Here is a 60,948-nt window from a genome sequence, read left to right as displayed (position 1 = left end):
AGCTGTGCAGAAACCACCCAAAACTTTGTTCTGAAACTGCCTTGCTAAACATATAAAATGATTATTCCTTAATTGCTGTCCCCCAGCTCTTTTGAGAATTTTTAAGGAGGAGAAAATCCTCCTTGTGAAGCAAAAAAGTTTGAAACTGCTGCTTGCTTGCTGTGGAGGGACATAAATATTTCAAATAAAGGTGTAACCTTTCCCTAAGTCACTCTTTTATGCAGAGGTTCAGGTTTTCTGTAGGGATCTCTCTCTGGGAAGCAGAAAATTGGGTGGTGGTGCTGTGAATAAGTTGTATTCCAAGACAAGTTTGTACCATGCTCCAGCTCAGAGATATTCAGGTTAGAATTTGTATTTCTAATATCTCTCAGTAAAAATAACAGGCATTGAAAAGGACCATTTAAATACAAAATATAGAAAAATGCACGTCAGGTATGTACTGGTTATTTTTTCCCAACATTTTGTGGGGAAAAAAGACATTTTTAGGGGAAAAAAGGGTTTGCGCCAAATCCCAAGGGCTTTTCTAAGTTTCTTTAGTAATTCATTCAATTTTCCCCTTGAAGATCAACACCTTCAGGACCTTAGTTTATTAAACTAAAAGGTGTGAATTTGATAGGAAAATACAAGATGAAATATCAGACAGAAAATCCTTGATTTTCCAGCTGCTTCTGGGCTCTGGACACCAGCACGTGCTGAAAATAATTTTATTTTTACTCTGTTTCTACTACTAAAATATTTAACAGAGCCTTTATCATCTGCCATCTTTGGCTGGGGTTTGTTGTTTTATTTGTGTTTATTTAATCTTTAGTCTAATCGCTCCCTGGAGGCTCTGGGGATCACAGGGAAGTGCCTGGTGCTGTGTTTTAGAAAGGGAATTAAACGAGGAGCTGCAGAGCTGGGATCCCTGAAGGACAGCACCAGTCTGGATTTCATGCCTTAGTGCTTGCAGAGGCTCCACTGATTTTTAAATAACTTTTTAATTTTTAACAAGCACAAACACAGCGCATAATGCTGTTTTTATTTTTTTAGAGTTCTACCGATTCATCGGAATGCAACGTCCAGAGTGTGTCAGACTGAGGCCTTTCTGCAGCAGAGGGAGAGTGGAGATGGGCAGGGGTGAGAGCTGAGTTTGGGGGATGCTTTCATCCTTAAAAAACAAGCAAAGAGAAGCTTTTAAATTAAGACATGGGAAGAAAAAGCTTAAATAAAGACATGTCCTTTAAAAGCTGGTTTATTTTGAACGTTCAAAAGCATATTTAAAAAGGTTTTAAAGGGTTTAATGCCATTTGCCTGAATAAGGCCTTGGACAAACCCCATGAAGGAAACATTCCCGGGCTAATTAATGCTTTAAGCAATAAGCACAACTCCTGCCATAACAAACACTTGTGGATACTCAGGGCTTCCCTGCCCTATATGAACACACGATGCTTTGGCAAATGCCATCCTCATGCAACGCGGCTTTACCCAAGCGTAGTGTTTATTATTAAATTGAAGTATTGAGTTAATAAATTTATAGGAAGTTTACAGCTCAATATCCTGTTCATTCTGAAAGTTATGGACCACAGAGTCCACTCTTTTCCTCATAAATTCTTAACCAAAGCACTTTCCCTCCCCACTCTAAGACCCGGCACAAGCACGCCCCCGAACACCCAAAGATCTGTGTAAAAATCAGGTTATTTAATGTGGTATTTACTGTCTCCTCAGGGCTGGAAGGGCCAAAGAGGATCTGGAGTTCTAATGACACTCAGGGGGAGAGAAAGGGGACGTCCAACCTCTACAGCTCTGGGCACTGCACAGCACAGGGATCGTTTCACTCTAAGAAACGTGGTGAGTGAAGGTGGAGGAAAGCGGAGAGGAGAAAAGGTAACGGATCGGTGACCAGGGGAACATGCAAAACCTGTCCCTGGTGGCACCAGGGCTCTGTGAGATGGGCTGTGTCACCCCAGCAGCAGCAATGCCAGCCCAGGAACAACAGGGAATGTTGTCTCCAGTGGCCAAGCCAACGTGTATTCCTGGTGGGCACCTTCCTAGGGCTGCTGGGGGGTGGCAGGGTGGTGTTTGAAGCACATCAGCAGCCAGCCAGAACTGAATATATCAAAACAAACGAGGCACAGCGTGGGGTGTTCGGGAGGGATGGAATTCCCAGCTGGGAATCCTTACACCATGCGTGAACCAAGCTACAAGACAGACCTTATCTCTGAGCTCCCTCTGGAAGCTGCTCCGTGGCCTCTGCTGATACTTTACGGTCTCCAAGAAGTCACAGGAAAGGGATGACCTCCAAAACGAGGTGTCTGGTAGGCACGGAGAGACTTGGTCTCTTCGGAAAGATTTAATTTTTTTTCCCAGCTGTGCTTAAACCCCCCCCAAATCCAAACCGATTTTGCTCTCTCAGCCTGTGGCACCGCCAGCCCTTACGGAGGTGGGGCAGGTGGAGGTGCGGCTGTCACTGGCAGTGCAGCAGCTCCTCCCAACGAATGGGCTGGGAAAACACCTCCCGCTCCAGCCAGAGCTCGTAGGAGTAGTGGAAGTCCTCGGGGAGCTCCAGGCGCTGGCCCAGCACGCTCTGCAGGCAGTTGTCCACCGGGGCGAACTCCGAGTCCTGGGGCTTGTCGTACCTGCGGCTGTTGAAGGCTTCGATGTTGGCCCTCAGGGTGCATTCCTCAGCCTGGAAATCCCACGGCCTTGCATCAATATCTGCAGGGAAGGACAAGCAACACACAAATATTGTGGAAAACATCACTCCGATAAGGCTTGAGCAAAAGAAAGGCTGAAGGTTTCCCATGAATTAACCAGAGTCACTCCTAATTATTATCATTCCTAACCAAATCCCATTATGGGTGCATTTTAATTTAAGATACCCAATAGAAATGTAATTATTCCTGCTTTAAGGACTGTCTATAATTACCCAGCCCCTGCATTTTTCACAAAGACCCCACCACTTTTACTGAAAATCTCCAGACAACTGAAGCAGAGATCAAGATTTAAAACTTTTAAAACAGATGAGCTTATTATAAGCTCCTAATTCCCAAAATTGTTAAAATTTGGACATATGTAGCTATGATCAATATTGAAAAGCTGCAATAACCATGACATTATGTCATACTATACAAACACGTAACATGAAGAAAGGCATTTTTCCCAGTATTTTCAAAGTTGGCTTTCACGAGCTCTAAATCTGATGGTGCAGAACAGTGCCTAAAAACTTGTGAAAAAAAATCCCCAATTGACAACAATTTGAGAGGTCTGAGGCCAAACCAAGCCAAGCTGATGCCAAAGCCACAGGCAGAGGGATGATCCCCGGGCAGGACTCACCGTTGCCGTAGGCCCAGTCGTCGTTCATGCGGTGCCGCACCTTCTGGTAGATGGCAGACATGGTCTTCATGTTGCTCTTCCTCCACTGCCGCCCCAGGTACTTGGTCTGGATTTTCAACAGCTTGAGCACGTAGAGCTGCATCATGGCCTGCTTCACCTTCAGAGCGCGCTTCAGGATCGGGGCTGACTTAAACACGACCAGCATCTGCCAGGAAATCAACACCAATTAATGCAGAGTGCTCAGGGCAGCCACACAAACACTGTCTGTGCTGCTTTGGGCACCAACACCTGGGCAACACGTGCCACAAGCCCCCAGAAGGGAGAACAGGAGCGTTCAACACAATCAACACCCTCTGCACGGGGCTTGAGGGTCATAGAAATAACGTCATTTGCAGAAGGAGAAGTATTTCTGCATTTAAGGCTCAGTCTGTGAAAGAAAAAAGGGAAGATGATGAAGAGCAGAAGCGCCAGCAGTTCCACAAGAAACGCTGAGCACAAGGCCGGGCTGAACCCGCTGTGTAGAGCCAGGGACGCGCTCCAGGTGAAAGCTGGCAGGTCTCTGGGGGAAGGGACATCCCCTCACCATTGTCCTCGAGTGTTTCCACTTGGTCAGCTTGTTGAGGATCCTCAGCAAGTTAATGCAGGAGAACAAATTCCTCCAGCAGAACTGGTTGTTGTCTCCAGCTTCCTGCAAGGCGAGAAGGACAAGTGTAACCCTGACCACAGCGTTCATCAGCACCGCCACAGAGATGTCCTTGGGCAGAAATCTTTATTTTTATTGTCTGCACAAGTCTTACTTCTGAGGGAGGACGAGCAGCAGAGCTGCCTCCTCACTTGGGTTATCATCAGCTGATTCTGGGGAAAACCATTCTGAAACACTCAGATTTTAACTTGCTTTTAGTTTAGAGTAAGAGCTAATAATGGGGTAAGTCACATTATTCCATCATGGGAAATATATTTTGTGGTAGATTTGTATGCCTTGTTCACAGCCAGAGACCAAATTGCAGCCTGGTGATCGCCACTGCTTTTGTTAACTATGTAAATTAATTCATGCTTAGAGCACATGTTACAGACCAGTAAAAAGAAATCACAAATCAACACAGGATGACAAATAGCAACATTTGTATCAAGAGGATGAGACTTCTCTGTAACAAAAATCCCCTCCAGCTTAAGTGCTGCTGAGACATTGTTTTAAATATTAGGTAACTGTAAACACCCCCAGCTACAGCTTGTGTAATATTGCCCCTGGCACGTTTCAGCCTTAATTCCACCACTGCAGTGACTTGTTCCGTGTTTGAACAGCTCCAAGCGCAGGAGAAATGTCCCACAAAAAACCTGTTTGGGGATTAGTGCAAAACAAGGACTGCTGAATTTATAAACCACTCACAGCCAGCTACAGCCTTCTCAACTCAGGGCAAAAACCCAACCCATTCCAGGATCTGGGCATCCTTGAGAGGAGTTTGGGAGAGCCCCTTCTGTCAGAGGGTCCAATCCAGCTTTGAAATCGCACCAGCACAACCCACAAGTGCCAAACAGGATCAAGGAATCCCTGAGGCTGGAAAAACCCTCCCAGACCACCAAGCCCAAGCTGAGCCCAATCCCCACCTTGTCCCCAGTTCAGAGCCCTGAGTACCACCTCCAGGCCTTCCTTGGACACCTCTAGGGATGGGCACTCCAAACCTCCCCGGGCAGCCCCTGCCAATGCCTGAGAGGCATCCAGAGGTGGGATGTCACCAGAATGTCACCAGGATGTCACCGAGGGTGGTGGATGCTGCATGGTGCTTTGGGGGTCCCAAAGTGCAGTGCCCCTGCAGTGTCATGGCATGTCCAGGCTTCACCCGTGCCCTCTACACCAAGTAATTTTCCCAAAAGGCCCCAGTGGAATAAACCAAGATCTACTTCTTAGGCAGATGGATTTATTTGTCACCAATCCAATGTTGTCTCTACAGCTGCAAGTAGGGGAGGGTCTTTCCATCAGAGTTATGGAAGGAGGGAACAGGCTAAACAGACTTTAATACCCCCTTTAAGGGGCTGATTGAGCCCTTTGCAGACCCCTCTGGAGTGACAGGGGAGGAGAGAGGGCGACTGGGCAGGATTTGAAGAGCCTTTCCCACAACAGGATGGGTGAATCCCCCACCACCTCAGCCACTTCTGATTTACACCAGGTGGGGACAGCAGTTACCCCACAGGCCCCTCCTTGGGAGACAGCAGCGCTGGACTCGTCCTGGTTCTCCTTGGAATAAGCCAAACACACATCACTGTGCTCAACCCACTGAGAGCAGAATCATCTGTCGCATCCTCCAAGGAATGTGTTACGCTGGGCTGTTAAAGTCACTCATCAGAGTGGTAAAAAAACCCCTAAAACAACGCATGAAATGCTGGCTGAAGAAATATAAATATGTGCACAAACGTAGGCCTCAAGTACCAGGGTGTGTCTAATTCCTATTAAATCCTTGCTTCCCTGGGTATCCTCCTAAAGATGAACCCCTGTGGTAAGATTCAAGTTGGTTTCTGCATATTTTCTAATTAAATCGCTCTCCCTTGAGGATAACATCCATGTCAGCTGGAGGAAAGCAAAAGGTGCAACGACAGCTTGCCAACTCTCAAGACCCTACTGGGAATATTCTCCCTAAAAACGTTCTGTTTTCTCCTACAGCCTTAAAGCTGATTGTGAGGATTAGCAGGAGCCACGGAGCCCTCAGTGATGTGTCACTAGATGTCCCCATTGGTCCAGGATATGGTCGATGGAGCCTGGCAGGGCTGGACGGGGACACGCAGCCTTCAGCAGCCCATGGACCTGGGGAGAATCTTTCTCTTTGATGATTTTAACCTTTATAAACCTAAGGAAAACAACACAGGCCTAAGACTGCAGCAGCCAGGCACCCTGAGATCATCCCTGCCTGGACTGGGTTTGCTCGGGCTCCTTCTTAATGATTTAGGGTCTCCATTTCCTGTCCATTACTCCTTATTAACCCCAAAGGTTTTCCCTGCCCTGAACCCAACCTCTGCTGCACCTGAATTATTGCAGTTATGAACCTGCCAGCATTAATATCCCATCTGCAGTCTGTATATTTACCCAGCCCATCCTGCTGGCAGTCTCCAGAATACTTAAGGCTCCTCTCCGTAGGGAATTTGGTTCATTCCTTAATCTCATAAAACAGGAGTGCTCAGAGCAGTTTAAACCTGGGAGGCAACAGCCTCTGGGTAAATCCTCTTTCAAAGCAGGAGAATCTTGTCTTGACAAAACAAAAGGAAACGACCTCAAACTGTGCCAGGGCAGGCTCAGGTTGGACACCAGGAGGAATTTCCCCATGGAAAGGGCGCTCAGGCCTTGGCAGGGGCTGCCCAGGGAGCTTTGGAGTGCCCATCCCTGCAGGTGTCCAAGGAATTCCTGGATGTGGCACTCAGTGCTCTGGGCTGGGCACAAGGTGGTGTTTGATCAAAGACTGGACTTGATGATCTTGGAGGTCTTTTCCAACCTCAATGACCCTGTGATTCTCTTCTGTGAAACGGAAAACACTAAACCCAACTATTTTTCTGGGGTGCCCAATGCCAGCAGCGCCTCTTCCCCACAGCTGACAGTACCTCAGAATAGTGATGGGAGGAACTTTCAAGTCTGGAGGGGAAAGAAAAGTCTGATTTTGGAAAGGCTGGGGGTTAGAGGAAAAGAAGGCAGATAACAGAAAACCCAAATCCTTCCTCACCCTGTCACACAGACCAATACTGGCCACAAAAACCCTTTCTGTGCTGCTTACCAGGCTTTCTGCTGTGAGCTCGGGCAAGTCACAGACTGTGCAATGCGGATAATCCAGGACGGAGATGCTGCGGAAAACGGGCAAGAAGGGGCTCGTTAGCAACCAATTAACATGAGAGCAATTTTTAAAGATGATCTATGTGATCATGCCCAGGAGTCTGCCACGTTTCCCTGCTCTGTGCCTGGAAATGCAACAAGTAATTTGGGTGGGGAACGATCCCAACTCCAGCACGTGAAGCAGCTGTGCCGACGGGTCTCCCTCCAGCATTTCCGACAGCACAGACAGCGTCCAAATGGGATCCCAGCCTCAGCACTGCCTCACCCCTCAGCTTAATGGAGCACGTCGATGCCTCTTGGCTCCAAAAGCGCATCCTGAGTGCATTAATAAGGACTCGAAGGATTTGGATCCATTAAGGCAGGACAGATGAGTTATTCATATGCATATTTTAAAAGGGGAAAAAAGTAAACAAAATAGATCTGAAGTTCAAAGGGAGGCATCTGATTGCCAGCAAGAAAATTCATAGTGAGTGAAAACTCAGAGTATCAGGTCTTTCAAAGGCCTCCAGGCCTATGGACTTGGTAAAAGCAATTAGTTAAAAACCCCCAAAACTGGAATTTACACTTCCCTGGCTCAGAGCATCCAGCTGCACATCCCACCTCACTCACAGGAAACCTTCATCCCAGAGCAGAGGAGGGAGCGGAGTGCTTCTGGGATACATTTTCTCCTCACTTAAAGCACAGGACCAAAAGTGGAAATATTTATAGCATAAGAATCAACATTTTACTTCCTGTTTTTCCATGCGTGCCTCCTCACACAGACACAACCATGCCGTGCAGAAGACAGACCAGCCTACACTCGCAGATGAAGAACAACAAAAAGAGCATCAAAAAGGAAAAAAAAAAAGGATCTTTTTAGCATTCCAACATCCCTGTGGAACTCCTCTCCAAACAGGGAAATCCTGCCCTGGTGAGCTGTGAAAGTGTTGTGCTCTCTCAGTTCTTTGATCCATGGTGGTCCAGCCAGTCCCCTACTCAAAACCAGGCTGGTGCCTCTCTCGGATCAGCAGTAAAAGGCAGTGACAGTTGTGGAAAACCTGAAGGAGTCAGGAAAGCTGAATTACAGCTATAAAATGTGGGGAAGACCTGGAAGATCCTACCCCATCTGGCCTTGTTGAAGCTGTGGCCCAGAGACGTCTGGTAGCACTGAATTTCTCTCCAGGAGTGCATGTGAAGATGAAAACTATTTTATTTTAAAGATGAAGCCTCTTTTATTTCAGTACTATTTTAGCAACCCAGTCAGAGATTGGAAACACAGCTTCCAGTCATCCTCATCATGCCAGAGGAATGTGCTCCCTCCAGCATATTCCTGTAGTGGAGAGGACACCCCAAAGCCGTGTGAGGTCACCTGGGCCCCCCAGGACATCGGGTCCCTCATGCGCAGCCTCGCTGCCCCATCACCTCTCTCTCCCCCAGAAGTGGCTGTACCTGTTTTTGGCAGTGATGTAAGACATGATGTTCTGGTTGAAGAACTTGAGGATCAGCGGGATGCAGTTGGCAAACACCAGGTGTTGGGACACGTACTCAAACTGGGGAAGAGAAGGGAAATGGGTCAGCATTAGCTGGGACAGCTGGGAGCACCACCTGGGAATGGAAACCTGTTTGCAGCCTAAAGCAAAGCACTCGTGGTGGTTTGCCCCAGACGCCTCACAGACCATTTTCTCCCTGCAGAAGTTTGCTGTGGAAGGTTTGTGTCATACACAGCAGCTGGAAAATTCCGTTTGCCATAGAGAGGACACACAAACTTCATGGCAGTGCCTTAGGAATAGCTGCACCTCATGGCTGCAGCGTGGCTTTTCAAAATTAAATCTGTGGCAAAGCAGTGTACGGGGAAGAGGGAAGGAGTTGTAGCTATTACATGAGAAAACACAATAATTCCTATTGCTCTCACACACTAATCCCAGTTCCCTTTGAAATTTTGACTGAAATAATATCCTTATTTTCCTACTTGCTTTTAATTTCTCTCTCCCTCGAAGCATTAAATGGTCTTCAAGGCCCCTTCTAACCCAAACCATTCTACAGTTCAATAATACACCAAATCTCTCCTGTTCTCTAAAGATACTAACTGCAGCAAAACCCATTCCTGTCCCATGCTGCCCTGCCATGCCTCTCTGTCAACATCTCCAATTTGAGAGGGAAGGAACAGTTTGTTCTCATCTCAGCCTGGTGCCAGCTGTCGACATTGGCACACCACAGATGACACAACACCACCACGGATGACACAGCACCGCCGGGATGAGCCGGTGAGTAATCAACCCTTCCAACCCAAACCATTCCGTGATTCAGTGATTCCTTCATTTCAGACCTGCTGGAGCTTTCTCAGTCTCCCTGAGACCATCTTTGTCACCGAAAGAACAAAATCACCCAAATCAGACACACAAAGGCAGAATCAGGGGCACAAAGCCCCACAGCTTTCTCCAGGCTTAGCACCAGGCTGCAATGGCCCTCCTGCCTGGGGGGAAGAAAGGAGAGGAGCCACTTTGAAGTGAGAAAAATTAATGAAGGGACATGGGGAAGACCCAGAACAAATGTAGGATTGTAAAAATGTGGGAGGTGTTTTCATTTTATCCAATCCAATATGTGGATTTATATGTATCCTCAGTTAAATATCAGTGGGTTTTGTGACACAGAGGGATTTGTAGCACGCTGAAAGCTTTAATAGAAAAAAATTAGAAAACACTAATTGTTTGACTTGCAGAAGGAATGGAGAATTGGGCCACAGCTCATATTAGTCCTTGGTTTTTTTTAACCAAGGAAAGCCCTGGAGTGGGTGCAGTTTGATTGGTGCCATGCAGATGGAACAAAAATCACATTGGGAACAAAAATCAGATTGCAACTATGACCCAGATCTCCTGCCTCCGTAGAAACTGGAGCCCCAGGAACTTGATCCTGCCAAAACCAGATTAGGTTACCTCGTGAGGTCCTTCCCAGCACTATTTCTGGGCATTGGAGATGACAGAGAGCAAAAGAGAGTCTTGCCTAACCCCCAGCATCTTCCCCCTTCTGCCAGGGAGGCTCGTGCTATCTCCTAAATTTAACCTGAATGGATATTCCCAGAAGTCTAAAAGCTCCTACCATGTGAGTAGAAATGATGTTGTCAAAGCACAGCAGGGTTATCCCAACCCGAGTGACCCTGTACAAATCCTGCAGCTATGGAAATGTGACTACAGCTCCTCATGGAAACTCTTCCTGGAAGTCTTCATCAGGACACACCACCTTCAAGCCCAGCTTGGCAATGGCCATCCCCTCCTCTAGGCCCACCTGGTAGATGTGGTTCAGCTTGAAGTGCTTGAGGAGCAGCAGCAGCAGAGCCGAGATGCTCTTCACGATGATCTCTTTGTGTCTGTTCACGTCGATGCCCAGTTTCATGCTCTGCAGAACGGTGATGCTGCCATGGAGGGAGAAACAGCACCGAGCAGGGAGGTCAAAGGGACTGCGGAGCTCCTGCTCATCTGGATGAGCTCTATGAAATCAAGGACCTTCACTCCCCCCAGGACTCCCATTTCCATCCATCCTACCTGGTGATGCCAAAATGCATTAAAAAAGCAGGAAAAAAAAAGTGGATTGCTCTCCACCAGGAATCCTGGCGGAGCGGTAGGAAGGACACCTCCTATATGCAGACATATCTTTATGATTTGGGTCAATCAGCAGGATTTTATCATTGGTGTCACTTAGCTTGGAGTGGCTGCCCACTGCACTCAAATCATCGCATTCCTGAAAAAGCAGCATCACTTCCTTGGCTTTGACAGCTCTGCCCTGGTGGCAAAGCAATTTACACCGACCCAAACAGATATCCCAAACCTGGAAACCCCCAAACCTATCAGCTCTCCTGCTTGGTCCAAGACGTCATGGCAAGGCTGGGATGGCCGGTGGCCACCTGGTAAGGGACTTACGGCATCTCTTCGGGCAACACATCTGCCAGGATGTTGATGGAGTCGGTCTTGGCCTTGGAGGTGGGTGCAGCAGCCAGGAGGATCTTCAGCAAAGCGATCTGCAGGAGAGGGCAGGTGTGGGGGGGATGGTCCCAGGAAAGGGAATTCCTTCCTTCTCCTTCACTTGCTGAAACTGGACAACACCAAGCCAACCCTACAGGGTTTCACCAGACCACACCCAACCTCTCCTTTTATCCCCTGACAGACAGGACAAGTGCGGGGTGCTTGGCAGCTCTTAACTTAAGGCCCCACATGTGCCTGAGCTCTGGTAGTGTGGATAAAACAACACAAGGGACACCTCGAGTTGGAATTCACTTAAATCTGTTTGTCTCTCCCTACAGACAGAGCCCATATGACCCAATCAGCATCTTGGAATCCTCTGAATCCCTCCTCTTGGACTGTACTTTTCCTCCCGACTTTGGTGTGGATTCCCACCAAAATCTCACCCTCCAGGTCCTGACCACACCCCTGCCATCCTGTGCTGAGCTCTGCAGCTCCCAGACCAGCACCATTCCCTACTCAAAAGCTCTTCCTTCTTTTAAGGAACGCGGGCTTACCATGTACTGGGGGAGGCTGTACAACATTGCTCGATACAAGACCTCACAAGGGGTTTCTTGGACTTCCTCCTCCCCCTACAGCAGAGAAGCGTTAGAAACAAGGGAAAATGAAGTAAAAATAAGAATGCACGGATTGACACAACACACTGGAAACCTCCCATCTTCTCTCTGGTGATGGGGTGAAGAAACTTCCTTCCTACCAGAGACATGGGGCACTTCTCCAGCTCCTCCTCGTTCTTGATCTGGACATCCGAGATGGAAACGTACTTGTGCTGGTAAAACACAGAGACAGAGGCAGAGCAATGTCACAGCTGAAGGAGGAAACACAGCCAGTGATGGTCAGAGCCGCTGATTCCAGCGATATCCGAGTGAGGGGTGCAGATCCACGGGGAACTCGTCGCTGTGCGGCGTATCCCTCTGTCCCTGAAGCCCCTCACACCTCCTGCCCTTGGCTACTTCCACCTACTCCTTCTAGGAGCTCTCTGTAAGTAATTAGAGAGGGACACTCGCCTCCAAAAGACAACCCAGACCTTCAATAGGGCCAGTTGGCCTCTGGAGGTGTCTCATTCCCCGTGGAGCACTGCAGGAGCAAAGGCTGGCCATGCTCCCCCCTGGGAACAGCACCGGTTTGGGAATGTGTGTCCAAACCCAGCTCTGATAGTCTGTCACCTTCAAAACACATGGCAAACACTTGGATAAAGGGAAAGTAAAAATGCTGGAGAGGCTACTTGAGGACTCCGTTTTGAATTTTTTGCCCCAATTCCTGCAAGAAGCTCCAAAAACTTCTCCTGTGACCACCAACTAATTTTTAACTCCCTCCAGTAACTGTGTTTCAATGAGGTTGGCAGGAGAATCCACGTGGTGCACATCCCATGCCATGCATGGAGCCACCATCTCACCTGCTTCAGGGTCTTCACACTTTCATGGATCGGCCGCGGGAGCCCTATCAGGGTTTCAGTGTCCCTGGGGAAGAGGAAGGAAGGTCAGTACTGGGAAGGACATCCATGTTCAAACATTCCCATGTCATAACAGGTAAAAGAGGGAGCCTGGAGTCTGCTGAATGCATCTCAGATGGGTCAGGAATTGGGAGAGGTGTTGGCGTGAGCTGTTGCCCTCCCACCTCCTCCCCATAATGCCTGCACGAGAGAGGAGAGACATCAGGGTGAAGAATTGGGGTGAAATCAGACTGAATTGGAACTGGGGTGAAATCAGATGAAATCAGAACTGGGGTGGAGCCAGTCTGAGCCCAGCACTGCACCTAAAAATGAATGTACCCTGCTGGGCCTGTCCCAGGATGACTCTGCACCCTCAGCTTGATTTATTCACAAACGGAGTAATTTGCTGTGGATACCAAACTGTCTCAGCTGCCTCTCGCATCAAACCAGTTCCTGGTTTGGGCCAGGGGTCACTTATTCTGGGCTAGGTCTGATTTTTAATAGAAAGAGGTCCCTGGGGACCAGTGCCTCCAGGAACATGTTTTTCTAGCACTGCTTTCGTTGCTGCGGCCCCAGCAAACCCAGCACTGCATCATCCTGAGCATGCCTTGAGCTGGAAAAACCTGAGCTTTGGGGACACCTCACACCACTTAAACCCCACTGATGGAAGCTACGGGGCAGATTTTGTGGATAAAACACTCACTGTCCCAGCGTGAAGCCGATGAATTTGTTCCTGCTTGCTTCCAGGAAATGCTCGATGTCTTTCTGTCTGATGGAGCCGCGGAGAGACAAAAACAAGGAGAAGGTTGGAAAACAGCCACATACAAGATCACAGCCTCGGACTGATTTCTAGAGATCACAGCAGCAGTGGGCAAAAGCCACCTTTGCCCTCACTGGCTGGCAGCAACGTGAACCAAACCCATTTCTATTTGCTGTGCAACTCCACGGGAACGTGCGAGTAGACAGAGAGAGGTTTTCTACAACTAGAACCTTTGTATCCACCTCCTGTGCTCCTCACACGCCTCTCTGAGGAGCATCTGCTCACTCTGAGAGAACAAATGTCGTCTCCACGGTCTGTCAGAGCACATGCTGCTCCGAGAGCAAGCTGACATCTTGTCCACGTTGGGCATCTTTCATGGGAACTGCTCGGGATCTCTGCACTACGAGCAGGACACGAGCTGTGAGCCAAGGCTCTCCTGGACAGAAAGAAATCCAGCTGGATTTCCAGCCAGCAGCCAAGGAAAGCAACAACATTTGACTTCGAAGATGAGAGTGCTAAGTGACGTGGAGCACCACACGTGGAGATCCATGTGGGAAACCAATTCCTGCTGTGTCCCTGCCAGGAATGCTCTGGACAGACCGAATTAACCCTGTCACTGCTCCTACCTCAAAAAGATCTATTTGCTCGATTTGTTGGAAAGATGCTGGAATAAATCCAGGCTTGGGATAAACAGCAAAAACCCTCACATGGATCAAAGGGAAAGGGGCAGAGCTTTTCACCCTCTAATCCTAATCATTCCCTCATATCACGTGTAGATAACTGGTCTTAGGAAGGAAAGGCACCAGCTCCTTTACCATTAGATGTTTCTCTCCACCACTCAAGCAGGCTTCACCTGGCAGCACAGGGGTCCTGCTCACCAAACAAGATGTCATTAACCAGCTCCCCAGATGATTAGTCAGGCATTTTGTGCTACCAAGATCCACTGGGGTCTGGTTGGGAAAGCTGACCCTGCTCCCGCAGCACCCCAGCACAGCCTCCTTCCCAGTACAACCTGGGATACCCTAAACTGGATTGCCACTTATGGGCCAGTAATTTGGATTGCCAGCTTATTGGCTTGGACTGGGTTTAGCTGAGCTCTTCCCCAGGATTTACACACCAAACATGGCAAGTGGCCAATCCAGAAAGGACCAACCCTGACAAAATGAGAAGTGGAGTCACTTCAGTTCAACCTGCCAGAGGCCAAAAACTTCCCAATGCTTCCCAAAAAACTGCAGTGAACTCCAGGACAGGTAGGGCTGGGGAGGATGGCAGTGACAGCAGGTGGCTTTACCTGACTTTGGGGGCCCAGGGGAGCCCCTTGGGGAAGGACACCCTCTCGATGGGCAGGCGCTGAGCTGGCATTGCGGAGATGATCGCGTCCCGCTCCATCAGGTCCAGCTCCCCCTCGATCCCGCTGTCCACGTCATCGTTCTCCTCTTCATCAACTCCTCCTTCATCGTTCTTGAAGGGATCTCTCTCGTTGTAGATGTCCAAACTGTCTTGCTTCATCAGGGGCTGCAGCAGAAGGGGATGGAAAATTCAAGTCACTTCAAGGATTTTATTTCCCTCCCAGGTGCTGGCACCAGATCTCTCCATCCTGAAAGGATCAAGCTCTCAGATGTTCCTCAGGTAAGGATTTCCCTCCTAGCTGTTGCCACCAACGCCTGCACAAGAATACCTCCTTCTGTACCTCTAACCTTGCTGCTCTAGGAGGTGTGACCCCATTTTCCACCTTAACTTTTGGGGCTTCCATCCGACGTCTCCTCCTTAGCAAAAGGCATTTTCATGCCCAGACCATAACACAGCAACTCCAACAGCGGAGCTAAAAAAAGAACTTGCTGTGAGCAGTTTGCTCCCTGGTGCTTATCAGGCCTTTGCCATAAGGTCAGGATGTCCTCTGGCTTCCTCTGGATCAAACACCCCATGGGGCTGATCTGTTGCAACTGAAATTGGTGGATGAAAAACTGGACATGTTCTGACCACGTGTAATGAGAGCCCAAAAATCCCCCAGTCCTGGGCTGATCCCAGCGTGGGCAGCAGGGGAGGGGGGAATCTGCCCCTGTGCCCCCTCAGGTGAGACCCCACCTGCAGAGCTGCCCCAGCCCTGGGGACACAGCAGCAGGACCTGGAGCTGCTGGAGAGAGTCCAGGGAAGGCCAGAGAGATGCTTCAAAGGCTCCCTTCTGCTCTGGAGCCGGGCTGGGAGAGCTGGGAATGTTCCCCTGGAGAAGGGAAGGATCCAGGGAGAGCTGAGAGCCCCTTGCAGGGCCTAAAGGGGCTCCAGGAGAGCTGCAGAGGGACTGGGGCCAAGGCCTGGAGGGACAGGAGCCAGGGAATGGCTTCCCAGTGCCAGAGGGCAGGGCTGGATGGGAGATTGGGAATTGGGAATTGCTGGCTGGGAGGGTGGGCAGGGGCTGGGATGGAATTCCCAGAGCAGCTGGGGCTGCCCCTGGATCCCTGGCAGTGTCCAAGGCCAGGTTGGGTGGAGCTCTGAGAAACCTGATCTAGTGGAAGGTGTCATTTGGAACCAGATGTTCTTTAAGGTCCCTTCCAACCCAAACCATTCAGTGAGCCCCTAAAACTGGCAAACACAGGAGAACTTACAGGGAAAAGGGAACCATAACCATGAGCACCCCTGGCTCCTTGGGACGGTGCCTGTTGGAAAACCACCCTGGCCCAGGAGGAGGCTCTCACCCTGCGGCTGCGGTGGCCCCGCTTCTGCTGCTGCTGCTGCTGCTGCTGCTGCTGCTCCATGAGCTCGATGGCGTAGGTGGGCGGGGAGGCTGCGCGCATCCCCCGCACCACCTGGATGCTGTCCTCGGGCAGGGGCGGCAGCCCCAGCTCCTCCCGCCGCCGCACCTTCATGGCCTGCAGCGCCTCGAACCCGCCCAGCGTGAGCTAGGACAGAGAGAGAGGGGAGAGCACGGAGCACACGGCCCTCCTGGGCAGCTCTCAGGGGAGCAGCAGCTGGAGGCCATCGCAGTGGAGTGTTGAGGGTGAAGACACCACGGCAGTTGTTAATTCTCCATATTTCTCCCCCATCCCACATCCTCGGCCCACGCTCATCCCAGAAGGAACCGTTTGCCTTGCGTTTAATAACGCTGTTGTGGTTGGGTTGAATGGTGGGGAACATCCAGGCTGCGGCAGCACCGTTCCAGAATAAAAGTTTCTGGAGAAAGGAAGGGTTTGCACTCACCAGGAGCACCTTCCAGAGCAGGAGCAGGACCTTCTTCATGGGGAAGTGTGGAGCGTGGCCGCTGCAGAATTTGGTCACCATGGTGAAGAGCAGCAGAGCAAACGGCTCCTCAGTGTGCACAGGGAAACCTGGCAGAGAAGGGACCAGGACCGGGGTCAGAGCCCATCTCCCATCCCTGAGCTCTCCCCGCTGGTCCAGCATGACAAAGGGACATCAGTAGGTCACAATGAACTTCAGGGCTCACTCAGCTCCATCCTGAAGGTCTCCCGGCAGGTTTTCCACTCAGGGGGATCCGTCTCCTGCTCCACACGGATGTTCTCCACCATCAGGTACATGACACTGAGCAGGACCCTGCCGGGACAGCAGGGCAGGCAGGTGGTGAGGCCACTCTGTCCCCAGAGGTTGTCCCACACCTGCTCCCAGCACCAAGGGGGTACCTGAGCTCCGTGCTGTCGGCCAGGGAGATGGCTGGCTTCCGCAGGGCGCTGCTGCAGGCCTGGCTGTTCCTGCAGGGAAGGGGATGAGCTCAGCACCAGCCCCCTCATCCTCACCCCCAGCCAACATCTGCAGCGCTGGGAATGCCACACCAGGGATGTGACATGGCTGTGACACCTCCCGAGGAGGAGGAGGGAGAAGAAAGAAGAGGGCAAGGAGGACGGGGAGAAAGAAGATGAAGAAGAGGAGGGTGAGGAGGATGGGGTGAAAGAAGGTGAAGAGCAGGAGGGCGAGGAGGATGAGGACAAAAGGGTGAGGAAGATAGGGAGAAGGAAGATGAAAAGGAGGAGGGTGAGGAGGATGTGGAGGAAGATGAAGAGGAGGAGGAGGAGGAGGAGGAGGAGAAAGAAGATGAAAAGGAGGAAGGTGAGAGGGTGAGGAGAAAGGGGAGGTAGAAGAGAAAGGTGAGGAGGATGGAAGAAGAAGGTGAGGAAAGTGGGGAGGAAGAAAATGAAGAGGAAGAGAGCAAATTGAATGGAAGAAGAGAAGAAGGAGAGAAAGTAGATTGTAGAATCACAGAATCATTTAGGTTGGAAAAGACCTCCAAGGTCATTGAGTCCATGAAGGGGAGGGTGAGGAGAAAGAAAGAGGTGAAGAAGAGGACAAAGAGGGAGAGGTGGGCAAGGGCAGTGCAGTCCTCTCACTCAATCTCCATGTTGAGGAGCTCCAGGAAGGCGGAGAAGGTTCCCAGCTGGTACAGGAGGAAGCTGTTGTGCCGAGACCAGTGCAAGACATCACCTTCATTATCACAGTCCCCAAAGACACCTGGAGAGGCCCCACAGAGAAACTCTGGTGAGGGAGGATCTGCCTTTGAACCTTGGAGTCCACAGGACCACCCCAGGAAGGAGCTTCACTGCACCAGCCTGGCACAAGCCTGGGAAAGGCTTCTCCCAAGCCCCCACAGCAGCGGATCCGCGGCCACATCCGGACATGGGGGACGTGGTCCTTACCCTGTGCCAGGTACAGGATGGCCCGTGCTACTCTGAGCCTCTTGTCCCTGTTGACCACCTCCAGCCCATCCAGCAGGCGCATGACGTAGGCCTTCTGCTGAGCCGCGTCCAGCTCCAGCCACCTCCTGCCTGGCACTGGAGAAGGGACATGATGTCCAGCTGGGTGCTTCCCCAGGGATCCCACTCCTGCCCCAAGCCCCGGGGTGCTGAGCTCAGAGCTGGTACCTTGAGTGTGAAAATCCTCCTCGAAGCATCTCCTGTTGTGGCTCAGCTCGGGCTCCTCAGTGTAGCTGTACAGCTCTGATGAGGACAGGGATCAGCAGGGACATGGAGGGGCTTCACCCTCCTCCTCATTCCCAGATTCCTTGGGAAGCATCCCTGTGCACCCGGGGAGACACGGGACAGAGACCTGAACTGATCCCTGAGCTCTCCTGCAGCTCCAAGGGGCATTTGGGGCCACCCATCACCACCAAATTCATCACCTTCATCCCTGTGTCCTGGCTGGGCTGTTCCCACGCTCCTGCTCCAGCTGCAGTTGCAATTTCATTGGGGTTTTTGGGGGGTCATTTTAAGTCTCACTTAAGCAGTTTGGGAATGAAGGGAATGCAGGAACACCGAGGCAGGACCTGCACCGATCCCACACCCAGCAGCTCGGACATTTTGGGTCCTGCAAATAGGGGCTGGACTTGGAGGGACACGATGTTGCACCTGTTCTTTGTAATTCCTACCTGTTCCTATAGAATTCCTATAGTCCTACAGTGCTGAGCAGCACCACAGAGGACCGAAAGGATCCTGCAGGGAAGGAGGAAGGATCCCTTGCAGAGGAAATGTGCTTTTGCCGGGCCAGCTCGTGCAGCTGAGATACACAGAGCTAAAAATAACCCCTTTTTCTCCGGACACGCTCGGCACCGCGGGGTTACGGAGCAGAAGCAGCTGGAGCCACTGCACAGCAGGATGACAGGGGACAAGGACACGACCCGTCTGATAACGGGTGACACCTCCAGCCTGGGCTGTGTCACCGGACACTCCGCCCTCCTGCCACCCCCGGCGCTGCGCCCCGGGTAATTCGGAGCACGGGGTAATCCCCGTGTCCCCACGCGTCCCCTCTGCTCGTCCCCAGGGAGTGAGTGGCTCTCTAATAATAAACCCCGCTTGCTCTATTACTGCAGGGATGACACCACTCAATATCCATCCCCCATCTCGGCGGGATTTTTATTTCCCCTGCCTGCCGGGCACCTATAAATAACAATGCAGCACCCAAAACCTGCTTCACCTGCCAACTCAGCGCCGTGGCCGTCGGCATCGCCGTACTCAAATTCCAGGTTGGGACAATCCACGGAGCCCTGCGGAGAGCGGGATGGGGTTAGGAGGGGGCTGGCACATCCCTGGGGATATTTTGGGATGTGGGACGGCTGCCAGCACTCGCAGCCTTTGCGCCAAAGCTCCTCCAGCCGCCGGAGCAGCGACTCGCACGGGTGGGCTGGAGCGGGGAGTCCGTGCGAGGCCACTCCAAACACAGTGGAAATGTGGAAGCCGTGTGTGAAAACAGCATTTCTCAAATCCCAGGGAACGCAAAGGCAGGACGCAAAATGCCGGTGAATATTTGATGCATTTCAGAGCCCCGCACGCCCTAAAAACAAACCCCGGGGCTGGTTCAAAGGAAAAACCCCCGGGAGGATGCTGCGGATCCCTGAGCTCCGTTCTCAGCATCCCAGATCTGAGAGCTCTCGGGGCCGGGCTTTGCCTTTTCGAAGCCCGTGGCGTGGATCTCCCCCTCCTCCCCTGCGGATGAGGAACTGGAGCATGAAACTTCGCCGGAGGATTCCGGCGGGGCAGCGAGCGGGCAGCCGCAGCCCGACGACCCAACGCCGGCACCGCGCCGCGCTGCCCCGGGAAAGGGAACACATGAATGGATAATCAACGAAATTAACATAATTTCCCATTCCGAGTCTCAGCATCCCTCCTCGGCAGCCGGGCTGGAACTGATGCGCATCGTCGCGATGAATATTGATGATCCGGGAGGATGCGCGGCTCCGGGCTGACCCCGACTTGCTCAGAAACGCTGGGTTCTCACCCAATTTCCGCAGCCGACGGGGCGGCTCGGGGAGTTAAAGCCTGTGAGGAATCCGGCGAAGCGCGTGCAGCTCTAATCCGCTTTGAGAGGCCGAGCCGGGGGAGCAAAGCGACCCCCAAATTCACGAGTTCGGGGCACGTCTTAGAAACCATCCCCAGAGACCCTTTTGGGGTCAGGGGGCCACTCAACCCGCAGCTCCTTGGTGGGGAAGCGAAGTCTTCCCGTCCTTTGCTCACGGGGGTCCCGCGGTGGCTTTACGGTGGCCGGGGACATCAGATCCCGGTGGGATCCTGGTGACCTGATCCCAGTCCTGCTTCCCCAGCCCGGCACCCACGAAGCCGCACGGGCGCAGCAGGGGCAGGGCGGCCCAGCGGGGTTTGGTTGTTCCCCCGTGTCCCGGGGTTATTGGGACAGGAGGGGCGGAGGGGACTGCGGCACTCGGACCTTGGTGAGGGTTGGGTAAGCGGGAGCCTGCAGAGCGGGGGGAGCCCAGCGCCCAGCTGTGTCCCCAAAACCCTGCTGGGGGCTCCGGGTGTGGGGCAAGGAGGTGCCAGTGCTGAGGCTTAGCCAGCGCCCCAGAACTCCGCAGCTGGGTCTGGGAGCGGAGCAGGGAGATGCCAGTGCCGGGGAGCGTCCCCGGGGACTCCCCGCTCCGGGCTGGGCATGGCAGGACCCCTAAAGCCACCCCCGCAGGACCCCGAAAGCCTCCAGTTTGGGGTAGGGAGCACCCCTAACACCGGGAGCTCGCCCAACCCTGGATAAGGCTCCTTCCGCAGGAACCCCAACCCCAGGCCAGGATCCCCCCACCCCACAGGAGGTTCCGTCAGGGCCCGGGGGGTGCCGGCACCGAGCTCCGCGCTCTTACCTCGGACTCCTTCCGCTGGCTCCTGAAGAGCTCCCGGCCCTTGGGTTGTGGCTGTGGCTGGGGTTGCGGCTGGGGTGGGGGCTGTGGCTGGGGCTGTCCCGGCCGGGCCCTGCCCGGGCCCGGGGCTCCGCCGCCTCCCGCCGCCTCCATCCCGCGGCCCCGCGGCCGCCGCCGAGCACGTGGGGGCCGGGCCCCGCCCCGCCCCGCGCGCTCCCATTGGTCCGCCGGGAAAGGGGGCGGGGCCTCAGCGCACACCCACTGCTCCCATTGGTCCGGAGCGGGGACGGGGCGGGGCTTGGGGGGGCCGGGGGATGGCGGGGGTCCCTTGGGATGGCGGGGCTGGGAACGGGGGCTGGGGACACATGGAGGGGACGGGCTGGAGGGGGGATAGGGGGTGTCCCTGGGGTGCTGCGAGCACGGAATGCTGGGGAAGGAGGGGTTATGGGGTGTCGCTGGGGTGCTGGGGGTACGGAATGCTGGGGAAGGAGGGGTTATGGGGTGTCCCTGGGGTGCTGGGGGCACGGAATGCTGGGGAAGGAGGGGTTATGGGGTGTCCCTGGGGTGCTGGGGGTACGGAATGCTGGGGAAGGAGGGGTTATGGGGTGTCCCTGGGGTGCTGGGGGTACGGAATGCTGGGGAAGGGAGGGGTTTTGGGGTGTCCCTGGGGTGCTGGGGGTATGGAATGCTGGGGAAGGGAGGGGTTATGGGGTGTCCCTGGGGTGCTGCGAGCACGGAATGCTGGGGAAGGAGGGGTTATGGGGTGTCCCTGGGGTGCTGCGAGCACGGAATGCTGGGGAAGGAGGGGTTATGGGGTGTCCCTGGGGTGCTGGGGGTACGGAATGCTGGGGAAGGGAGGGGTTTTGGGGTGTCCCTGGGGTGCTGGGGGTACGGAATGCTGGGGAAGGGAGGGGTTATGGGGTGTCCCTGGGGTGCTGGGGGTACGGAATGCTGGGGAAGGAGGGGTTATGGGGTGTCCCTGGGGTGCTGGGAGTACGGAATGCTGGGGAAGGAGGGGTTATGGGGTGTCCCTGGGGTGCTGGGAGTACGGAATGCTGGGGAAGGAGGGGTTATGGGGTGTCCCTGGGGTGCTGGGGGTACGGAATGCTGGGGAAGGAGGGGTTATGGGGTGTCCCTGGAGCGCTGAACGGGGGCAGCGGGGCGGGAGCTGGTGGTGTCACAGGTGCCCATGGGGTAGCAAGGGGGCACCTGTGGGGCTGCAGCTGCCCCAGTACACGCAGGGCCGGGGGGTTCCCATCCCCAAGGCACCCCCAGAATCACCCGATGAGTCGTGCTGTCCGAACCCCGTTATCCCCATGTTGTTCCCAAGCAGCTCCCAGGGCCCTGGAGCAGGAGTGGGAGAGAGCAGGATTCCCATTCCCACACCCAGTATGGGGGGCAGTTGTTTTTGGGGGTGACTGTGCAGGATTGTGGCTGGGGAGGTACCGGATGCCCCATCTCGGTGCCGCTCGGGTCCCACATCCCCTCACAGCCTCTGGAAAGCTGGAAACCCCAAGGGTTTGGGTCAGGATTTCCCTTGGCTGCCCCAGCAGAGGAGATACCGGGATGGTTCCAGAGGAGATACCGGGATGGTTCCAGAGGAGATACCGGGATGGTTCCAGAGGAGATACTGGGATGGTTCCAGAGGAGATACCAGGATTGTTCCAGAGGAGATACCGGGATTGTTCCAGAGGAGATACCGGGATTGTGCCGGCACCGCTTCCCAAGGACGCACCAGCCCAGGAGCCCAAACAGCTCCGGCTGCCCCAAGGACGCGGCCCCGGAGCCGCTTCCCCAGCTGGAATTATCTGGACACGGTGGGAACTCGAGGCCACGGCTTTGGGGACAACCTCCCCCCATCCCACCACCATCCCTGACCCCTCCCTGTCCCCCCCTGCCCCAAAATCCTGGTCTGCCCCCGCCTGACCCCAAGGATGCTCGGGAGAAGCTGAGTTTTCCAATGTTTTATTTGTGTTTTGAGATTACAGAGTCTTTATTGCTGATCTAATACAATCACTCAGACATTAATATTTAAAACATCCTTTTGAAATGTTACGGTTGCGACGTTTTCGTTTCCTCACTGCTGATGATGGGTTTTGTCTCATTATCTCTAAAGTCCAGAACAGAATTAATTTCCTTTATACGATTTTGCTGGTGTTACCTAAAATCTCCTTTTTCCTAAGTCTTGAAAAATGTGTTACATTAAAAAAAAAAAAAAAAAGAGAAAGAAACCAAACCCCATTACACGTTTAATTTAGAGATGATCATAGGATATGATTCCAGGTTGATTAGGAAAAAAGCCAAGCGAGCCAAAAAGCTTTTACAGGAGAAGCAGAACATGGAGAAGAGCTTTAAAAATCGAGGTGGGAAAAGCCGGTTGGGATTTTATTATTAATATATATATTTTTTTTTCCCTTCCAATCTACCTGGAAGATAAAACGGGATGAAAACTGGGCACGAAGGGATCCGGGGCCAGGCAGAGCAGTGCCGTGTGCGGCACGAGCGACAGGCACGGGGCGGGACACGGCTCTGGGGCTGCACTGGGGTCGGGGCTGAGCGGGGCTTTCCCAGGGTGGAAGCGGCTGTGGCTGGGTTGGGTTGGGATTCCTGTTCTTCCCAGAGCTGCTCTGCCCCAGAGACCCCACAGCTGCCTCTCACCCGGGCCAGGAGCAGCTCCCACGCTCTCCAGAGAACAACGGGGGCTGACACGGACCGGGATCCAGCTCGGGGAGAAAGACCTGAACGTGACATTTCAAATAGCTCAGGGGACTCTTGCCAAAAATTCTCAGGATCTGGTAAAATCAATGAGCAGAGATCATTTCAAGTCTGTGGTTAGTGATCAGTCTGCGCGGAAGCTTCTCAAAGCCTGAAGGTCTCCTCAAAGCCTTCTCAAAGCTCCGACGCCTTCCCAAGGTCTCCTCAAGGCTTCCTCGAGGGTTCCTTGAGGTCTTCTCAAGGTTTTCCTTCCAGGTTTTGAGAGATTTCAAAGAGAAACTTGGAATAAGGCAGCACACGGGAACGTTTGTTCTGGAGACGAGCGGCTTGTGGTCAACCTGACTCCAAATCTCCCAAGAGCCGTGGGAAGGACTTGAGGCCGTATTTCCTCCGTTCTCCCTTCCTTGTGCGTGAACGAGCTGCCACAAAAGTTCTTCATGATGGCAAAGAAGCCCAGGAGGACAAAACACGGATCTGCAGCCCATGAGAGACTTGGGAACCACACAGGGAGGACAAAGGCTTCTGTGCTCTCGGGGCTGGGCAGTTTTATTGTAGAAGGATCACGTTCTCCACATGAGGGATAGAAGCGACTCTGGTGAGACACCGGGACTCGGGAAGTCACCTTGGTAAGGGTCACGCTGTCCTGTGCTCAGGTGGGACATCCTGGGATAAAACTCTGGCAAATTTGTTCTCCATCAGCTCTGACACATCGAGATTCGAGGTGACCAAAGGGTTGTAGTGACGCTGAACTCTCCCCTTGCACAGAATCCGTGGGGGTCACTCCGGCGGACGTCTCATACATTCCAAAGGGGATTTCCGGATTCATACAAATATGACCAGAAAATAAAACTCCAAACATTTCCAATGAGGACTGAAATTCAGCTGGAGAAGGACCTGGCGTGAACCTGGGTCCTCCCAGCCGCGACGGCCGGCGAGCTCTGCTTGGCGCGGGAAGAGCTGCCGGGCACGTGAGCAGCATCAGTGGGCGAGGCCCTTCCAGCAGCGCGGGCGGGCGGGGCTGCCCCGGCCCCACCAGGAACACGACCTTTGGTTGATCCATAGAGCTTGGCACTCGGAACGAAAGCAGCAGGAAAACACCGCGGGGCTGCGGCCAACGGAGCGGCGCCGGGCCCGGCTCCTCTGCGCGCTCGGGGCTCTCCCCGGCCGGCGCCGGACCCTTGGGCACAGCTCCGGGCAGTGCTAAGGCGAGGTTCCTCGGCTGAGCACGGCCCTGGGCACTTCCATGGCACACGGAGAGGCTTCTCCAGCCAGATTCCTGTGGCGGCTCCCGGCTGGGCGGCAGTGCCTGGAGCCAACGAGGATTTTGGCTTCGCTGTCAAACAGCCGGAGCGGTTCCCCCGGTGCCGGCATCCTGCGCCGCTGGAGAAGCGCTGGGGTGTGGAGGAAACCAAGGACTGCCAGGCCGGGGCCCGCGGCTCCCGCCGTGCGCGGCGGGTGAGCAGGGATAAGGGACTATTCCACGGCTCGATTCCAGCAGCTTCCTCCTCGCCTTCCCCGTCCTCCCAGCCCCGAAAAGGAACGAACCCAAAGAGAAAAATGAAAGAAACGGAAAGAAAATCCAGCGTCTCCCAGTCCCGCGGCAGGACGAACACCAGTGGCAGAGGCCACATGAACAGTATTCTAATTTAATAAATAAATAACCTAAAACACACTGTCGACTATGGCAGCAAGCCCGGCTCTAGCGTGGGAAGCTTGCGCGGTTTCATCCTGTACAGTAGTTGAGAAAGACTCGGGTGGTTGTTGCTGTTCCTCGCGATTCTCCGGGATGCAGCGGCAAGAACTCAGTATCTGCGAAAAGAAGGAAAATGGGGTTTGGTGAGTGGCTGGGGAAGGGATGAGAAGCTGCCCCGGCATGACCACGGAGGATTTTGGGAGGGGGAGATGCCAAGGACAGAACTGGCTGAGGAAGGGACTCGGTCCTCGTTGCCTCTGAGGTGCCCACGGGAAGTTTGAGGGGTCGTGGCTGCCCCTCAGTGCAGGGAATTCCCTGTGACCCTCAACGGATCCCGACCTCTCCGTGCATGGGACAAACCTCGCTTCCCACAAGGCTGGGCCACGCCAGACCCCGAAACCAGGCAGAGAGAACTGAACCAGAGGGAATTCCTCCATGGCCGTGGGGAAGCACCAGGATTGCGCAGGGAAGAAAGCTCAGGATCTGGGGAAACCCAGTAATCCCCAAACCGGGAGTGTTCTGGTGCAGCGCTGCTCTCTCTGCCTGCCAAGAAAATCCCTCTTCCTGCAGGAAAAGGATCTGGGCTTCACCCTCCCAGGCTGATCCACGTCTGTGCAAAACCATTTCATTTTCACGCTGTAAATTCATGGCAGTGCTGGCTAAAAATGTGGAAAGGGAAGGGATCCAGGGGCTCCTACTGAAACTTGCAATTATTTTTGGGGATCTGCCCAGCCCGTGCTCAGGAAGGAGCTGCGGAGCTGAGCCCGTGGGAGCAGCTCCGGGGCTGAGGCCGCTCTGTGCCACCTCATCCTCCGCCAAACTTTAAAAATAAAGCTGCTGCTGAGCCGGTGGCATCGCGCTGGCATCTGCCACGTCTGGGTGACAGCTGCTGCCGCGCACAAAGGGCTCCTGTCCTGCCAAACGCTCCTGTCACGGCTCCAACTGCACCATCCCCTTCCTGCTGCCTGCAGTGGGACTGAGCAGAGCCCTTGGAATCTTCTCAGGGGACCGGCGGGGTTAAACCCCGTCCCCTCTGCTGCCACAGGCGTCCCCCAGGTCGGGGCAGGAGCAGAGGGCTGGGAGGGCACCAGGACGAGCTGAGGGCTGGGAGGGCACCTGTAGTAGTTGGGTTTGAAGGGTCCGTTCTTGTTGAGCCCCAGGTACTTGGCCTGCTCGTCCGTCAGCTCCGTCAGGTGCGCGTCGAACGTCGGCAGGTGCAGGCTGGCCACGTACTCGTCTGGGGTGGGAAAGGAGTCCAGAGCTCGTCACAACGGGGGAGGCCACGACAGCGAGTCCCCCGGGCTGAGGCAGAACCCACCTGACGTCTCTGGCAGGTGGCACCTCGCCCCTGAGATCAGGACAAGCCACCCCCGCCTCAAGAAACCCCAGGGCCGCCAAAGAGCCCATTCTGCAGCCAAAGCGTGCTCAGTGTGGCCGTGCCCACAGGAGGGGGCTCTGCTGGGGGAGCTGCTGGCACCGGCAGCAGCCCCATGGGAAGCCCCCTGCACCGGGAGGCATCCCCGCTTCCCACAGGTGGGACAGGAAAGCAGCGGCGAGCCCAGAGCCAGCGGGAAGGAGCTGCTGGAAGCCCCTGAGCTTGGCCCAGTGCCACCTCCCAGCTGTTCCATCCCCAAACCCACAGCGGGAAGGTCGTTACCCATTTTCTTAGGCAGCAAGTACACGTCCTGCTTGTAGCGGCCCTCGGGAGCGTTGTACAGCTCTATCAGAGCCAAGGCCTGGGGAGAGGACACTCGGTCAGTCACTGCTGTCCCTCAGAGCAGGTCCTGCTCCGGCCCAGCCCAAGGCCTCCTCACCTGTGTGGTGGCCGTGATGGACAGGACGAAGGTGGGGACGGTGGAGCAGCTCAGGTTCAGCAGGCGGCCCTGGGAAGCAAGAGCTGGTTGTTAACACGGCACCACACCCAGTTTGTGACCCCACAGGAGGGACAGGAACCACAGGAGCAACGTGTCCCAGCTGTTTGTCACCTGCACTGAGCCCCAAGGTGTGGCTGCCCTTAGGAAGTGGAAGTCTCCCTGTGGGAGATACCCTGGAGTGGGATAAACTAAAAATGGGAGCTTTTCTGTGTCCCAGGAACTCAGCAGGGACCTTGTGGCTCTGCACAAGTCCCTGACAGGAGGGGGCAGCCGGGGGGGTCGGGCTCTGCTCGCAGGGAACAGGGACAGGAGAGAGGGAACGGCCTCAGGCTGGGCCAGGGGAGGGGCAGGCTGGATTTTAGGGAAAATTCCTCCATGGAAAGGGTGGTCAGGCACTGGCACAGCTGCCCAGGGAGGTTTGGAGTGCCCATCCCTGGAGGGATTTAAAAGGTGTGGATGTGGCACTTGGGGACGTGGCCTTGGCAGTGCTGGGAATGGTTGGACTCAATGGCCTCAGAGTCCTTTTCCAACCTCAACAATTCTGTGATTCCATGATTCCATGAGCCAAATTCCAGCCAGAGGGACCCCTGAGCTGCAGTTCCTGCTGCTCCAGCCGCTCACCTCTGCCAGCAGCACGATTCTCTTCCCGTCGGGCCAGATGACGTGATCCACCTGGGACCTGACCCGCTCCCAGGTGAGCTCGGGCGTGCGCAGGCTGGCCTGGAAATGGGGTCAAAACGTTACAGCAGCACCAGAGCAACCCCAGAACCACAGAAAGGGGAGGAAAGGAGGCACCAACCCTGCCAGTGTCCTGGGATTGTCGTCTCCCCTGGATCCCATCCCAATCCCAGACCAGGGAGACCTTTGTGAATAATCGTAACCTGGACTGGTTTTGTGATCGCAACACATCAAAGCCCCAGAAATGATTGTTCAGGATCTGGTGGGGAGGATTCACGGCCACCAGCTGAACCCTGCAGGGCTGCAGCCACTCCTTCCAGCCCAGAAAATGCCTTCAAACCCACGGGAATTCTTGGGAATTCTCTAGGCGAGGCTCTCCTGGATTTCTGCTCTGCTTTTGGGACTCCTGGCTGGGCCTGACGGTGCAGTGACACCAAACTGGGCTGGAGAGGGATTCCCAGCTCCCGAGGGAAGGCTGAGGCCGGGGGCAGCAGGCCCTGCTCGGGATGCTGGACCAGCCCATCCCACTCCTCGGATCCCTCGGGATCAAGGAGGGACTGGGACACATCTAAGGCATGGGGAGTGATGGATTTTATCTCCTCCAGGGGCTTCCTCAGGACAGACAGAGCAGCATCACCCCAAAACAGCACCACCCAAAGCACCATCACCCCAAACACTGTCACTCAAAGCACCATCACCCCAAAGCCCAAAGCACCATTACCCCAAATCACTGCGACCCTACAAGAGTTGCTCCAAAGCACCATCATCCCAAACACTGTAACCCCAAAGCACCATCACCTCAAAACAGGATTACCCCAAACCCCGTCACTTCAAACCCCGTCACCCCAAACCCCGTCACCCCAAACCTCATGACCGCAAACCCCGCTCCCCGCGCTCACCACGTCGATCTCGGTGTTGGAGTGCCCCATGTTGCAGACGATGCAGCTGTTCTTCATCCTGTCCAGATGTTCCCTGGTCACCACGTTCTTGTTCCCTGCAGGCACCAAAATCCCCAATGAACACCCCCCTCCCGCCTTCGGGGCTTTCCCTCAGGACAAGGCTGGGGATGGGGCCCGTTTTGGGGTGGGATCCCCCATTTCCCGCCCTGCTGCCCCGTACCCGTGCAGGTGATGACGATGTCGACCTGTCTGATGACTTCGTTGAGCTTCACCAGCCGGAATCCGTCCATGCTGAGAGGAAAAACGGGGAAAAAGTGATCCCCAGACCCCAATTTTAAGTTCCTGAAGGGTCACCGAGCCCCTGGGAGAGTCTGGGGTCAACCTGGAGGGTCTGGGACTGTTGTGAGGAGAAGTGAAAAGGGGATTTGGGGGTTTCCGTGTCCTGTCAAGGCCTTCTCATCTGCAATCCCCAATTCTCAACCCAGAGGGGTTTTTAGAGCTGTTCCTCCTGCAAGGAACCTCCAGGAGCTGTGGAATCCAGGTTGGGATGGATTTAGAGCATCCTAAAAAACGCCCCAAAGCTGCAGATGCCTCTCATCAACCCCGCCATCCATATTTAGGCACCTGCAGAGCCCTGAGAGGTGCTGAGCACTCAGCCCTGCCTTCCCCAGCGAGGTGAGCTCAGGGATAACAAGGGCAGGGTGTGTTTTTTTGGGATTTGTTGTCAATCCTCCCCAGAGCTCCTTCCCGTGGCTCTCACAAGCTGCAAAATTGGAGTTACTATAAAAAAAAGTCTTTTTTTTTTTTCTTCCTGCTGCATGTCCCCATTTCCTGAGCTTTTTCTCCACTGCAAACTCCTTCTGAGAGGGGCCATGTGCTGCTGCCTCGTGCAGAGTCAGGGGAGGGATTTGGTGCTGGAAAGCACCAAATTCCCAGTTAAGGATGGATGAAGGTCACAGAGCAACCCCAAAAGTTCATCAGCTCTGCTAATTGAACAGGGCTCGTTAGTCCTCTCACCACAATAACCTTTGGAGGAGCTGGGGAGGAGCAGGCTGAGGGTTTAGGGAGGCTCTGGGAGGTTTTGGGATCCCCTTGGGATGCAGAAGCAGCATCCAAACCCGGCTGTGCCTGGAGGGCAGGAAGTCGGATCTCAGGGAGGGCTCTGCGAGGGGTGAGGTGTGGGCACAGCCCTGGGACAGCCGGCTCCGACTCCAAGGGAGCAGCTCATTCCCAAAATCCCGGCTGCTGTGGGACGGGATCATCTGGGAAATGCTTCAGGGCAGGCCCCCTAAGGACAGAGCTGCGGGTGCAGGGAATCCCTTTGGGTTCTGGCCGTGGCTTTCCCGGGAAACAGGAGAATTCGGGGCCGGGTGAGCCCTTACCAGGCCTGGAGGGCGCAGATGGGGTCGATCTCGGTCACGTAGACGATGGAGCCCATGGCCTTGAGGGCGGCACAGCAGCCCTTCCCAACCTGCAAGGGGAAAGCCCAGCAGGAGACAGGGCCGGGCCCGGAGCTCCCGAGGGATGCACAGCTCCGGGAGACTCCTCCCAGCTCCGGGAGACTCCTGCCAGCCCCTTCCGAGCCCTCTGGGGGCGATTAAACGTCCGTCTCTGTGCGTGGAATTCCTGCATTTGGAGCCATCTGAGACTCAGGCCTGGCTTAGGGAAGAGAGGCGCTAAAACTCCCAATGGTTTTGGTCCCAGGGATTATTTTTGCCCCCCAAAACACCCCGGGGTCTGGAATGCACCACCACAAGAGATTCCAATAATCCCAGGGAAAGTTTCAGAGGCTCGTGTAAACGTTTGCTCCACTCAGGAAGCTTTAAGGGTAATTAACCTCGGAGGGTTAACGAGCTTTAACCTTTGCCTGGCACGGGCAGTGCAGGGGACCCAGGTTAGACGAGCAAAAGTTCCCAAAAATGGGATTACAGCAGGAAAAACGGACCCATTCCAGCTGCTTGGACATTAAAACAATCCCAGCAGTGCACCCACAGCAACTGGTGTGAGAAAAACTGGGAATGGGGAATATTCCCGTGTGGAGAGAGGGTGGGTGAAGGGAGAAACCCGGATTAATTCTCTCTGGACCTCACTGCAATGCCCAGAACTTCTGCAGAACCTCTGATTTCGGTGATATCGGATTAAATACGGCATTAAAAGGACACAAATCGGTGCTGTACCAATATCTGGGCACACCAATACCCAGATACTCGAGATGCTCAGAATATTTAATGCGGGGTTTTTTTTAAAGATTCAGCTTTGGCATCTCTTTAATAATAAGGAAATAGCCCGAAAATGAAGAAAACTTCCAGTTTTTGGCAAACCCCTGAGGTCTGGAGGCTCCTGCAGGTGCAGAGCAAAGGCCTGAGGGTGGATGAAGCTGTGCCAAGGAATTCCCAATGGGAAAAGTGGGAAAAGTGGGAAAAGTGGGAAAATTGGGCCCCTTACCTCCCCATAGCCACACACCACCACCTGCTTCCCCCCGAACATCATGTCCGTGGTCCTCTTGAGGCTGAGAAAAAGGAAAAAAACCACACAATTAACGCCCAGAATTAAAGCCCAGCACCAAGAGCTGCTCCAAGGACGGATTCACAGCTGGATCCTGCACCCCTGAGCACACACAGAAATTCCAGGGGGAGAGAAAACCCAAAAAGCTCCTAAAAATCTCCCTTTTCTTTTTGGAAGGGTGGAGGTTCTTTTGTCCTTCCAACAAAAAGGGTGGAATTTGGGTTTGGAGCCTTTTTTTTTTTGTTGTTGCTTTTTATTCATTTACTTTTGTTTTGATACTCCCAAAATATTGAAAATCCTCTCCAAAATTCCTTTTATCTGGATTTTTGTTGTCAGCTCCAGATGCCCCCCAGGAGGAGCCCCGGGGGCTAGCAGGACAGTGGGAATTCCTTGCCAGAATCCCAGAGTTTCCCCCAAATGAAGCTCCCCCTTCCTCTGGGTTTCCTTCTGCTCTCTCCCTGAGACTGTCCTACATTCCAGGCTATTTTTAGCTCCGGAGTAAATAGGTTAGCAGTGCAGGGAAGGTGAAATTCCCACACTTTTCCAAGGAATTCAGCTCCAGCCCACGGCAGGTTGAAGGCACCTCTGCTCTCATCTCCCTCGACCCCGTTCTCAATTCCTGGGCCAGACTGAACCTGAATCCCATTTACCCCCAAGGAGTTTCCATGGAATCCCAGGATGCTTTGGGTTGGAAAGGGCCTTAAATCCTACCCCATCCCATCCATCCCATCCCATCCCATCCCATCCCATCCCATCCCATCCATCCATCCCATCCCATCCCATCCCACCCCACCCCATCCCATCCATCCCATCCCATCCCATCCCATCCCATCCCACCCCATCCATCCCATCCCATCCCATCCCATCCCATCCCATCCCATCCCATCCCATCCCATCCCATGGGCTGGGACACCTCCCACTATCCCAGGTTGCTCCAGCCTGGCCTTGGACACTTCCAGGGATGGAGCAGCCACAGCTTCTCTGGGAATTCTGTTCCCATGTTCCACCCCCCTCTTTATTCCCATTGTTGCTCCCCGTTCCTCAGAAGATGCTGCCACCCATCCCAAATCCATGGATTGTCATGGATCGTGTCACAACAGGGACAGAACCTGTCCCAGCCCCACTCGGCCCTGATGGGATTTGGGGGTGGAAGGACACGGACACCGACCCCAATTCCAGCCAAATAAAGGGAATGAAGAGAGCCAAGGGAGGAGCGCTGGGGATCCGACGGGGAAGGAGAAAGGGCAGGAACGCTGTGCTGGAACAGCTCTTGAGCCACACCATGGACACAGGCGGCTTCTATCCCGGTGCCACAGAGGGGACAGGGACAGGACAGGGACAGGGCTTTATTCTGCTCTGACCCAAACTGAGCCGAAACGATCCTGGTGGCAGCAGAGCAGAGCTCTGGATGCCGATCCCTGCGGGAATTCCTGCCCCGTTCCCCCACGCACCCGTCCAGGATGGACTCCCGGCAGCAGTAGAGGTTGTCAAACTTCTGCTTGGTCACGGAGTCGTTCACGTTCATGGCTGGCACGCAGAGCTTCCCCGCCTTGGACAGCTGGTACAGCCTGGCACGGGCGTGGAACAAGCAGGTGATCCATGGGGAACGTTTCCCTGCACTCGGCTGCGGGGTTTGGGCTGGAAAGGGCCTTAAAGATCATCCTGGCCGTGGGCAGGGACACCTCCCACTGTCCCAGTGTCCAGCCTGGCTTTGGACACTCCCAGGGATCCAGGGGCAGCCACAGCTGCTCTGGGAATTCCATTCCAGCCCCTGCCCACCCTCCCAGCCAGCAATTCCCAATTGCCAATCTCCCATCCAGCCCTGCCCTCTGGCACTGGGAAGCCATTCCCTGGCTCCTGGCCCTCCAGGCCTTGGCCCCAGTCCCTCTGCAGCTCTCCTGGAGCCCCTTCAGGCCCTGCAAGAGACCCTCAGCTCTCCCTGGAGCTTCTCCCCTCCAGCTCCCCAACATCCCCCTGGGCATGGACTCAGCTCCCCACAGCAGGAAAACCACTGAAAAGGAATTTAAACACCTCACTGCAGCTGTGAGAGAGTCTGAAAATCCTGTCCCTGCTCCAGCCCTTGGGAAGGAGAAGCCGCCTTTGGAAATCCCTTCTGCCCACACTGGGATTTCGGATCCTAAAAATATCACCAGTCCTTCTCCCGACCCCGCCGGCTGCAGACCTGGAGCCACTTCCCTGTTGCAAATCTTTCATTTCCCTGTTTCAGGAGCTGCCTGAGCCTCTGGCCACGCTCTCATCCAGCTCTTTCCCCCCACAAAAACACAGCAAAGAGCTGCTGCTCTCCTCAGTTCCCCGTTTCCTGGCACCTGGGACGGGATTCATTCCATGGAAAAGCACCTCCGACACCTCCCAACCCTCAGCGCCGCTGCTCCCATCCCAGCTCTGCTCCTGCCAGGGCCCGAGGGATTTCACTCACTCGTCTCTGAGGTTCTCCCTTCCCCAGAAAGTGACTCAGTTCCTCTTCCCAAATCTCACTTCTTCCCACGGATTTTGGTCAGGGCTGTGCTCTCGGCTTCCTCCACAGCCCTCCCCTCCTCAGCCCTTCCTCTTCCATCTCCCACATGAGGTGAGAGCCTCTCCTCCCACCCCACAGGGGGAGAACACCTGGAGCACCCTCCCACCCACAGAATGCTCGGGAGGGGCTCCTGCTCCTCACTGGGAGCTCCGAGCAGCAGCTCCAGGTCTCCTGCTCGGGATTTAAAGCAGTTTCCATGGGAAAAATGAGGTGCTGGAGGTCCAACACTGAGCTGAGCTGAGGGGACCCAGCTTTTGTCCCAAATTCCTGCAGCCTGCCCCGTTACCTGTGGACCCCGGTGACGCTCTCCTCCACAATCCCCTTGATCTTCTTGAACATGTTGGGGTATTTCTTGTAGATCCAGTGGGTGAGATCTCCCCCATCATCCAGGATCTGCAATGAAAACCACCACGGAGTCACCCGGGGCCGGGCAGGAAGCCACGGAGCCACTGCTGGAATAAAAACCTCGGGGTGAGCAAGGAGAGGCCCTCTGGAAAACAGCCCTGGGAAGGGCAGGCAGGAAAACAGCCCCAGAAACCTCCGAATTCCAGGGAAAAGAGGTGTCCAAGAGCTTCTCCAGCCTTATGTGTATGGGAACACCTGGAACGGCACCCAAGGAAGGGGCTGGGCTCAGAGGGAGCCCCTGAAGGAGACAAGACACAAGGGAAGGGAGAAACCCAAACGTGGGTTTTGCCAAGTGCTCCCGCCCTCAGGAGGGCCCGGGCAGGGCGGGAAGTGTGGGAACCCCGATGGAATCCAGAGAAAACAGGGAGCAGATGTCACCCAGGGCAGGGGAGGAGCCCAGGGCCTGCACAGGGTGAGAGCACAACGGCCACCATCATCATCATCATCATCCTCAGTCATCATCATCATCATCATCATCATCATCATCATCATCATCTTCCCCATCATCACCATCACCATCATCCTCAGTCACCACCACCACCATCACCATCCTCATCCTTGCGTATTCCATAAAATGACATTGAAGACTTCTCACTGCATCATCATCATCATCATCCTCATCATCATCCCACTCTTTCCACGTTCCCAACACCAAAGTCAAAGACTTCTCACTGCTTCCTCCTCCTCCTCCTCCTCCTCTTCTCCTCCTCCTCCTTCTCCTCCTTCTCCTCCTCCTCCTCTTCCTTTTCTTCCTTCTCCTCCTCCTCTTCTTTTTCCTCTTCCTCCTCTTCCTCCTCCTTTTCCTCCTCCTCCTCCTCTTTCCATATCCCACACACCGAGGTCAAGGACTCCTCACTCCATCATCCCCCTCATCCCCCTCATCCCCGGCCAGAGCCCGCTCGGCCGCGATCCCTTCCCGAGGGGGTGCCGGGGAGGGTTCAGGGATTCCCTGCACCCACAGCTCTGTGCTAAGGCCCACAAAGGGGCCCTGCCCTGAAGCGTCTCCCAGATTATCCCCATCCCACAGCAGCCAAGAGTTTAAGGACGTGGCTCACAGGGCTTCTGGGAATTTTGGGTGTCCCAAAATCCCAACCCTGGGCGGAAGCGTCTCCGCTCATTTGCCGTGGGCGGAGCTCGGCAGGGACCCTCTGGAGCCTTCCCAGGAGAAGGGACCACTCCCCTCCTGGCACAGGTGACATTCCCGAGCTCTGCCTGGGCCTTTGTGGAGCCATCCACGGGCACAGAGCTCCTTGGAAACGCCGTGTTCCACTCCCACCTTCTCCTCTCGGAACTGCCGGATGTTCCGCTGCCGCCGCCGCCAGGGAGCAGCTGCTCCTCCCCAACGCCTGGGAAGCACAGGCTGTCCTGCCAGAGCCCAGCAGCCGGCCCTGGAGGCTCCAGGGAATCCATTCCCGGCTCCACATCCCATCCACAGGCTGGGAAGCGCAGGAAGGGAAGGGTTAAGTGGGACTGGGAGCTCTCCTGGGCCAGCCAGGGAGGAGGAATTTGGAATCCGCCTGCCTGGCTCCCAGGATGTCTTCATTCCATGAATCCCCGTTTAATGGAGCGCTTCATCCTCCTCCCCAGAGAGAATCCCAGCCCCTGGCAGCTTCCCCTTTCCTGGGAGAGCAGGGGATGGAACCCCCTGAGCAGAGCCCTGTGGGGGCCGGGTTTTGTGGGGAGGTCACCTTGGTGTGGCAGCTCCAGACATCCAAGGGCACAGCCTGTCCCACATTCCTGCAGCTTTCCCAGCTTCGGGCAGGCTCTTTGCCCTCATTCCTGTTCTTCCAGCTAGTTTTGGTGGTTTGTTTTTTTTTTTTGTTTTTTGGGAAAAACCACTTTATTTGAGCTGGAAATCATTTTTCCTAGAGAAAAGCAGCTGTTTCAGGCGTGAGCCTCGGTGGGAGCTTCTCTCCAGGTCACCGACTCCCTCCTCCCTCCCTCAGCCCTTCCAAGTCATCTCTTCTCCAGGAGAGAATCCCTGGAGAGGCTCTTCCATGAAGGAAACCTCTCAGATTCCATCTTTTTCAGAAAAAAAACCCTTTCTGATCCATCCCTGCCCAGGCAGAGCCCTCCCCCAAAGGTCAGAATTCCCAGAACCCTCCCATGAAGGATTCCCAGAATGGGAATGGCCAAGAACTGGCCCCATTTCCAAGGAACAAGGAGCAATTATGGGAAAAATGAGGATGGGGAGGGGCTGGAATGGAATTCCCAGAGCAGCTGTGGCTGCCCCTGGATCCCTGGAAGTGCCCAAGGCCAGGCTGGACATTCCCTGGGATGGTGGAAGGTGTCTGTGTGGAATGGGATGACCTTTAAGGTCCCTTCCAACCCAAACCATTCCATGATTCCCTGATTTTAAGATCCTTCTCACACCTGCCCTTCAGCCAGCGTCCCATTTCTCATCTCTAAAAACACAGATCTCCAAAATCCAGCAAAATCTCTGGGAACAGAGATCCTGGTGCTCTCCCCAATGATTTCTGTGCTCCAGGAGCAGGTGTGAAAATCAATCCCACAACGAAGAGGTCTGAAGAGATCCCGGGAAAGCAAAATCCGCATTTTCTGGAACGCTGGCTGTTCCAACAGTGACATTTGGGATGGGAAATTAATCCTCAAAGAGCAGGAAAAAAGCTGCTCTCGTGTCTAGACTCAGTCTGGTACCTCGGGGGTGGAATTTTGTGACATTCCCGGTTCTTTTTAAAGGTGACAGCGACTGGAAGGGACAAAATCCCACCTCAAACAAGCCAAGATTGGCAAAAACCCAAGTGAGATCCACGTTTATCTTCCACCTTTGACTGCTTCTCATCTCATTTAGATCAGGGCTCGAAGGCTTTGGGGAAATGTGATGGAGACAGCACAGCTGACAGCTGAAAATCGTTCTGCTCACCCAGCTCCAGGTTCTCTGTTTTCCCTGGAAACAAGGGCGGGATGGAGCAGCGGAGGAGGGGCTGGGTTACCTGAGGTTTGGGTGGTTTAAAGTGTGGGAATCACAGAAAAATCTGGGCTTTGTTCTGAGAAATCCCAGCAGCCAAAGGTGAGAATTGAAGGGTGAAAAAGGATGGAATCTCGTCTCGAAAACCACAGATTTGGAGCTGTTTTTAGCAGGCGGGTTAAAATGGAACTGCAGCACGACACTGAGAAATCAACCGGAACACCCCAAAACCCGCGGTGAGGTGGTGAAACAAAGCCTTGCTTGGCAAGATCCAGGAGACTTTAAGTGCCCTTCCCTGCTGCTCCTCTCCAGGTGGGAGCTTCCCAGGTGCTTCCCAGGTGTTTCCCAACTCACCATGTTGGGCTGCCAACCCTCGACGTTGACGCAGCGGTCGATGCACCACCAGAAATCGTCCTCGGATTCGCCCTTCCAGGCAAACACAGGGAACCCTGGGCACGGAGGGAGAGGGTGTTAGCACAGGCAGATCCCTTGGGAATCGCCTCTGGGGGGATACTCGTGGAAAGCACACACAGGGATTGGCTTTGAACCTCCCTCACCTCTTCCTGTCGCCCAGGAAAGAGTCCCCTGGCTCTCAACAACGCCAGATTTATTTGCCAAATCAGGATTTCCCTGCAGATCGGATTGTCAGGCGGCCTGGACCCCAGTTTATTAATTGATGTGTTAATTGATTTGAATGCATTGTGATCGTGAGCGGTTGTTACTCAGCTTTGGTGAGCAGGACCCACGAGCAACGCGGTGGGTTTGGCTTCTGCTGGGTCTCCAAGAGCTCGTGGTCAAAGCTGTGGCCTCAGCCAGGTGAATTCCCTGGACTTACCCAGGTAAAATCCCTGGATTCACCCAGGTAAAAGCCCTGGACTTATCCAGGTGAAATCCCTGGTCTTACCCAGATAAAATCCTTGGATTTACTCAGGTAAAATCCCATGTCTTATCCAGGTAGAATCCTTGGCCTTACTCAGGTAGAACCCCTGGTTTTAGGGCAAATCCCTGACTTCATCCAGGTAAAACCTTTGGCCTCACCCAGGTAAAGCTCCTGAATTTGCCAAGGTAAAATCCCTGGTCTTAGCCAGGTAAAATCCCTGACCTTATCCAGGTCAAATCCCTGGATTTACTTAGGTAGAATCCCTGACCTTATCCAGGTCAAATCCCTGGATTTACTTATGTAGAATCCCTGACCTTATCCAGGTCAAATCCCTGGATTTATTTATGTAGAATCCCTGACCTTATCCAGGTCAAATCCCTGGATTTACTTATGTAGAATCCCTGACCTTATCCAGGTAAAATCCTTGGCCTTACCCAGGTAAAATCCCTGGATTTACTCAGGTAAAAACCGTGGCATCACCCAGATAAAACCCCTGGCCTTATCCAGGTAAAATCCCTGGTCTTACCTGGGTTAAAACCTGTGGCCTCATCCAGATAAAATCCCTGTTTTTAGGGCAAACCCCTGGCCCTATCCAGGTAAAACCCCTGGATTTACCCAGGTAAAAACCATGGCATCACCCAGGTAAAATCCCTGTTTTTAGGGAAAACCCCTGGATTTACCCGGGTAAAATCCCTGTTTTCAGGGTAACCCCCTGGCCTTATCCAGGTAAAATCCCTGGATTTACCCAGGAAAAATCCCTGTTTTTAGGGAAAATCCCTGGATTTACCCAGGTAGAAGCCCTGGATTTATCCAGGTAAAATCCCTGTTTTCAGGGTAAACCCCTGGCCTTATCCAGGTAAAACCCCTGGATTTACTCAGGTAAAAACCATGGCATCACCCAGATAAAATCCCTGGTCTTATCCAGGTAAAATCCCTGGGTTTAGGGCAAACCCCTGGCCCTATCCAGGTAAAACCCCTGGATTTACTCAGGTAAAACCCCTGGATTTATCCAGGTAAAACCCCTGTTTTTAGGGCAAACCCCTGGCCTTATCCAGGTAAAACCCCTGGCCTTATCAAGGCAAAATCCCTGTTTTTAGGGCAAAACCCTGGATTTACCCAGGTAAAATCCCTGTTTTTAGGGCAAACCCCTGGCCTTATCCAGGTAAAATCCCTGGATTTACCCAGGTAAAATCCCTGTTTTTAGGGCAAACCCCTGGATTTACCCAGGTAGAACCCCTGGATTTACCCAGGATTTCCCAGGTGAGCAGCCACACGCTCAATTCCTGGGCTGTGAATTACCTTCCTCCCCCCGAATTCTCTCTTCCACCCAAGCTCTGCCCCAAATTGTGACATTTAAATCCAGTTTCTCTCCATTTCCCTGAGCAAAACCACTTCCAGCTTCGGCTCATCACACGGCATCTTTACCACATCCTTTTACACTCCAGGGGGATGGGAAAAAGCAAAACCCCATTCCAAGAGTTCCAGAGCACTGGAAAGGATCGATTTTACACTTTGGGTTTATTCCAAAGCGAACGCAGAGGGGAAAAAAAAACCCCAAAGAGGTGAAAAATGAGCTGAAACCGAGGGAGCAGCAAAAATTCCCTGGAAAATCCAGGAGGAGCCAAGAGGGAGAAGTCGTTCCCTACCGCTCTCAGCCAGGGCAGCAGCCACTTCGTTGAGGGTGGAGTAGATGTTGCAGGCAGCCCATCGGCACTGGGCTCCCAGCGCTCCCAGGGTCTCCATCAGCACCTGCAAAAAATGGGGAAAAAACGGGAAAAAACGGGAAAAACCCACTCAGGGAGCGGCACAACCCAGGAATTTGGGTGCTGCTTGTGAGAAAGGCGCTGCTCTGCGGCTCCGAGGGTGGGTTAAGCTTCTGAAAGGTCTCTGAAGTTGGGTTTAAGCTTCTGGAGGGTCTCTGAAGTTGTTTTAAGCTTCTAAAGGGTCTCTTAAGTTGGGTTTAAGCTTCTGGAGGATCTATGAAATTTGGTTTAGGCTTCTGGAGGAGTCTCTTAAGTTGGGTTTAAACTTCTGGGGCGTCTCTGAAATTGGGTTTAAGCTTCTGGAGGGTCTATGAAATTTGGTTTAGGCTTCTGGAGGAGTCTCTTAAGTTGGGTTTAAGCTTCTGGGGTGGTCTGTGAAACTTGGTTTAGGCTTTTGGAGGGGTCTCTGAAGTTGGGTTTAAGCTTCTAAAGGGTCTGTGAAATTGGTTTTAAGCTTCTGGAGGGCCTCTGAAGCTGTGTTTAAGCTGCTGGGGGACCTCTGAAGTTGTTTTAAGCTTCTGAAGGGTCCCTTAAGTTTGGGCTAAGCTTCTGGAGGGGTCTCTGAAGTTGGGTTTAAGCTTCAGAGTCAGGTTGGAGCAACCTGGTCTAGCGGAAGGTGTCCCTGCCCGTTGGAACTGGATATTTTTAAGGCCTTTTCCAACCCAAACCATTCCAGGACTGGATCATTCCCTGGCCCAGGGGCCTCTGAATCAGTTTTTAGGCAGCATCGGGGTCATCAGGAAAGGGCACAGGAAGCGATTTTGGAATGGAAGCATCTTTGAAAGGATGGCAAACCAAGAACTGGGTAAAATCCCAAAGCTGGCAGGGGAAATCCCTCCTGTGCCGTGTTTTGGGGAGAAGGGCAGCCCCTCCTCGCTCTGCCTGGGCTCTGTTTTGGGGCATGAGCAGCGGGGTTTTGGGGCCGGGGTTTTGGGGCCGGGGTTTTGGGGCGGGCTCTTACAGCCGTCTGTGCCGTGATGTGTGTGCAGCCCACGATCTTGGCCCCGGCCAGAGGCTTCTCCCCCTGAGCTCTCTTCCTCAAAGCCATGAGCGCCGGCATTTCTGGAAGGAAAAAGGGAAAAGGAGGCCATGGATGGGATGGGAAGCGGGATGAGCACAGGAGGAAGAGGCAGCAGCGCTTCCCAGCCCCTGCCCAGCGCTCCCACGAACTCGCAGGGCTGTGGCAGCTTCGAAACAGCCAAAGCCTCGAGAGCAAACCCCAAAGGAGTCAAAATGACCCCAAATCCCTCCGGATTTTTCCCGGTTACGTTCAAATTTCTGCCTCCTCCAGGAAAATCTGCTTCGGAGTCGAGGATTTGGGATTTGCTGCTCCACTCCAACATCCCTCCAACACCCAAACCCCGCCTGGCCTTTGCTATTGACCTTCTGGAGGTAATCAAGCTAAACGAAAACCGTCCCGTTCACGCGGTGGATTTCATCTGCTCTGCTGATCCCATGGAACAGCTCTGACTGCAGAGCACCTCGAACCCCACAAAACCCCGCAGGAGCTTCCCCATCCCAACAGGGACGGGGTGAAGAAGTGCCCAGCACCCCGAGCCGCAGCAGAGGAGGATTTGGGAGGAGGAAGAGCCGCGCAGGAGCTGGGTTCGGGTGCTTACCCTGCTCGGCGATCTCGATCTCGCGGCGCCCGAACTCGGCCTGTTTGATGTTCTTCACGCAGAAATCGCTGCTGCCCTTGGAGTTCTTCTGCTGCTTGTCCCGGGGCGAGGTCTCGTCGTCGGAGCTGTCCGTGTAGGAGGCGGCTGCGGGGAGGAGAGGAGCGCAGCAATGGGATGAGACATCCCCTAAAGCCCCGCGGGGGAAGGGCGTGGGTGGGCTCTTCCATCCCAACTCTTCGGGGCGCAGCTGGGATCTCTCCTCCTCCTCACAGGGACTGTTTTCCCTGCTGGATTTACCTGGGATGAGTTTTTAATTCTCATCTCCCTCTGCTTCAGCACCACACCTGAGGTAATCGGCTTGAGCACTGCCGGCTTCCCACACGGGCTCATCTCCACGGCCTTCTCCCACCTCTCTTCCCAAAGTTCTCCCACCTCTCTTCCCAAAGATCTCCCACCTCTCTTCCCAAACTCCTCTCACCTCTCTTCCCAGAAGTTTTCACATCTCTCTTCCCAGAAGATCTCCCATCTCTCTTCCCAAAGTTTTCCCACCTCTCTTCCCAAAATTCTCTCACCTCTCTTCCCAAAATTTTCCCACCTCTCTTCCCAAAGTTCTCCCATCTCTCTTCCCAGAAGTTTTCACATCTCTCTTCCCAGAAGATCTCCCATCTCTCTTCCCAGTTTTCCCACCTCTCTTCCCAAAATTCTCCCCCCTCTCTTCCCAAAATTCTCCCACCTCTCTTCCCAAAATTCTCCCATCTCTCTTCCCGAAGTTCTCCCCCCTCTCTCCCCAGAATTCCCAAGTGCAGCTCCCAGACACCCCACAAAAGGCCTGTCCATGTTCGGAGCACTCCAGACCCACCAGGAGCTGTGGCTTCAGGCGGGACTCACAGAGGACCCCACTCCATCCCCGACAGCCGTGGTGCAGGGTGTGAGCTGATGATTATCCGGACACCGTGGGATTCCCAATCCTTGGATCTGCTCCGAACGGATGCGCGGAAGGAACTTCTCCATCGGGAGGATAACACAAGCCTGGCGTGGATGCTCCAGGGAGCTGCTGGCTCTCTGGCCTCGGGGGACTTCAGGAATTGTTTGGAGAGCTGGGGATCACCGGATCCTTTCCGGAGCCCCACGGGATCAGACGAAGCCTCTGCCCCAGGAGTGGGTGTGGATGTGCTGAATGAATTCCAGGAGCTGTCCATAATTGTCTTCCCTTCCTCTCAGCGCCCTCCAAACTTTGGGTTACGGAATTGACCGTGGCAGACACATGGGAGAGCCTTCATGGAGCCACAAATCCCCTTTCCTGCTCATTCTGGTTCCTAAAATCACCCGTATTCAAGAGAACATTTTTGATCCGAGTCACGCTGGACTAACCACCGCTCCCGCTGCGGATCAGCCGAAGGAATCCCTCGTTTTCCTCTGGAATCTGCCCCCATGGAGGGAAACCAAACCTCTTCCATCTTTCAGGACTGCCACCAGCAGCCAGAGCAACGCAATCGGCTCCAGCTCACGGCTCCTCTTTCCTCTCCAGATGACCCTTCCAGGACCCAGCTGGCCATTCCCTCATTCCTCATGGAACTGCTCTGCTCCAAGTCCTTCCTCTCCAGCTCACGTGGTGCTTGCAAAACCATCCCGAGCCTGGCATCCAGCGGTGTGCTCCAGCCCAGAGGAATTCCGCGGTGGAACAGCTCCGTCCGTGAGCTGGCCGCTATCATGGATCGCTGGGAATGACGGATGTGACGATGAGCTCTCCGCCTTCCACACCCCACAGGCCCAGCTCCCACAGGGAAAGCTCTGGATCCCACGGGAGCTGCTCCAGCCAACGGTCAAGATTCCCAGTTTCCACCCCAAACCTGCGCCAGGGGAATGAGGCAGCACAAGGGTGGGAGGTTCTTCCAGGGCTGATCCCATCACCACCCACCAGCGCTCCCGGAGAGCTGCAGCATTCCAGAGGCATCCAGGCCTCGAGCGAGGACGGATTCCAACAGCTCCTTCGTTTATTCAGAGTAAATCAAACCATCTTCTACCCTGAGCAGCTCCAGTGACACTTCCACCCCAAAAAAGCCCCCAAAAAGGAGTTCAACCCCCACCCCAGCCTGGCCACGGGTTTGTGTTTCAGGCTCCCCACTTCCCCTCCTGGCTCACGGGAAGGGTTTCCACGATTCCAAGGAACAAAAGCTCAGCCCGGGCGCCGCGGGTGTGCCAGGCTCCCCCAGAGCCACCCGGCTCCTGATCCGAGGCCATCAGGAAGGAATTAGGCATTGCTGGAATTTCTCCCCATCCTCAGCAGGGTGTGAGGGGCAAATCCCACCCTGCCAACAGCCCCGGAGGGCAGCGGGGCTCCGCTGCTGCTCCCGATCCCACGGCGGCTCCCGAGGCTCGGCGGGGCCGGATTCACCACAAAGGGCACCTTGTATCGTACCAAACTCGGCGTGCCAAGGGCTCCAGGGGGAAGGATTAATTAGTTTAATTAGTCCTTGAAGACGGTTAATCTGTGCAGAGGTTGCTTTAAAACCAGCGAGTTTTGGTTCTGGGGGCTAAAAGCAATTTTTTAAAACCCTCCCCCCCAAAAAAAAGAATCCTGCCTGGAGTAGCCAGATTTTCATAAGCAGGAGGTTCTTTAATGTTAAATACATCTGAAATAAATATAATAGGAAGCAATGTAAAATATTATTTTGTATGATATTTATTTTATATAAATTAAGAAATAGAATGTAAGGTAATATAAAAGAATAGAATATAAAAGCAAACCTGATATGAAAGTGTTTATAGAATTCTGGTAATTAAAGCAATGCTGTCAGTGAATTTAACAGCAAAATAAATCTCTAAAAGTCCATTTTCCTTTGCTTTTCTGTAAAATGGAAAACAAGGAGTGAAAGGAAAGGATTCCAGTCATTAATTGATGGGACAGCTTCCTAAAAATATTCTCCAAAGTTGATTAATGACAACTTCCTCCCTGGGCTTGGCATTCCGTGAGGTGTGGAAAATGTGAGCACAAATGGGATTACTTGCATTACGAGTTTGTGTCTCCGTCCAGAGAGGTCGAGGATTCCACATCCCTTGAAGTATCCAAGGACGGACAAGGCTTGGAAGAACCTGGCACAGTGGGAGGTGTCCCTGCCCATGGCAGGGCTGGCACTGGAGGGGCTCTGAGGTCCCTTCCCACCCAAACCATTCCAGGATTCCCTGAATCCACCATTTCCATTACTGATGCATTATTTGCAGATTGTTGGACTCCACGATCCACGTGGGTTCTTCCCACCTCAGGGTATTCCACAATCCCGTGGTTTCCAAGAGAACGACACAAAAGCGGCAGCGGCTCTCAGGTGACCTCCGCCCACGCCCAAACCAAGCAAAGCCCAGGTCGGAGCCTAAACTCAGCCAAGTTTGGCTTTGCTGATGTCCGAGGCGAGGATCCACTCCTGGCTGCCGAAACTGGCATTGCTAAGGGCAAGAAAGGGCAGCCTGACCCTGTCACACGCCCCAGGGAAGGACAAACCTGGTTTGCTCCCTGTGAAACCTTCCAAAACAGCACGAGGATGAATTCCAGGTATTCCTTGAATTCCAGCTCTTCCTGTCCTAATCCCACCCACAGAACGTGCCCGTGGTGGGTAACGCACAGCATCGAGCACTTGGATCATCCAGGCTAGGCTGACCTAAAAGATTCCCCAAAATGCCCAGCTGATCCCCAGGAATCTTTCCTGGAGCAGAAAACAACGATCTGAGTTTTGAAGAAAGGGAAGTCGGTGAAATTTAAGTTAACATCGAGTCAAACACCGCCTCGATTCCGAAGGGAGCTCCCAGTTCCGTGACTGGGAATGGTTGGGCTCCGAGGGCTTTTCCAACCTCAGCGATTCTGTGATTTCTCCCCTCCACTGCCATCTCTCTGCTCCTCACGCTTCCTCTTTTCCAGCCTTTTCCCATCCCAGGAAGGCTCCAATGGGCTGTTTAGACTGTGCTGCTGCTCAGTCTGGGGAGGAGAATGACAAAGATCCCCTCGAGGATGTCCTCATGGCATTTATCTATGGATCCATCCATCCATCCATCCATCCATCCATCCATCCATCATCCATCCATCCATCCATCCATCCATCCATCCATCATCCATCCATCCATCCACCATCCATCCCTCCATCATCCATCCATCCATCCATCCATCCATCCCTCCATCATCCATCCATCCATCCATCCATCATCCATCCATCCCTCCATCATCCATCCATCCATCCATCCATCATCCATCCATCCATCCACCATCCATCCATCCATCATCCATCCATCCACCATTCATCCACCCATACATGGATCCATCCATCCATCCATCATCCATCCATCCATCCATCCATCCATCCCTCCATCCATCCATCCATGGATCCATCCATGGATCCATCCATCCATCATCCATCCATCCATCCATCCATCCATGGATCCATCCCTCCATCCATCCCTCCATCCATCCATCCATGGATCCATCATCCATCCATCCATCCCTCCATCCATCCATTCAACCCTCCATCCATCCATCCATCATCCATCCCTCCATCCCTCATCCATCCACCCATCCATCCATCTGTCCATCTGTCCTTCCATCCCTCCATCCATCCATCCATCCATCCATCCATCCATCCATCCCTCCATCCCTCCATCCAGCCGCCGTTGTGGGAGCTGAACTCTTCCATCAGGACTGCCAGCCTGGCTCCTTTCATTAGCGGGGAATGTCACACTTCCATGAGATCATGAACTGGAGTTGCTGATGCTTCAGGAGATGTTCGGTGCAAGGAGAGGAGGAGAACTCCCCAAAGTTGCTCCAAGTTCTTCCAGCTGTGACTCGGGAGCGAACACGGTGACATCAGCCAGGCTGAGCAGACTCAGAGTCTGCAAAAACGGTCCCAAAATATTCCCAGGTGCTCAGGGATCAGATGGAATTACGGATTCCAAACCGAACTGGGGCTGATGTTCCTCTGGAGAGAACATGGCATGAGCCTTCCTCAATTTCTCCTGAAAGCCTTTTCCATGGCAACGCAGTCAGTGCCAGCAGCGTGGGTCACCCAGGCTGTCCCCAACCTTTGGGGGGCTCCTCCCAGCCTCTGGAAAAGGCTTTGGAGGTCCCTCCAAGCCTGCAGGGCAGCACAAAGGAAGCAGCAACCTGGGAGCTGGGAAAGATGAGGAACAGTTGGCTTTTCCACCAAAACCGGGATGAAGCCACTGGACTGTGGTGCCCAGGATCAGATCAGGACCTCCAGCAGCTGCATCTTCTGGAGAGGAGCACCTCTGCCGGGAGCTGAGTGACCAGATGACCACGGCTCTTCCACCTCTGCTCTTCCAAATCTGCCGGGAAACGCAAAGAGCTCCTCCCAGCCCGGCCCTGTCCGAGCTCATCTCCGACATCCTCGGAATCGCGGGAATGAGTGGAGAAACACCAAGGAAGGTCCCCACTTTGGAGGACTTCTGGCCACCAGCCAGGTCTGTGTGCAGCCACCACCACGAACCATCAGGAGCAGCTGGAGCCAGAATTCCCTGACATTTTCCACACTCCACAGAGCTGAGTCAGAGCTTTGAACCTCTCAGGCTGTGCTGGACAAGGCTCGGAGCAACCTGGACTTGTGGAGGATGTCCTTGACCACGGCATGGGGTGGAGTGAGATGAGCTTTAAGGTCCCTGAAACCACCCAGATTCTCCTCAAATACACTGTGAGCTGCCAAGTATCCAAAAAATACATCCAGCGAGATTCCAGCAGGAGAAACCCCTTCCAGGAGCCCTTCGAAGGTCCCCAAAGACTCCAACCTCACGTGCAACAAGCCTGCAGTGGGATCCCTGTGGATTTGTTCAGGAGCAGGAGGGAAGGTGACGCTCAAGCACGGACACAATGCGGAAAAACCGTTTTCCTGAGCGTGGGAGGAACAGGAAGGGGAGGAGAAGAGGGACTGGAAGGAAAGGCAGCAGCAGCTGCCCACCAGAGTTATGAGGAGAGAGCAGAAGTGTGAAGAGCACCAGAATAATTTAATTTTATATCCAAGACGATGGGGGAAAAAAGCAACAGCCCTCTTTGCATGCCTTCCCGACAAGGCCAGAGCAGATCCGGGAGATCCCGGACTCACCTGAGCTGTAGCTGTCCGTCGAGGACTGCGAGATGGAGCGGGACAGCGACCGGCGGCCGATCTTGGTCGGGCGCTTGTTGAACTCCTGCTTTTGGTCAGCAAACTGGATCTGCGGAAAGAAATCGGGGATTTTCTGTAGAACACCCAGCAGATCAATCCCGAGAACTCAAAGCCTTGCGCAGACACCGGCACCGGCTCCGTTATGGGCTGGAGCACAATTCCTGTTATGAACAGCGGATTTTGTTCAATTTCAGACCCTCCAGCAGATGAAGAGATGTCAGTGCAGGCTGTTGGATTTTGGGAGCACAGATGGCTGGAGAACACAAGTTTTTAAGAGCACACAATTCTAGCCAACAAATCCAGAAATGAAGGATAAGCCATTAACCCAAAGCGATAATCCCGGTGGGAGAGACTGCATTTCCCAGGAACGCTGCAGCAGTGGGTGGAACACCAATATTTTGGGGCATGAAGAGCCCCAAGGCCGTTCCCATCCCATCAGCAAGGAATGGAGATTTCAGACTCCCCCAAGGCCCTGAGCAGCACCAGGCTCAGCCCCGCCAAGCTGAGAGAGATTTCAGCCAACGAAGCCGATCTGCTCCTAAGCGTGCAAGAAGGGATAAGCAAATTTCCCCGGTTTTACCAGGAAAACGACATTTAAAGTTGGTATTGGAGGAGGAATCTTTCTCTAAGCATCGCTGTACTCCTGCCGTTGGTTGTCAACAGCAAGAGGAACAAAGAATCAGAATTTTCTTACTCCCTAAATTTGGGTTTCACAACAGTTCATCCCTCCTGTTCCAACCCCGACACCTTCCACTATCCCAGGCTGCTCCAAGCGCCATCCAACCCGGCCTTGGGCACTGCCAGGGATCCAGGGGCAGCCCCAGCTGCTCTGGGAATTCCATTCCAGCCCCTCTCCACCCCCCAGCCAGCAATTCCTTCCCCAGATCCAACCTAAACCCATATTTTTTCAATTCTCTTTACAAGGCTACTGGGCCGAATTTAAGAATTCAGGAGGACAGAATTACAGTTCCAGGAAATATTTCAGCTCCCAGTGCTCATTGAGCCAACCCTCGATGTTCCCGTTGTGTTCACGATTCCTCTCAAATCTCAGGGAAATCGGAATCACAATTCCGATTGCTTGGACTCTGAGCGTACCCTGACTCACTCTGGGACAACGGGGTTAAATATTGACATCTCCAAAATACTCAGAGCCATTAATTGAGGTTGTTAACGAACCCCCAGGGGTATTCAGAGAAGTTCTGTGATTTTCAGGAAGATTTAGCCAGGAAGAGGCAGATCCCGTTCTGGGAATTCAGACTTGAGCTCAGTGGTTTAAGGGGTGCCGCTGAGATGGGTGGGTGATGCTACAGAGGTGGAACCCTGTGTTTTGGGCCAGAAAGTGAAGGAAAAGGGATAATTCAGAGTCCCCTGTGAGCCCAGGTTTGTGTTGGGATGGGGGATGACCAGGCCACAGTGCCGGGGAGGAGGGAAGGACCTGGGAGAGGAGGGAAAGATCTGGGAGAGGAGGGAAGGACTTGGGAAAGGAAGGAAGGACCTGGGAGAGGAGAACAAGACCCAGGAGGGAAGGGAAGGCCTTGGGAGAGGAGGGAAAGATCTGGGAGAGGAAAGAAGGACCTGGGAGAGGATTTGCAGCCGCACCTGGGAGGTTTTTCCCTGCTAATCTTGACCCAAACAACAGAACGCTGGATCAGGAGCACCCGCGGGAGGGGAAAATCCACAGCGAACTCGTGTTACAGCCAGGGCCGCACTGGGATTAACGCCCTGATCCCGGCGGGACGGGGGCTTTGCACACACCGGGGCTTCTGTTCCCCCTCTAAGCTGCTGGCCTGAAAGAACTTCCCTTTTTTTTCCCTTTTTCTTCCCTTCATTTAAAACAAATCCCTGCACGGCTGAGCGGCTCCATCAGAGGAGCAGTTATTGGTGTGAAGCGGAGCTGGAGACAGGCAGGAATTGTAACAAAGGGGAATCATTTGTGCTCAATTCCCATTTTCCCTCCCCACGTCGGCTCCTCAAGGACATTGAGCACAACCATCTCACGGGACACAGCGATATGGATAATCCAGGGCTCTCGGAGCCCTCCCACATCCAAAACCACGTAAACGACGAAGCAAAAGAAGTCCTGGAGCGAATCCGGCAGAATTAGACCCAGACTTTAAAATAAACCCTACCTCGACCTCTTGAAGGTTTAAACCTTTTTAAGGCCACCACAAGCTGGGTCCAGCTTTAGCTGAGACTGCCAAGAGGTGGAGGGAAGCACCAGGAAAGGGAAATTTTGGGAAAGGGCCAGGTCAAGGCTTGGATCTGCTTTTGGCTTGCGTTGACCAATGTCCTTTGGCTCAATCCTTTGGGGAAGAGAGAGAGTGGCCAAAAAGAGAATTTCACGGAATCCCAGAATGGTTTGTGTTGGAAGGGACCTTAAAGATCATCCCATCCCACCCCCTGCCATGGGACAGCTTCCCCTATCCCAGGGTGCTCCAATCCCTGCCAAACGCACTCCAGCCACGTTCCAGCACCACTGGGAAGATGGGGACATTCAAGATGGGGGTGGAAACAGAGATTTGGCTCCAGGCTGAGCTTGTTCAGCTCCCACCAAAACACCTCTGAAGGCAACAGCCAACCCTGCATGGGGTAACGCTCCAAGGAGAAGCTGTGGAGCCTTGGATTCCTCGGATTTAGGTGCCTGACCTGCTCTGGGGTGACACAAAAGCTGCTGCCTTCAACTCCCAGCAGGAACAAATGATTCCAGCTGGAAAACCTCCCTTGCAGGGGCACAAGGGGTTAATGAGTGCTACGTGCAGGTGTGTGCTCGTTACATTCCAAATGAGCCTCGGCTCTCTCTGACCTGGCCTTTCCATCACCAAGAGCCACCTTGAGCTACTTCTCCACGCAGAAAAGGTCCCGTTATCCAAGGTTTTCCTGGAAAACCTCCCTGCACCGACCCCACCGACTCCTCCATCGCTGTGCTCTGAAGAACAACCCCGGAGCAACGTGTTTGGCTCAACGCTTCGTCACTCCCGAGAGAAAACGAAGAGAAGCTCTCCGGAGATCGGGAATTTCTCCAGCTGGGGGCCTCCAGGAATAAGTGATTGGGTGGAAACAGCAAGGAAAAGAGGAAGAAAATAGAGATAAGACAGAAACAAACGCGTTTTTGAGGAGGAAAACGATGATTATGGTCCTACAGAGTGCCCTCACCTGGGCTTTCATCCCCGAGTCCCCGTTGACGTTGTACTTCTTCTTGTTGGGCATGACGGCCTCGCCGGCTGCCCCTGGGCGCCGCTGCCTCTGGAGCAGGGAATGCCCCCCCATTTATAGCCGCCAGCCCCATCCCGCTCCTGCCCGCAGATCCTGCCCGCTCTGGTTTCACCGGAGGCGGAGGCAGGCAGCCACGGAGGGAGGGAAGGAGAGGGAACCAGTTGGATTTTCGGACTCTTATTTTATTTTTTTTTCTCCTTTTTGGCAGGGAAGGACCCCAGGACTTAATGAGGCGTCCCGACAAACAATTCCTGCCTGTGTTTCGTGTGGAATTACAGCGTTCCCTGACCTCGGACGCTTCGCGGCAGTTTTGAACGTGGCCCGGCTTGTGCGTGCATAACAATGGCTTATTTATGTAACCAGAACAAGCTCCCCTGCTCGCTGTAATTAACTTGCTAATTAAGCTCTTTTAACTCGGGTCCTCCCCTCCCCACTCCCTCTTTCCCCCCCAATGTCAGATGATTGCATTCACGGAGCCTCATTAGAAGGAAATTAACTAATGAGCAACTAAAACAGCAGAGGCGGTTGTCGGACGGCAAAGTGGTTTTTAATTATCCTGGCCCTGGCCGTGTCCCCCAGGGCAGCCAGGGCAGAGTTTGTCCTTGGAAGGGTCCGGACTCGGACATTCGTCCCTTTGGAATTATGCAATCACAGAATGGGTTGGGTTGGAAGGGTCCTTAAACCCCGTCCAGTTCCACCGTCCCAGGGTGATCCAACCTGGCCTCAGACATTTCCAGGGATGGAGCAGCCACAGCTGCTCCGGGCAGGATGCTGAGGGGTTTTTATGGGAATTATCCCGGGTGATACAGGGCCAGGGATAAAACTCCTTGGGTGACAACGGCAGCTGCTAAATGAGAATTGAAATGATCGCCCTGCTCATTCCACAGCCTTTTAGGTGGGAAGAGATGATCCAGGGAAGAAATAATGGGGAAAACGAGGGTGGTGAGGTTGCTGTGGTCTCCTCCAACCCACCCCATCCCGTGATTCCATTCTGTGATTCCAAAGAAAAGGGATCTGGGAAGCAACAGGGCACCACAATTGTCCTCAGCACCATTTCTGACTAAATATGGAATAAAAAGCTCCCCAAGCCCTGGTTTTGTACACCTGATTTACACCTGATTTAGCCTGGATTCACCACGGATCGGATCTGATCCTGCTCCTCAACACTCGTCCCGAGGATGGAAAACGCTGCCAGGGAAAATTCCTTCCAATTTTCCTGCCAGCTGCAGCCCTCAATGGCGCTTTTCATCTCCAGGGAAAATTTCAAGGAATCCACTAAAAGAGTACGAATTCCTGAGCTACATGAAAGCAACTCCTGGAGGAATGGATGGGAGGGAAAAAAAAAAAGGAGGGAAAACCCTCCCCAGAATTCCAGAGTTGTAGAACAACTGGGAAATGGAAATATGGAGTATTTCCAATGTGGAAATATGTCAGGGAATAAGAATCTGGGATCAGCACTGTTTTTCTCAATTGACACCGTGGCCAAAGTTGTGTTTTCCAGGAGGATTTTTCATTTTCCACATTATCCACGAACCTTTTCCTGCAAAATCCTCAGGGAGACACAACTTCAGCTCAGCGTAAATCAACTCAAAGCCTTCAAAGGGGGAAAACCCCTCATTTTATGGGAACACCAAAGCACAGACTCCTTTTCCAGCAGGTTTTCACATCAAAATACCTAAACCCAAAGGCTTTTCCCGGGGAAAAATAAAGCCTTTGTTTTTCCCTCAGTGAAGTTGAGTCCGACACACTAAAATGAAGAACCAATATTCCATAAAAATGCTAAAATCAGAGGTTTTTGCTTCATCTCCACCCCAGAGCTCAGGAATCTTCTGTAAATCGTGGGTCAGTCAAATAAAACCAGGGAGAACTACGCTCCATCCCAGTAAATTGTTCTGTAGTGAGAACGTCTTTCATTGATTCTTGGCCACGGATATTTCTTTTTTTCCAGGGAACAAAGGGAGAAAACAATGCTTTTTTTGGTGGGATTAAGTGGCACCAGCATTGCTATCAGCTTCCAAATCCACCTGCAAAGAACTTGGGAAGTTAAATTTCCACGTGGAGTGAGTTAAAACCCAGCGTTTTGTGGATGGAACAGCAGGATGAGGTGGTGGCCTTGGAGAAGTGCCACTGCTCGGTGACAAACATCCTGGGAAGTCTTTTCCCAGTGGAAAAACGCCTCATCCAGTGATGATGCAAAGAGATAAAATCAATTTACCTTTTTTTGGATGGCGAAGGGCGAAGGCTGGAGGAGAAGCGATTTTGTGGGACCAGCACTGAGGGGACCAAAGTCACTGTCCTGATGTCCCACCAGAGCCTCCAAACCTCCTCCCGCTTCCCTCCCATCCCTATTCATGAAGGAAAAGTTTGCTTCCCGCAGCACTGGAGCTGCCAAGGCGGATCCTTCACCTCCTGCTCCCTTTTCCCCGTGACACCCGAGAGGCGCTGGGGACAGCGGGTGTCGGCAGGAGCCCGGCTCCTCCCGCGGCACCGGTGATGCCGGACCCTCTCCGTGCTGGGAATGAGCTCCAACCCTCAGCTCTGCTCTCCTCAGCCACCCACCGAGCCTGGATCATATCATTCCAAGAAAGGGACTGTCCAAACCCGCTCATTCCAGAGTTTCACATGGGTTAAATCAATGTGGGATCCTGGCTGAGCCGGGAATTTCACCAGAGCTCAGAGCGTTTCCGATTCCGCTTCTCCAAAGGTCGCACGGAGCTGGGCTCCAGGATTAACAAACAGGCTTAACCCTTCGGCATCTTCCTTCTGGGAAAACACTCCGGGAATGTGCAGGTTCAAGCTGGTTTTAGCCACAGGATTTGGGAAAGGAAGGTTGTCCAGCCCTGGCACAGCTGCCCAGGGAGGTTTGGAGTGCCCATCCCAGCAGGAGTTTCAAAGCTGTGTGGAGGCGTCACCTGGGGACATGGAGCAGTGGTGGGGAATGGTTGGACTCCATGGGCTCCGAGGGATTTTCCAACCTTGGGATTCTGTGATTCCATCAGAGTCCCAAAATGTGGAAGAACCCACATTTTAACCCGTTTTCCCAAGAAGCAATCCAAAGGAATTATTATTATTATTATTATTATTATTATTATTATTATTATTCTTCACTGCTAATATAATTTTCCAATATTTGGTTAATAATAAGAGGTGGGCTGAGGTAAAAGCAGGGACTCGGCAAGAACATTAAGACCTAAAAGACTGTTTGGAATAATGACCGTAAAGATAATGAGCAATTTAGAGCTCAGGCTAATTATTTCTTGCAATGTGGCTGCTCCCTCCCACGCTGACCCGAGGAGCCACATAAAATGCGAACGAGCCGAGTTAAAATCCTGATTAAAAACATCGCTGCAGGACACGACCCCGAGCCCTCTGGAGACGGATTCCATGCCACAGCAGCTTTAAACCATCCATAAAATCATAAAACCACGCTGGAAAAGGAAATTACTGAGGCCGTAAGGTAAAAAAAAAAAAAAGTCTATTTAAATCAAGTTTTTGCCACTTGACCCTGGTCCCAGCGGCACCGAATCCATCACGGGAAAATCAGAGGAGGGGATGGAGGCACAGGGAGAGGTTTTGTTTTTAAGGAGAACTCCACGAACTCTGGGCTTTTCCCAAGGAAAAATGCACCTCTGAAATGAATAAACGGGTGGAATTGTTGAAGCAGTAAAAGAAGCTGTGAGTGATGCCGAGTTTGTCACGGATAACCCTTAAATGCAAAGCTCGTTCCCTGGTTGTTGATGTGGAAATGTGATACAATTTCGGGGAAGGCTGAAAGAATCGTGCTGCAAACAAAAAAAAAAAACGAGCCAGAGGCAGAATAAACTGGAATTCTACAGTAAAATCCGTAGAATTAAGAAAGGGATAGCAGGGAACATAAAGCTGGATTCCAAGGGGAATAATGATACCTGAATGCAGTGCACGGATATTATTTGTAAACAAATATCGAATCCTTTGTAGGAGCACCAGAATTCCAACTTTTTATCATGCATCGATCCAAGTATTTTTAGAACTCCCAGGAAGGACAACTTCAAATCCAGGAACTGGAGATGTGAGCAGAAATACAGGAAGAAATAACAAATATTGGTCCATTTTCAGGCCACACGACACCAACAAAGCCCCGGGGGACACGCGGAGCCAATCCCAGGCACGGAACCTTCTGCCTTCCGAGCCCTGCCAGGTTTTTGGAGCAATGTCATTTTATTTTTGGCTGCTTTGGGAATTCTTCCCGCCGGAGAAGCAAAGAAAAGTGTATTTTAGTACCTGGTATCCATTCTAAACTCTTTAACCACCCCAGTGAGGAGCGCTCGTCGCCCAAAGTTTTAGAGGTTTTATTCCAACAACAGAATGTAAATTGATGGTAAAAATCACGGTGAAAAGATGGATCTGAGATGAAATTCCCAATCTCTGGGAACACGCTGTGGATTCTGCCCCAACTCTCCTCCCCGCCAGTCCCAAATTCCTATAAAAATTAGTTGTTAATACCACGGATTTGGGGTGACCAAATCATCCCCCGTGCCTTGGCTGTTAATTACGAGGCAAGAAACGCTGCCAAAGGACGGGGCTCGTTAATTCCCCACCTTAACGAGCCTCGTTCCAGCTAAATGCCTTCGTGTCCTGAAGTTCCCTCCAGGAATTCAGCTGGCTAAAAGGAGCAGGTCGGTAACTCACCATCCACTCGGGCAGCTGGAAGGCGCCGGCGCCGCCGTCCCACATCTCCGCTGGTGAATCCTTCCACGCTCACACCTGGGAATGCACAGGGATGCACAGGGATGCCCCAGTACAAAACCTTCCAGGCTCACACCTGGGAATGCTGTGGGAATCACAGGGATGCACCAGTACAAATCCTTCCAGGCTCACACCTGGGAATGCTGTGGGAATCACAGGGATGCTGTGGGATGCACCAGTACAAATCCTTCCACGCTCACACCTGGGAATGCCGTGGGATGCACAGGGATGCCCCAGTACAAATCCTTCCATGCTCACACCTGGGAATGCCGTGGGATGCTGTGGGATGCCCCAGTAAAAATCCTTCCAGGCTCACAGCTGGGAATGCCGTGGGATGCACAGGGATGCTGTGGGATGCACAGGGATGCTGTGGGATGCCCCAGTGTGGATCCCTCCACGCTCACACCTGGGAATGCACAGGGATGCTGTGGGATGTCCCAGTACAAATCCTTCCAGGATCACACCTGGGAATGCCGTGGGATGCACAGGGATGCTGTGGGATGCACAGGGATGCCCCAGTGCGGATCCCTCCACGCTCACACCTAGGAATGCTGTGGGATGCACAGGAATGCTGTGGGATGCACAGGGATGCTGTGGGATGCACAGGGATGCCCCAGTACAAATCCTTCCACGCTCACACCTGGGAATGCTGTGGGATGCACAGGGATGCCCCAGTGTGGATCCTTCCACGCTCACACCTGGGAATGCCATGGGATGCACAGGGATGCACCAGTACAAATCCTTCCACGCTCACACCTGGCAATGCCATGGGATGCACAGGGATGCACCAGTACAAATCCTTCCACACTCACACCTGGGAATGCCGTGGAATGCTGTGGGATGCTGTGGGATGCACCAGTACAAATCCTTCCATGCTCACACCTGGCAATGCCGTGGGATGCACAGGGATGCTGTGGGATGCACAGGGATGCCCCAGTGTGGATCCCTCCACGCTCACACCTGGGAATGCACAGGGATGCACAGGGATGCACAGGGATGTCCCAGTACAAATCCTTCCAGGCTCACAGCTGGGAATGCTGTGGGATGCACAGGGATGCCCCAGTGCGGATCCCTCCACGCTCACACCTGGGAATGCTGTGGGATGCACCAGCCCAGCCCCCCAGCTCACAGAACCTCCAGGGCCAGATCCCCCAGCGGAGGGGTCCCTCAGGATCCGGCCTCGCGCTCGGGGCAGCGATGGGTTCCTCATTCCTGCTCCAAGTCCCGCGCCAGGGAAAGGCTCAGATCCAGCCCAGTTTCACAGCCCTGATTTCCCGCCGACCTCAGCTCTGCTCAGGGTTTGAGTCAGGACCAACCTGGCCGCGGCGTGGAGGACGCGTCCATCCATCACCTGCCGATGGTCCCCTCCCCAGAATTCCGATATTCCCACGGATCCGGCAGCCATGTCCCGTCTGGATTTAGACCTGGATGTGTCCAGCAATGAGGACTTCACTTGGCACCACCAAAAGTTCCTGCAACCTCAACTTGAAGAGCGCGGGGACACCTCAAATCCTGATCGAAGTTCAGCTCCAACTCGATCCGGTTCAAAATGAGCTCCACATTCCAAGGTGGACGCTTTTAAAGGACCGGCGTTCAGCGCAATCCCGGGAAGAGCGGGCATGGAGCCGCTGGAAGGGCTGCAGCTCCCTCTGCTGAGCAGAAGGAACATTTGGAAAGGGATCTCCCGCTCCTGCAGCGGCACAATTCCACATCCAGACTGGGATCCGAACACAATCCCGACCCTTTGCAGAGACGAGAACTCAGTTGTGACTTCGGTTTAACTGAAACTCGCTGCTCCGCTCAAAATTCCACGCTTCCATGAGCTTCCGGAGCCCTCTTTGGAATGTCATCAGCGCCGGGGTGCAGGGTGGAGCTGGGAACATCCACCTTCTTTTCCTCCCTTGGAATTCCCGTTCCCTGCAGGGAATGTCCTGGAGTTGGCTGTATCTGGGGCGATGTTTTCCCACTGGTGGCAAATTCCCCCTTCCAGACTGAAAGAAGCTTCCGGTCGCTGCTGCCTTGAGCCCATCCCATTCCCGTCTCCAAGAACATTAAGCTGGGGCCAGGAAAAAGCTGGAGTGTGGGATTTCCACAGCACTGGATATTCCCAGGGAGCTGAAGGGCTTCCCAGAGCGCTCGCTGTCCTGCACACGGGGCATTCCCTCTTCCATGGAAAACATGGAATCATTGAGGTTGGAAAAGCCCTTGGAGCCCATGGAGTTCCAACCATTCCCAGCACTGCCCAGGCCAGCGCTGCCCACATCCCCAAGTGCCACATCCACACAGCTTGGAAATCCCTGCAGGGATGGGCACTCCACCCCTGTGCCAGGGCTGGACAACCTTTTCCAGGAAGGAATTCTCCCAATATCCAACCTGAACTTTCCCAGGTACGACAGGAGCCTGTTTCCTTTACCTCCAGATCAGCACATGGGGACAGGGAATGGGACCTGTGGTCACCTCATCACACGCAGCCTCTGCTGCTCCTTCCTCCGCTCACTCCTCCCCCGTGGGGTCTCTCCCATGGGCTCAGTCCTTCAGGAATGCTCCGGCCTGGATCCCTTTGCCATGGGCTCAGTCCCTCAGGAATGCTCCAGCCTGGATCCCTTTGCCATGGGCTCAGTCCCTCAGGAATGCTCCAGCCTGGATCCCTTTGCCATGGGCTCAGTCCCTCAGGAATGCTCCAGCCTGGATCCCTTTGCCATGGGCTCAGTCCTTCAGGAATGCTCCAGCCTGTATCCCTTTGCCATGGGCTCAGTCCTTCAGGAATGCTCCAGCCTGGATCCCTTTGCCATGGGCTCAGTCCTTCAGGAATGCTCCGGCCTGGATCCCTTTGCCATGGGCTCAGTCCCTCAGGAATGCTCCAGCCTGGATCCCTTTGCCATGGGCTCAGTCCCTCAGGAATGCTCCAGCCTGGATCCCTTTGCCATGGGCTCAGTCCCTCAGGAATGCTCCAGCCTGGATCCCTTTGCCATGGGCTCAGTCCCTCAGGAATGCTCCAGCCTGGATCCCTTTGCCATGGGCTCAGTCCCTCAGGAATGCTCCAGCCTGGATCCCTTTGCCATGGGCTCAGTCCCTCAGGAATGCTCCAGCCTGGGGTCCCTGTGGGGTCACAAATCCCACCAGGAATCGGCTCCAGCGTGGGCTCCTCTCTCCATGGATCCCCAGCTCCTGCCAGGACCCTGCTCCAGCAGGGATTCCCATGGGATCACAGCCTCCCTCAGGCATTCCCTGCTCTGCTGTGGGCTCCTCCAGGGGCTGCAGGGGAATCTCTGCTCCAGCACCTGGAGCAGCTCCTGCCCCTCCTCCATCACTGGGGAGCTGCTCCTCCCACATCTTCTCATCCTCCCTCCCGTGCTGTTGGTTTTGTTTTCCCTTGTGCGACGTTTTATCCCACGCTGCTCCCACCATCCCTGATGGATCCAGCTCTGGCCAGTGGTGGGTCCAACATGGAGCTTCCGGAAGGTTCTCACAGAAGCCCCCCTGTCCCCTCTCCCCGTCCCCACCGCTGTGCCCAGTGCTGGGCATGGCAGGACAGGAGAGGAACACCCTGGAGCGAGCCCAGGGCAGGAGCAGGGTGATGGGCACGGGAGGGGAGCGTCCCTTGGAGACGCCAAGAGCTGGGAATGCTCAGCCTGGAGCGAGGAGATCTCGGCACAAGAGGACCTGGACAGTGCCAACACCTGAGGGGAGGAGAGGACAAAGCCAGGATCTCCTCCGTGGTGACCCCTGAGTGGGCAGGAGCCACCAGGGAGAAACAGGAACGCGAGGAATTCCAGTGCACCACTAAAAAATTCCCTGTTTTCCTGGGAGGGTGACGCTGCTCTGGGACAGCGACGCCGTGGAGGCTCCATCCCTGGAGAAACCCAACACCTGAGGAGGGATCTGCTCCTGGCCAGCCTGCTCCAGGTGGCCCTGCTGGACTTGATCCCCTGAGACCTTCCTGGGGAGTTTGATCCAACCAAACATTCCAATCTATTAAACCCCGAGTTGTTTCCACTTGCCACGGCAAACCTTTCAAGTCTGGGATCATCTCTGGGATCAGGAGTTTCAGCACAAGAGGTGAGTTCCCATCGCTTCCCATCTGGGCCCAACAACCTTAATTTAGGGAAAAAACCAAACTAAAAAAATATTTAAGTTATTTTTTACGTTTCAGAGGTGCAGCTTTAGGTCAGAATGAGGAAATCAGGGTTTTCCTCCTTCCCTCCCACAACCCCTCCGTGTCAGAGGTGGAAACACCGGAACAAAACCTCCCCGATGCTCCCTGACCTGTGGGTGGTGGTTTCCAACATCCCTGACTCAAACCAAGGTTTAGAATTAAAAAGTCCAGGCAATACCAGCAGTGATGGGCTTGGAAAGCTGCTCCAAGTCCCGGCTCCAGGAAAAGGGATAACAATTAGGAAAAGCTTTTCAAGGCTGCTTTGATTAATAAATCACTTAGGGATGAGTTTCAGAGCCAAGAACAGCTCAACCCTCAGTAAACATAAAACTTCCATAACCGAAGGCCTGAGTGGAGAGCAAGAATTAGGAATTATTGTCCACATCCCCAAAAATCCAGGGATTGCCATTCCTGCTGAAAAGCCGGGCACGATTCAGCGCCAGAAGGATGGGATCAAAGCTGGGCTGTTGGAAGAAGGAGGGAATGGGACAAATTCCAGCCGAGAGGCTGCAAGAGCCCTGTGCATGCACGAGGGGGAGCGAGAGCCTGCGGAAAAATCCCAACGTTTCCATCCGCGGAGGAAAACGGCAAAAACCGGAGAGGTTTTGAGGAGCATCCAGCTCCACCGTCGGGCGTTTGTAGGGACTTCTTCCAATGCAAACGGGGAATGAAAGTGGATTGGGAAGGGACTCAGAGCTTTTCCCTGGATGGAAGGTGAAGGGAGTTGTCCCCGTGAGGTTCCCGGGTGCTCCCGAGCTGCTGCCGTCCCCAAAAGCGCTCCAGGAACGGCTCATCCCATCTCCAGCTCTCCCCTTCGCTTGGAATTCCAGCAGATCCAGCACTGGTGAGGCCCCACCTCAAATCCTGGGGGCAGTTCTGGGGCCCTCACAAGACCTGGAGGGCCTAGGGCGTGTCTGGGGCTGAGAAATCCTGGAGCACCAGGAGAAGGGTCTGGAGAACTTTCGGAGAGAGCCATGGAATTGTATCACGGGGACAAGAGCCAGAGATGGAAGTCTGGGAGAGAGCTGGGAGTTTTCTCCAGGCTTTGATGTGTGGTGGGAAGAGAAGAAACAAGAAATGAAGTTCAACTCTAAATCGAGACCTTTGGGTTAAGCGTCCTTGGATAAGGAGGAGGAGTTGAGCTGGAGACCGTGGCCAGGAATGGTGAATTCCTGGAAAAAATACTGGACACACAGAGCTCACCAAGGGCAGCTGAGCGGCCTGGGCTGGTGGGAGGTGGAATTTCGGTGGGAGGTGGGATTCCTGGTGGGAGATGGAATTTCTGTGGAAGGTGGAATTTTGGGTGGGAGATGGAATTCC

At 53.7% G+C, this 60,948-nt stretch overlaps 2 protein-coding genes across 2 annotated transcripts; both read right to left on the bottom strand.

Annotated features, from left to right (window-relative positions):
• Positions 1-1,213: 1,213 nt before the first annotated feature.
• On the bottom strand, positions 1,214-21,036 carry STRIP2 (striatin interacting protein 2). The gene is made up of 21 exons (XM_039571442.1): positions 20,887-21,036; positions 19,221-19,290; positions 18,173-18,247; positions 17,948-18,082; positions 17,642-17,762; positions 16,940-17,008; positions 16,747-16,853; positions 16,503-16,630; positions 16,001-16,204; positions 14,599-14,822; positions 13,251-13,316; positions 12,512-12,575; positions 11,813-11,884; positions 11,613-11,687; positions 11,017-11,114; positions 10,385-10,511; positions 8,552-8,652; positions 7,068-7,134; positions 3,896-4,000; positions 3,313-3,517; positions 1,214-2,694 (listed from the first exon to the last, which is right to left on the bottom strand). The coding sequence occupies exons 1-21, from the start codon at positions 21,034-21,036 to the stop codon at positions 2,444-2,446; spliced, it is 2,514 nt and encodes an 837-aa protein (XP_039427376.1). The 3' UTR covers positions 1,214-2,443.
• A 1,796-nt stretch (positions 21,037-22,832) lies between these two features.
• AHCYL2 (adenosylhomocysteinase like 2) lies at positions 22,833-50,796 on the bottom strand. Its single transcript, XM_039570875.1, has 17 exons — positions 50,688-50,796; positions 47,475-47,583; positions 41,380-41,523; positions 40,722-40,822; positions 39,644-39,746; positions 37,472-37,566; positions 34,070-34,176; positions 32,699-32,815; positions 31,188-31,251; positions 30,125-30,213; positions 28,963-29,033; positions 28,743-28,837; positions 27,787-27,885; positions 27,106-27,174; positions 26,949-27,027; positions 26,408-26,528; positions 22,833-25,407 (listed from the first exon to the last, which is right to left on the bottom strand). Exons 1-17 carry the CDS (start codon positions 50,739-50,741, stop codon positions 25,401-25,403), a joined length of 1,524 nt encoding a protein of 507 aa, XP_039426809.1. The 5' UTR covers positions 50,742-50,796; the 3' UTR covers positions 22,833-25,400.
• Positions 50,797-60,948: the final 10,152 nt, after the last annotated feature.

Source organism: Corvus cornix, chromosome 1A (assembly GCF_000738735.6).
Source record: "Corvus cornix cornix isolate S_Up_H32 chromosome 1A, ASM73873v5, whole genome shotgun sequence".
Lineage (NCBI taxonomy): Eukaryota > Metazoa > Chordata > Aves > Passeriformes > Corvidae > Corvus > Corvus cornix.
Note: the sequence above shows the minus strand (reverse complement) of the source record. Positions and strands in the feature narration are given on the sequence as shown.

Excerpts from the sequence above, each read along its gene's own strand:
- STRIP2 (XM_039571442.1), bottom strand. The coding sequence starts at position 21,036 with ATGGAGGCGGCGGGAGGCGGCGGAGCCCCGGGCCCGGGCAGGGCCCGG. Across the intron at positions 14,823-16,000 it reads GGGGCCACCGCAGCCGCAGG|CCCCTGATGAAGCAAGACAG; the intron begins GTGAGAGCCTCC and ends CTTCTGCTGCAG. Across the intron at positions 11,688-11,812 it reads AGAAGTGCCCCATGTCTCTG|GGGGAGGAGGAAGTCCAAGA; the intron begins GTAGGAAGGAAG and ends TCTCTGCTGTAG.
- AHCYL2 (XM_039570875.1), bottom strand. The coding sequence starts at position 50,741 with ATGCCCAACAAGAAGAAGTACAACGTCAACGGGGACTCGGGGATGAAA. Across the intron at positions 40,823-41,379 it reads GATCGAGATCGCCGAGCAGG|AAATGCCGGCGCTCATGGCT; the intron begins GTAAGCACCCGA and ends TTTTCCTTCCAG. Across the intron at positions 39,747-40,721 it reads ACATCACGGCACAGACGGCT|GTGCTGATGGAGACCCTGGG; the intron begins GTAAGAGCCCGC and ends CATTTTTTGCAG.